This window comes from Cryptomeria japonica, chromosome 5 (assembly GCF_030272615.1).
Source record: "Cryptomeria japonica chromosome 5, Sugi_1.0, whole genome shotgun sequence".
In the NCBI taxonomy this organism is placed as follows: domain Eukaryota; kingdom Viridiplantae; phylum Streptophyta; class Pinopsida; order Cupressales; family Cupressaceae; genus Cryptomeria; species Cryptomeria japonica.
Genome location: NC_081409.1, coordinates 179,856,366 through 179,928,454, shown reverse-complemented (window position 1 = coordinate 179,928,454; position 72,089 = coordinate 179,856,366). Strand labels below are relative to the sequence as shown.

The following is a 72,089-nucleotide window of genomic DNA, read 5'->3' as shown; positions in this document are numbered from 1 at the left end:
GCGTACTTCAAAAGAGTACAAATATTTTTGGGTGCCAACTCCCACCGTGGTTTTTCCCTATTTGGTTTTCCACGTTAAAAACTTATGGTGTTCATGTGTGGAATTTTTTTCATGTGATGTTCTTGTTTATGTTATATTTAATGCACTATTTCTGAGACACCGGTTATGATGTTTTAACAGAGGTTCATCAAAGGTTACCGATACTGATATGAATTGGTTGAGAAAGTATTTGATCTGATTGATGAGGTTAATGAGTTGGTAAATGATCAAATTTATATGACTGTTTAAGTGGTGAAAGAATTGATAGATGTGGTAAATGATTTGATTAATGAGTTAAGCAAATCTTATAAAGAGGTTGTTAGATCTGATAAAAGAAGTTGAGATATTTGTTAAATGATTTCAGATCTAATATAAGTTTGTTTTGGGGTTTAAAGTTTCAATTGGTATTAATAATGATTCACCCCCCCTCTCAATATTAACTGTATCCTCATAGGATTAACACACCGAAGCAAGGAGAATCCCTGATGTTTAGAAGAAAGGATACCAGATCTACTTAGAGGAAGAGTCTTTTCTGGACTGTGTGTAAGTGGTAAGTGTTGCAAGGTTATTGTAGATAGTGGAAGTACTGACAATTTGGTATCTAAGGAGATGGTTGTGAAGCTTGGGTTGAAAAGGCTTGAGCATCCTTGTCCTTATGAGGTGAGTTGATTACAAGATGATCAAAAGTTAGAGATAAAGGAGCAGTGTTTAGTGAATTTCAATATTGGGCATTTTAGAGATGAAGTTTTGTGTGATATTGTGTCTATGAGTGCTTTCCATGTCTTGTTGGGAAAACCTTGGTAGTGTGATAGAGGAGATATTTATGACTATAGAAGAAACCTAGTCACTATTGAGAAGGATGGGCAGGTGTTCACATTGATTTCTTTGAAGGAGAAAGAGAAGGAGGTGGAGGATCTGAGTCTTGAGAAAAGTTGCAGTACTAAGAAAGCGGTGGTAGAGGTTATACCAGAAGGTTTGCAGAAAGATCTGATAGAACCTTTTGCAGAGGTTATACCAGAAGGTGATTTGATGAAAGATCTAATAGAACCAGTTGCAGAGGTTATACCAGAGGGTGACATGATTTTTTAGAAGGATCTAATAGATTAGCCTGATGGAGAGATGGAACTGAATGATAGAGAGCTTATGGTGACAAACCAAATGAAGTCTTGTGGTAGAAGCAAATCAGAGTCGCAGAAAAAAGAGAACAGTAAATAGAGACAATAAGCAGATTTGAAGCAAAGGAAGAGAAACAAAGAGAGTTAGAGGTTAGATAAGTCGGTTGAGGCACCATAGGAGCTAAAGCAGAGGTTAGCAGATAAAGAAGATGTTTGAATAAAAAATGAGCATGGGGTCTTTATTTTAAATCCTTTTAGATGTTCACGAGTTGCCTCTCATGGAATATCTATTCTACCTGGGTTTTCTGATGCAGGAGCATCCACGGTCGATGAGCAATCTTGCATCAACCAAAAATATTTCCTTTCAGTTTTGTTCTTGTTTAGTTCTTTATGTAGTTTTATGTGTTCTTACCAGTTGGTATCGGTAGTTGCTTGTTCTTCATGGAAGATCTTATTTTTGGTTTCCAGGTTGGTTCATGTGCTTAATTCCAAATTTCCAGTTCATTTGGGTTCCTTTCCAGTCAGTTATCGCTTCTAGTTGACTATTTTTTGGGGTTCTGAGATAGTTCTTGTGCTTACCGATTGGTTTTCCTTCTTTAGTGGCATGATTATTGGAATGTGGATCTATCTTGGGTCTTGTCCAATGTTCTTTGGTGTGTGACCAACCTTCCTATGGAACCACACTTCGTGGTTGTTGTTTTTCAGAATGATTTCTTTAAATCTTAGGGCCGACCTAGTTACACATTTCATTTTCCTTCATTGGTAAATGTAATCTTATGAGGTCGACCCAGATATGTTCTAGTGGGTATACATATGTTATTATGTAATCATTTGTAGGGGTAGAGGAAGTAGAATTGAGATTGAGGATTGAGATTTGCATTTTGTGATCTGACCGATTCTTAGAGCCTTGGATAGGATTGTATCTGGCTAATAGCCTGCATGTAACTGGTTAATTGTCAGATGTTCTTTGATGATTATATGATGATTGTCAGATGATTTACGGAATTTCTAAGGCATTAATATGATCTGTTTATGTAATCTTCTTATGTTTTCATGTTGCTTTTGTTGTGTTGCTCTTGCTGCATAAGCCAGTTGATTCTCTCTGAGGGTTTTATCGATTACGACTGCATCACTATGGCTGCTTCCATTTTGTTTGTAAGAATTTTAATATCCATAAATTTTTATCTTGGAAAATTCACCTATTCCTCTCTTTCGAGATCTCCCAAACCAAGATTGAGGGAGTTATTTTCCAAATTGCTTTATAAAGACTATTTTTGCAAATGTCTAGCCATCCCTTCATTGTTTCTAATAGGTTGTTTGATAAAGCTGACTTCCAATATAATTTTTTGTATAATCATTCCCAACATTTTGAGGTGTAGGAGCAGTTCATAAGTAAGTGATCAAATGTTTCCTCACTACTCTTGCATAGAACACAATTAGAGGGGCCCTCTAAACCAAGGTTTTTGAACCATTCTGTTGTTAATATCCTATTTTGGAGGGCAACCCATAAAAACATTTCTGCTTTAGGTAGACATGCTTTATCCAAACATAGATGGATAGGTAGGATTGTTCTCTCCCATTGTTAGGACTTTACTAGCTTTGAATATCCATCATTTAGCGTACATTCTCTAGAATTCAATCTTAATGAGATTAATTTGTCCATTCCCCTTTTTACAGTAATTTGTCTTTCTGCTAGGGCATCTTTTAATTCTTGCCTTTCTACTTCTGAGAGTGGTACACCATCCAAGGAGTTCCATCTCCACCCAAGAGCAGGGTCCCTACTTGGGAATTCAATATAATCCTTGAAGTATATGCCGCAAAGGTCTTTCGACACCTCTTTTGTTCTATGTGAGATAGGACAATTATTCAATGTTGTGCGACCTCCCTAAGAATCACTCCAAAAGAGAGCTTTGTTTCCTTCAACAATGTCCCATGTTAATTTGTCTATAATCCCCTTTTTGCATTCCAGAATGAAATTCCAAACCCTGGAGCCTTTGGGAGGGTTGGCTGACTTGAAGATATTGCTTGGGTCTGTACCAATTAAATATTTCCTTTGTAGAATTTTCACCCATTTCCTATTGGGTTCATTATATACTCTCCAAGCTAGTTTGGTCCCTAATGCCTTACCCTGCTAACTCAAATTTCTTATACCAGTACCCTCGACCTCTTGAGGCCTGCAAATTTTGTCCCAACTAATCAATGCTAATTTCCTATCCTCCAATACCCCTTGCCAGTAGAAAGTCCTCATTTTCTTTTCCACCTTTGACTTTGCCCCTTGATTCAATGGCAAGCATGACATCTGGTAAGCAGGAACTACAGATAGGACTGATTTCAATAGAGTGACTCTACTAGCATTAGACAACCATTTACCTTTCCAAGACTCCATCTTTTTCCCTATTTTTTCCACAAATAGATCCCAAAGTTTGTTAACCCTACATCCTTTATCTAGGGGTAGACCTAAATATTTGCTAGAGAATTTTCCTTTACTAAAGCCTAAGATATGACAAAAGCTCATCCTCTCTATGATTATCAATGTTTAGAAAGAATATTTTTGATTTATTTGCATTGACAATTTTCTTGATGCCTTGTCATAACTGCTTAGAATTTCCTTGAAAATCTTTTCCTCAGTCTTACTCCCTTCACCAAAGAACATAGTATCATCTGCAAACTATTGGTGAGTTATATTTGCCACACGCTCCATTATTTTAATTCCTTTAATCTGACCTAGCTCTCATGCCTTACTGACAACCCTCCCTAGATATTTTGCCATAATGATGAAAAGAAAGGGTGAAATGGGGTCCCCTTGTCTTAACCCTCTTATAGATTCAAAGTAACCTTCGGATGAGCCATTAACCAAGATTGAGAATTTAGGACTAGAGATGCAATTAAATATCAAATTTATGCATTGTCCATCAAAGCCAAAAGCTTCCATGCATTTGCATAGAAATCTCCAGTCTACTTTATCATAAGCCTTTTTGATATCTAGTTTAATTAGCATACTAGGTTTCTGATTATGTTGTACTGAATGAATTGCTTCTTGTGCTATTATAATCCCATCTAAAATGGATCTCCCAAGAACGAACCCCATTTGTTCTTCCGAGATAATAGAGGGTAAGACTTTTTTAATTCTGTTTGCTATTGCCTTAGAGAGGACTTTATATATTATGTTGCAAAGCGAGATAGGTCTAAAGTCCTCCAACTCCTCAACTTTGTCTTTTTTAGGAATAAGAATAATAAATGTGTTATTAATTCCCTTTAAATTCTACTTGAGTTTCTCATATTTTCAATTGCTTCCCACATTTCTTTACCTACAATGTGCCAACATTTTTGAAAAAAACATGTTGGGAAACCATCAGGCCCGAGGGCCTTATCTAGGTGTAATTGGTTAATTGTAGTTTCAATTTCTACTAAAGAGAAGCTACTAGTAAGTATCTTATTATCTTCCTCAGAGATGATTCTAGGGATGTTTCCTAGCATTGCCTGTTGTGAACTCAAATCAGAGCATTCTATGTTGAGAATATTCTTGAAATAGTTTATTATCTCTAGTATTATATATGTTGGATCCTCCACCACATTCCCCTAACTCCTATAATTTTTCTAATCCTATTAACCATCCTTCGCTACTTGATGCTATTATGGAAATACTACACGTTTCTATCCCTTGCGCCTAGCTAATTTTTTTTAGATTTTTGTTTCCAGAATATCTCTTCTTTAGACAAAATGTCTTCATACCTATGTAAGAGTTCTCTTTCTTTGGCATACCAATCCTAATTCATTCCATCTTTTATAACTCCCTCATTTAAATTATCTAATGCTACCTCTATTTCTTCCTTTTCTTTAAAAATGTTTATGAAATGCTCCTTATTCCAATGCAGGATATCTTGTTTTAGCTTTTTCAATTTTCAGATGAAACAAAACATTTTGGAACCATGGAATTGATCCTCCTTCAACCATTTCTCCACAAATTTCATAAAATATTTATCCTGAAACCACATCATTTCAAACTTGAATAGGCACTACCTAGGCCTCTGCTCCTCTTCCACCTCCAACAGGATTAGGAAGTGATCAGAGCCAACAGTGGTTAAGATTGAGGAGCTAGGGTATGACTAAATCCTGTTAAGTCTCCTTTGAAGAAAAACTTGTCTAACTTTTCCACTATATAGCCTGATCCCTGCCTTCGATTGTTCTAGGTGTAAGTGTCGTTGTTTATACTGATATCCATCGAATTATTATTAGTGACCCACTCACCAAATTCTCTTTGAGCTTGAGATTTGTACTGGGATCCCCCTATTTTCTATGAGGAATTTAGGATTACATTAAAATATCCTCTAAGAATATAAGTTTCATTAGGATTTTGGGTCAGGAAGGTTTCTAAATCTACCCAGACATTCCTCTTGCCAATTAAACTTATGGGTCCGTAGATGTTTATAAGAAAAAAAAAGGGTTGTTTACACTACTTACCTTTCCACATTGCCAGTAAATGTTATTAAGGATTGGTTCAAATCCAATCCTTCTTGGGTCCCATAGAATACCTAACCCTCCAAGATCCCCTTCTACAATGTTATATTCCACTTTCCATAATCCCAACTTCTGTCTAAGTTTACTCTAGTCTTCTTCTCTTAGTTTTTTTTCTTGTATCAATACCATATTTGCATTAAGAGTTGTTAAACACCGCTTGGATAAGCATTGTTTCTTAGGGGCATTCAAACCCCTAACATTCCAATTTGTGATCTTCATTTCTCAATGGGAAGGAACTTCCTCTTCCCACCTTGCAAAATTAATGTTATCTTAGCTTGATCCTCTACTATGTCTGCAATGGATTTGATCTCACTTAGAGACTTCCTACCCCTTTTCTTAGTTGATTTTCCACAATCAAGGGTTTCTTTATCATGGTAGTTTAGATCCAGACCCAGTTTTACTGCGTCTTGAAACTTTTCTTCCTTAAACATTACATCTTCATTTAAATTCTCTTCATTTCTCTCTACTTTAGAGTCTAACTCCAAAATTTTCCTAATTAAATCTTGTTTCTCCTTTAAAGCTTATGAGTTGTTTTATTCTTCTAATTCGCAATCTGAATCAAAAGCATGGGTAATACCCATCATGCCATAGACCGCCTCAAGCTTGGCAGGAATCTCTTCCTCTACTCCTAATTCCTGAATAGGTTTCACCTCTTTCCTATTATCCTCAACATTAATCTCTAGAATTTTCTTCAACTCATCTATGTTGGGAGATTGGGAGCCAATCACTATCCTATTGGCTTCTAATTGAGTTTGCACTACTGCATTTTGATCTATTATTGCTTCACTCGGCAAGTGTTCCCTAAATGTGTTTCAAACTTTAGTATAATTAGGGTGTTTTCGATTACAAATCCTCCTAACTCATGATTGATGTTTATGTTAATCCCTAATTCTGGGGAGGAATTTACCCCAGTATTAACTCTTTACTCTGCAATCCCCTTATAAGTAATTATATGGTCGTGGATAGGACCTTGATAAAATCTTGATTTAATATAATAAGCCACTTGACTAGTGATTAATTCCAAGGGCTCTAGAATACTAGCTTTTGGATCTATATTTATCAGAATCTTAATCTCAGACAAATTATTAAAATTTGCTTCTAATCCGATAAACGATCCTATCACATTCCCTATTTCCTCTAAAGTTTCAAAATTTATCAATCCTACGGGAAGTTAGGGGATTTTAATCCATCTCGGGAAACTTTTGGGTTGATAAGCATAAGGATTGAAGTTGATTTTCCAATCGATGAAATGAAAGCTAAACCCTTTGTAGATAATAGGTTTCCCAAACAACAATTCATCTTTAAAAGCCTTCTCTTTACATTTGATAAATAAGAAATTATTAGGAAGGATAGAGACACTTACCTGTTGCGAGTACACCCCATACCACCAACTCACAATGTTGTCAATCGAAAGCCCTAGCCCACTCCACTTGGCAAATAAACCAAGTTTTTCACAATTATCCCAACAAGCCTTCATTGCTTTGTTATGAATCATGAATGCTTTGTAATCTCCTTTATTAATTTGCCCCGCTAGTCCTGCTTTGAGGCCTTTATTCTGCTAGTTATTTCATGAATCAAGCTTAGATCTGATTTACTTTGCCATTTCCTTTTGCGAGTGAGTTGAGTGGGTAATATTAGGAGTGGGATTCTTAATCCAAGAGCCCTTGTTGTTATTGATGCCCAAAGTAGAATGCTTGGTAGGTAGTTTCTTTGAATTGTTACGGTCGATAGTTTCCCATGATTTTCGATGTAGCCCTAGTTGGCCTTCCTTTGATTCTAAAAAATTGTGGGAGTGGAATCCATAACCATTTCTAAATCCTACCTAAGCCCTTTGATGGAAGTTCTAATTTTTCTTTTTCTCTCTTCTAGTTCTTTTCGATTTGACTACCTGCTAATCATTATTAGGACATGGGGTTGTTGTTGTGTTTTTTGCCTTGAATTGTTTGTTATCCTTAATAGCATAGTAATGAGTTGTGACTTGATTCATTTTTCGGGCCTGCCAGCATTTGTAGACCCATTCTCCATTTTCAAAAATCCATTGGGGTTTGTAATTTTGTGCATCTGGCTTTACCCTAAAACCTGTCCCTATGGAGCTGCCAATTCGGTTTTTCGTTGCTCTGCCCATATTCGCATATATATCTGTGATGATTTAGGTGACTTTAGAAGAATAGGGAAATAATTAATTTATTGATAAATTGATTATTGAACTATAGTGATAAAATTAATTAAAATTATTTTAATTAATTTTAAGAGGAATAAGGATAAAAATAATTAAATAAATTAATTATGTAGAAACGCTTAAATTAATTAAATATTTAATTTAATTAATTTTAGACGTCTACAAGATGGAGGGAGGAGAGATAGAGGGCAAGGTCTGGTGGAGGTGATGAGGGTGATGCTAGAGGAGATGCCCCAATTGTAGTGGTCAGAGGGTAGGGGTATGATGAGATGGATATTGACATTGAGGAGATCAACAAGTTAGAGGGGGATAGTGATGATTCTACTTCTAGATCATCTAGTGTTGACGACTCTGAGGAGGATGAGAAGAAAGATGGTGATGATGCTAGGGATGCTAGGGTAGGTGGTGAGGAGGTTGATGTTATTGGAGGTGATGATGCTACAGGTGTACAATAGGTAGAGGTAGGTGATTCTGATGATTAAATGTTGTATTTAGAGGATGCCCTTGTTGGGGAGGATGTTGTACAGATTCTCAATACTCAGGTTATTAGGGGACATATATAAGCATTACAGGGTTAGGTTTGAGATCTTTAGGTAGCATTGTTTATAGTGCAACATCATAGTGCTAAGGATAGAGCCCAATTTACATCAAATGAGGAGGTTTAGGAATAGGATAGGGATTGACTCGAGATTGAGCGAGACCTTGCCATTGCAGAGAGAGACCTATTCTTCCAAGAGAGGGATGATGTCATGAGAAGGGCATAGTTTTGCATGGATTGCTACCAATGATATTTTGTAGTAGGTATAGATGCTCACTAGATGGTCGATCATTTTTTCAAGGCTAGTTATGAGACAACTTACTCGCATAGGCATTATAAGGTAGTTTTTCCTTTGGGTCAGAGGGTGCCTAGTTATCGGGCAGCCAGATCGCATAGTAGGTCACAGAGTCGAGCTACCAGTAGTGGTGGCGTTATGGGTCCACCTCTACCACCTCCAGGACATCCAAGAGAAGGATCTAGTGGGCAACCTCGAGGGGCTCTTATAGAGGATAGAGAGAGTGCACATGTGTGTGTGATGCAATTTTGATGGTGACCTAAATGATATGTTTCATTCCTATATGCATGATGATGTGATTTATTATGATGATTTATGACCTACACGTACTTTTTCTATATGTTTGTCTATCATGAATTTGTGGATGTATTTATATGTTGTCATGTTCCTATGATGACTCTATGTTCCTGTGCTCTAAATGCTCTGTGATTTGTTCTTTTGGATATTTATGTGAATGCAATCTATAGATGTCTTTTTCATGTGAAGGCAAAGATTTGTCATGATTCTAGTATGATATGCTTATATTTTAAGATGAATGTAGGATATACTATTTTGTGTGCCAAAGTACTTTATGCTTCATGAACTAATTCATTGACATAAGAAATGTTAGTATGGAGATGGATTAGTGAGAAATGAGTAAGATTGAGCGATGTCAATAGATATACCATGACAAGCTCTTGTGTCTTTATTATAGTGTAACCTTTTCATCATTGAGCCTTATTATGTATCAATGAAATTTTATAGACCAAAGTATGAAAAGCCAAGGTGTAAATGATATCCCATTGTAAAAACAAACACATAGCAGACAAGGAGTGAATCCATCTATTCTAGGGTTGTTGCATTTAAGGGTCGAGGTATGTGCGATAGTCACAAGTATAGCTATCCTTGACTTTCATTTTTGATAGGATACTTGCCAAATGAACTTACCAAAACAGACTGTACCCAAAATACCAGTGCCCCAAAACTTCATGAAATCACACCATTAACAACAAATAAAGAAAATGGATCATGAACCATCTCAAATCCTCTAGTCTCTTGTGGACATCCGTGAGTAGCATATGAATGTGACCTGTCATAAATCGATAGAGATAAGACTAACTAGGAGAAAATCCAACAACCATATTGATATGTGTCATTGTTTTGATTGCTTGATGTGATGATTGACAAGAATGTCTGGTGTCAAAGAGTGCATACCCGTATAAGACCGATCTGTCTGGTTTCGAGTGTACCCTTCCTTGGTTAAGATAAATTGATGTTTGATTGATAGGGTTGGATGAATTGATTGACAAGACATTTGATCGGTTTTAGTTGTTGACTTTGATAGTAGTTTGATCTGTTGTTGAATGTTTTTTGGGTATCTACTCGAGTGTTTGATTTGTGTGAGATAGTTTATTGCATGGATTTTCAAGTTTTGTGATTTTTAGGGCTTCTTTCAAGACATTATATGGTTTTTTGGGGATTTTTTTCGGACATTATATATATTTTTTAGATTTTTTTAGGACATTATATGATGTTTTGGGATTTTTTCAAGTGATTATATGATTTTGTTTTTGTTTTTTAAGGACATTATAGAATTTATTTTGGATTTTTTTAGGATATTATATATTTTTTTGTATTTTTCAGGACATTATATGTTTTTTTGGACATTTTCAGGACATTATATGATTTTTTTGGTTTTTTTAGGACATTATATGATTTTTTGGATTTTTTAGGATATTGTATGATTTTTTTGGATGTTTTCATAACATTATGTGATTTTTTTGGAGCATTGCATGGTTTTTTTGTACATTATATGATTTTTTTATATGATCAAGGATCTACCCTCAATCAAGTCGAGGAGGATACTGGCATGATAATGGGAAGGGGGTAATTGGTGCCTTGTAAGTGGGAATCTCTTTTTTTATTGATATGCTATACTGACTTATTTTATCTCTACTTGATGATAGGGCATTGCATCCCTTTTCAAACAAAAAGGGCAATGATTAAAGAAACTACTACCAAACTAGACTACTTAAGCAAACAAACTAATCTACGGACAAAAGTAGAAGTCTTTATTCACAAAGGGGTGATGTGTGAAAATTCCACTACATCTAGCACCATTCAAATAGGTGTTCATAAATATTTCAAAGATAGAGACCCAATCCACACTTAGAATCTCTAAAAAACTCAATCGAACATAGCTAGTGGCTAGGATCCATGCTCAAAACTGAAGAAGAATCCAGAACTAGATCAAGGTACTTAGACTTTGATCACCCATGTGTGTGCAAATGTGTTCATCCTAGTCCATATTATCATTATAATCCTTAGAATCCAGTGTGACTAGCTACATGAGTTATCTTGACTTCAATAGCATCCTGGATAGAGCCTCACTGCCAACGAACGTCTATAGCCTTGATGAGGTTATCGCTACAATCTTAGGAATATTGCTCCATTACCATCCAAGCATCGATACCCCTGATGGAGTTACTTGCATGTTCCCAAAGCCATGCATTTTGATGTTTCATTTTAGTTCATTTTTTGCTTTTCTTGTCTCGATTTTCCTTTCTTGCTCATTCTTTTTTCTTTTGATCTTTTGATATTGCTTTTCTTTTCTCATATACTTTTCACATGTTGGCTCGTAATAAATGAATCTCACATGGAATTGAGAATTACAATGGTGTTGAAGCCAGATTTTAGATATTTCACTAGCCACGTCTTCATCTAGGGAACTGCAATGACTTATAGAAAATTATTAAGTGTATGAAATACAGTAATCAAAAGATGTTTGCATCAAGATACAATAGGTGATTTTCTCTTGATTCGAGTACAAATCCTAATCAAAGGACAATGTTAAAGAAGAGCAACATTAGATTCTAAAGCATTTCATGACTAGATATTTAGGAAATGGACTAGACATAAGACTGAGAATGTGCGAGCATATGAGAAGACGACACAAATGCCTATTTTGCAAATGAAGAATCCTACTTTGGACACCTAAGACCAAGCTAATTGATTATTGCTAGCAAACTAAGATTGATGCAAGCTAGGCTAAAGCAAACAAACACTAAATGTAATAGTTCTTTAAATACATGTTATTGACTAGATCGGGTAACTGCCCACCTTCAGTTGTTGCTAATTGGTATGCACCATTGCTGAAAAATCCTATGATCACATAAGACCCTAACTAATTTGGTTCAAATTTTCCCAGCCTTTCTCTTTCTGCAAGGTTTCTCTAATTTTCCTTTAGAACCAGGTCACCGATTTTGAAGAATTGGACTCTCACCCTCTTGTTATAACTCCTCAGATGGTTTTGGTATGCTTGCAAATGATTAAGTGCACTTTGTCTTTTTTCATCAAGCATTTCTAACTCTTGCAATCTGGCCACCTTGTAGTCTTCTTCTGAAATCACATGAGCTAAAATGAAACTCGGAGGAATGGTTATTCAACCTCGATAGCCTCAGATCCATATACAAGGGAATATAGAGTGGCACATGTAGGGGTGTGGATACAAGTTCGGTAAGCACAAAGAGCAAGCTTTAGTTTTAAATGCCAATCACGACCAACTTCATTGACAACTTTCTTGAGGATTTTCAGGATTATTTTATTAGTTAGCTCTGCTTGATTATTATTTTGTGGGTAATAGGGAGTGGCAAAACAATGTTGGATGCAAAATTGGGTATAAAGTTTGTGCACTTCCTGGTTCTTAAAGGGGTGACCATTATTCATGACTATGATCTGTGAGATTCCATACCAGCAAATGATGTAATTAAGAAGGAACTTTGCTATTTATTTATCGATTATGTAAGTGGAATTGCTTCCACCCACTTGGTAAAGTACTTTGTAACAATCAAGATAAGTTTGTGTCCATTGGAAGAGGTAGGGTTGATCTTCCCTATGAGGTAAAGTCCCCATTGTGAAAAGGGCCATGGTGGTGTTATAGGTTTGAGATCCTGGGTATGGCATGAATGAGATTAACATGAATTTGACACTGTCGACACTACTGAACAAACTTGTATTAATCCTTTTCCATGGTTGGCCAGTAATATCCAGTTGCATGATTTTCTTAGCCAGAGTCGGACCACTAGGGTGAGCCCCACAAATACCTTCATGTACCTCCCTCAAAGAAAATTGTGCTCATTTGTATCAATAGATCGGAGGAGAGTTCCATCAAGACTTTTCTAGCATAAAATATCTACGATGATGACATATCTAGAGGCTTGTTGGATCGAGGTTTTTCATTGATTGTAGGAAAGGTCGAGAGAAAGATATTAGTCATGTAAATAGGCATATATATCTTTGTACCACAAGGAGTTAGGGCCAACCATTACACACACATTCTGACTAGGGAATTTAATAGGCTAGAACCATCAATTATTCTACTAAAAACTCAAAATGTGTCACATTACTTGGCATATCCAAGAGAGATCCCACTATGGCCATATCATCTACTACCTTTTTTTGAATGCGGGGGACTTGTTCACAGATTATTCAATCAAAATATTTCTTAAATTCTTCTATTGTACGCTTGTATCGCATCAACTTATCATCTTTAGTTAAGTAGTCATCGTTAACTTGGTTGATTATTAGTTGTGAATCTCCATACACACGAAGATCTTTGATCTTCCTATTGTTCAAAGCCCTGTGATGAGAGCCTCATACTCTGACATGTTGTTTGAACAAGTAAAGTTGATCTTATAAGATTTTGAGATTGCACATCCCTGTGAGGTGTTATAAAAAGTACTTCTATCCCCACTCCATGGTTGGTATAAGAACCATAAACTTCCATTTTGTCAAGACAACTATAGTAAACACTTATTCATTAGGGAAGTTAGTGTATGCCAGTTGGTTTTCTATGCTATTCTATTCCCTTTGATAACTTTCTTGTCTATGTACTCAATGTCAAACTCGCTGAGGATCATGACCCATTTTGCCAACCTTCCTATTAATGCAGCCTTGTTCAAAAGATACTTGAGGGGATCTATACTTGCAATGATCTTTACCTTATGACTTAGAATATAATGTCACAACTTTTAGGATGAAAAAATTATGAAAAGATAGGCTCATTCTATTAGAGTGTAATTCAACTTGTAGCTTACCAATGTTCTATTGATGTAATATATAGCTTGTTCTCTCCCTTGGTCATCATATTTTTCCAAGAGTTCTCCAAGAGATGAGTTGGTTGCATAAATGTGTAATAATAAGGTCTTTCCCGATGTTGGTGATACTAGCATTGGTGGTGATAGCAAGTAATCTTTCAATGCTTGGAAGACTTCCTAGAATTGTTCAGTCCATTTAAATGTCACCTCTTTTTTCAAAAGATGTTGGAAAGGTTGGCACTTGTTTTCTAACTATGAAATGAATCATCTAATGGATTGAAACTTTCCTTGTAAACTTCTCAGTTGTTTCAAGTTAGATGGAGGAGGCATCTCAAGAATAAATTTCACTTTAGTTGGGTCTACTTTGATACCTCTGTTTGACACTATAAAACCAAGGAGCTTGCACGTTGTTACACCAAACACACATTTATTTTGATCTAATTGGACTTTATATTGCTCTAGTCTGTCAAAGATTTGAGAAAGGACTGCAAGGTGGTTTTCTCTATTTATAGACTTGGCTAGTAAATCATCCACATAATCTTCTATGATATCATGTATCATGTCATGAAACACAATGTTTATGGCTCTCTTATAGGTACCTCCTGCATTCTTGAGTTCAAATGGCATCACATTCCAACAATAAGTTCCCCAAGGATAGGTAAAAGTAGTTTTGAGTTGATCCTTCGGGGCTATTCTTATCTGATTATATCCTGAAAGTCATCCATTAGAGAAAGAATTTGATGCCCTACTATGAGGTATTTGGGACAAGCCCTATTCAAATATCTGAAGTTTGTGTAGATGTAGATGCCTCCATCTGGTTTGGTTACTAGTACCAAATTTGAGATCCATTCAGCATAATCTATGGGTTTAATGAAACCATCAAGTGATTTTTACAGTTTTACTTTGATGAGCAGGGCTATTTGAGGATGCATTTTTCTCAGTTTTTGCTTATATGACTTAGCTCGTGGAATTAGTGGTAAGTGATGGGGAACCAATTCTGGATCTATGCCTGACATATCTACATAGGACCGGGTGAAGTTTAGTTGTCTTTCCTTGAAAAATTTGATAAAATTTTCTTTCTCTTCTGGCAATAATGACTCAACGAGGTGGATCTTTCTAACATTTTCACCATCCCCTATATTGTAATATTGAAATTACTCAATTAATTTACTAGTTATTTTCTAAAATCATGTATTGTAAATATGACTATTTAATTAGTATCAAATTTTCTTTAATATTACTAAAGTGTCTAAAATTGACATAAACTTTTTATGATTGTAATTTTTTTCTTTTTAGCAATGTTACTTGATGTTTCTTGATGGTAATTAACATCGACTGAATAATTTAGACTTTTTTGGGAACATGGTATGAGAATTTTCTTGCTAAAATTTTTCATCTTTGTAAGAAGATATTGAAGGATTCTCCATTCCATTGTTTGGTTTTGCATAAGTATATCATGAAGACCTTACGCTCAATGTTGTACAAGAAGTGTGCAATGAATTTCTCTACTAGCTCATGGAAGGTTTTGATACCATGTGGGAGGTGGGATAACCATTCAGTGTCTTGTCCTCCTAGATTTTAAGGGAAAAGGCACATTAGATATGCGTCATTATATGCAACATTTAAGAAAGCTATATAGAATTTCCTAATGCGCTCTCGTGGGTCACCCTTTCCCTTATATCTGTTGAATTTTGGAATCTCAAAATAATGAGGGAAGGGTACCATTTCTATGGATTTTTCAAATGGATAAGTATTTATGTCCTCAAGTGTATGACTCTTTTTGATGTGTCTTGTTTTGATATTTAATATTTGTTGTTTTAAGTATTGAATTTGTTGTGCCAAGTCATTTAGATGTGTGAATTTTGGCATTCTTATGGGATGGCTAGTTAGCATGTTGTGACATTGTGAGACGTAAGTGTTTGATGGAGTGGTGATAGATGATTGAACTTGGAAAAAGTATGCTTGAGGGTTTTTATTTCAGGGGATGTATGATTGGTTTTGTGGGATGTAGGCATTTGTAGATATGGTTGATGTAGGCATTTGTAGAAACGGTTCATGTAGGTGTGTGTGGGATATATGTATCTAAAGATGTTTGTTGATTAGTCATGGAGATGAATGTATTAGTGTTGTTAAGTGAAGCATTTTGTTGAAATATGGGGTTTGTGATTTGTAAGATGTATGGTAGAAGCTGAATGTTCATTTGAGGTATAGATACCTGGGTTGAGTTTGTTGGTACCACATATTGTGATATGTTAACGATAATTTATTGTAATGTGGAAGTGTTGTTTGGAGCATTAAAAAGAAACTAGTCTACACCACATTCATCTAGAACACCTATACACCTTATTAATGTCTACCAACATTCAACAAAGGCCATAAACCTAATAAATTGGGTGTTGGCTAACAAGAACATCAAATGTCACAACTCATTAATTTTCTTGAGGTGTTCTCAAATATCTTCAATCCTTAAGACCTAATAGATAATAGCTACATTAGAAAAAAAACCATATATCAAATATGCACATTTCATAAAATAAGGTTAATAGGTTATCGATCAACTCTACACTGCATAAAATTAATCCGATTGCATAATTGACCCAAATAGAATTCTACATCAGCATATAGTTTCAAACAATTGGCACATTGAGGACACTCATTTTTCTATTCTTAGACAATTGAATTACTATGCAACAACAAACTTATTCTTCAATATAACATTCCAAAGAGTCAAGTACACCATTCCCGTACATTTAATTTTCTAAATCAAAATTTAGTTATTCTCTTATATACTCATCTCTACTATTTAGGGTTAATTATGTACTTATTGATAACATTTAATTGATTGATCTAAATAACACATTTAAGTAAGTAACATCTAAGAATCAAAATTCAACATACAAGTTATTCAGGATTCATTCTCTATAAAATTAGAATTTAATTATTCTCGTATTCAATCATCTCTACAATTCAGGTTAATTATGTGCTTATTGATAACATTTAATTGATTAATCTAAATAACTCATTTAAGTAAGTAACATCTACGAATAAAAATTTGGCATACAAATTATTAAAGAACCATAATGATTCATTTAGTATTTCATGATTTTTTATATTTATTTTTTAATGCAACTACTTAAATACAAAACTTATAATCTTACCAAATAGGAAACCTATTTATTAACTGTTAGACTTTATTTGGTGGGAAGTCCCATCGGTTTCATCTACTATCTAACGTCATCAACATTTTTTCAATGATTTTTCAGTCAACCTCACTTGAATTTGAGTGCTAACTTGGTGTCCTGTCATCTTGTCCTAATGATGTATTGCTTCCTTCTAACCATCTAGGTCTCATCAAATCTTCTTGTCCTTCTGATCTATTACTTCCTTTTGGCTGTCATCTTAGGGCAGGTCCCTATGTTGTTGCCTAGCTTATTTTGCCTAGTAGCAGCTGCTCAATTTTTTAAGGAGCAATTTGTGGAGCAAGTGGTCCCATGGATAGCAAAATCATTGCTTATTTTTATATGCAATCCTTTTAAATAATTTTTGTAAATTAAATTATTAGTAATATTCTTGCAAATAAAAAGGAGAGGAAAAAAATATGGTGAAGCTGCATGTTAGTTTTTTCAATAAGCACTTGCTGCTTATTTCTAGCTCCCCCCACTTTTTCAGAACTTATTTTCAATTTTTAAGCAATAGCTGCTCCATTAAAATAGGGGAAGATTCCAATTTATCCTTTTCTCCTAATTAAAATTTTATACGGGAACACTCTGATTGCTTAAATTTAAGCAGAAAATGTTCATAAGCAACCGCATGGGGACATAGGGTTAGTCTCATCAAAGCTTCTTTTCCTTCTTATGTATTACTTCCTTCTGATTCCAAAATTCATGAAATTTGCAGTTGATCCATACATTCAGCCACAATTTTTCCAAGTAGAGGGTCGTGGCAATGTCTTTGGTTTCCATCATTGTTCTGCCTAAATAATAGGCTATCTCTGTATTTGTGCCAATTCTATTGTACACAAAATTGTAGTGGTTAGATTTAGCTTTGTAACTTCACTCAATTTATAAGAAAATCTCATATTTTTCCTCTTTACTTTGATTAGATAGTTCATTTCATGTTTCCATTGCCAACAAACAAATATCCATACAACGAGTACCTCCTTCCATGATGGTAAGTTGTGTATGTTCCCTAATCGAAAGAGAACATACCATGCAAATTTGTGGTAGCTCAATAAGCGCTTCCACTCTCAGGGGAGATTTTGGTTTCCTTAAGCGAACTAACTCAACTCATAAAAGATGTTAGCTTCTTCTTCGTTATAGTTTGGCATCAATAATTCTCTAATTAACTTTATGCCTCTGCATATCCCAATGAATAAAAGCGAAATGTTGAAATGTTGAAATGGCTATCTAAGTTCAGTTGAAATGTTGCAAGCAATGGTAAAAGCGAATCCCAAAAGGCAACTCATCTAGTCAATTGTAATTTTAATAGTTCATGTTCAAGAACCATTTATTTAGTAATTGGCATCAATACTTAAAATAGATCACTGTGCAAACATCATGGTCTCATTCTTGAAAATAGAGAAAAAAATGTTCTATGTACCTTCGCACCTTCATTCAGGTTCTTTGCAATCTATATTTAACACTTTATTGGGGTAGTATGTGGCAACATTTACCTCTTGCCTTGTAGATGTTTTTCCCTTTTTCATCTGTGGAATTGGACATTCAAAGTAATTATTAATATAAAAAATCATATTATTATTGCAGTATAAACACTTTCTATAGAATAAAATTATACATCAAAATTAAACCTATTGAGGCAGTGTTATCATAATATTTAGTAGTTACATGATCAATTGTAATTTGTTTAAAATATCAATTTCAATACTTAAAACAAATTATATGTTGGATATTGTTGAGAAGTTTGCTAGAATGACGTGTTGTCATTGATGTCAACATATTCTTCTGTGTATTCCAGTGTTGCAATCAAATTGGATGAGTTGGTTTGGTAGTGTGTTGCAGATGAGTTGTTACAGATTAAAGGGTTTTGAGATACTTATCTCTAGTTGATTCAACAGAAGTTTCAGAGGTCTGCATGGTGATTTGATTGAGTTGTGAGATCCGGTATTGAGGTTGGTTTTTTAGTTGTTTGTGTTATTCAGTGTTCTGGATTTTGCTCCGCATTGCTCCAAAATTGCAATATCTTGGTTTGCAGATTTGGAAGAGTATTTGGGATGTTCAGGTGTATCCTCAATTCATATGGTTTATGATTTGGAGGTCCGCAAGTAAATTTTTTAGTTTGATAGTCAATTTTGTTGATGTTCTTGAGGTTTGGTATAATGATGATAAAGATTCTAGAAAGTTGTGATGTTGCAGTTGTTGTTGTGGTAATTCATGATGCTTGTGGATGTTTCTAGATTGTGTTTTATCTATGTTGATGGTTTGCATTGATCGTGGTGTGCGTTATTGATTATTTTCTTGATCCAGTGGTGTTCTTCGTATTATGCGACATTCATGATGGTTGTGGCATGTTGTGGATGTTTGAGGCATGATTCTTGATGGTGTTTCATGATTGTGGTTTTGATTTGGGTCCAGACTATGTCTTAGCCGACATTGTTTTGGTTTGCATATATTTTTGTAGCGTGTGAGGTTATGGCTTTGTAATATGTCATGAGTGTTGAGCTGATCTTGAAATATAGGTTGATGATTGTATAAATATATGTATAGTTATATGAGAGATGTATCTGCATGTGCGAACATTGATTTGATCTTATAGTAGCAGAGGAGAAGTGCAAAGAAGTGTGAAGAAGTGTGAAAGAGAAAAGTTGGTGTTATGTGCTTAACCAAAACTATAATCAGGCATGAGGAGATGTTATTCTTCCAGTTCATGATCCTCTGGGTGTAATCCAATTTTTTCTATAAGGTAGTGAGCCTTCCCAGGGTTGTAGCCCCCCTTATGTAATGTGAGCAATGAGCTCTAGGTTGTGTGCCTAAATGCATGCACATTCCCCATTATAATATTTCATTTACTCCTAACAGGGTATTATCTCATTGTGGGTAGGTTCCCACCGTGGTTTTTCCCTTAATCAGGTTTTCCACATCAAAAATCTTGGTGTTATATGTGTTATTGATGTGATGTTGATTTGTGCTTTTGTTGCTAATTATCAGATCTGAATTTTTGTTTGAGGTTAGTAAAGCTTTTGAGCAAATTGATTCACCCCCCCTCCCAGTTTGTTGCATTGTTGCCAACAATTGGTATCAAAGCTAGATCCTTCGGAAGAAGCTTAACCACTTGAGGTGATCTAGGATGGCAACCTTTGCTTTCAAGAAGGATAGTTCAAGATTTGATGGAATGAATTACACTCTCTGAAGCAGTCACCAGTTAGGAGGGACCTCAAAGAAATCAATCCAAACCGGTCAACAAGAGTAAACACAATGAAAACACAAAGATATGATGGAGGCAATGCATAATAGATTGTTTTATTTCATAAAAATTGATTACAACCAACTAGTAACAACTGGGTTGTAGAAACTGGCTCACAGGCCTGCTAAAACATGCTCAAAGTACATAATAGGTCACAACCGGGACCTTCAATCTTAATATCTATCTTCTACGCTTAGTCTAACTACCTGATTGTACATTCTAATGCTCAATTATAATTATTTATACAATCCAAGGGGATCCAGTTCACCCAAAAAGGGATCAAAACCTGAAGAACAAGACCTAATGTGTAAAACCAACAAGGTCGACCTCCGCCAAAGAAATTCCTCTGGAAAATCCAAAGGATGAAGTGTAGATCATGGGAAAAGGTCGGTCGCATGCCAAGGAACATCAGAATCAACACTCAGGGCTCCACAAGCTACGAAAGGGGTTCGATAGATCACCAATGCAAATAGGTCCAGACAATCGGTAACAAGAAATTGTCATGGAAATCGATAGCGATAACTTGCCAGAAAATGATTCAAATGCTCCGTTGTTTGGGAATAAGGAAGATGATCAAGTCTTCAAGTAGAATCCAACTCCACAGAATCCGGTGAGCCAAATATGAGACACACAGAAAGAAATATTGAAACTGCAAACAAAAAGCAAAACAAAAAGCAAAACAAAAAGCAAACTTTTTTTGGCTGATGCAAGATTGCTATGAACTGGGGATGCTCCTGCATCAGACATCTAGGGTTATTGAGTGAGTCTCTCACTTTGCTGGGGTTAGAGGAAAACTAAGGCAGTCTACCTCTACCTGAGAAATCCAAGATGAATCTTCAACTGGTCTATCCTTCCACTTCACAAGATACTCCTTATATTGACTACTCCGGGTACTTCGCCCAATCCTACTGTCCAAAATGTCTTCGATTTGATCTGGTTCCTTCCGGGGCAACTATTTCTCCAAGTCTACAATACTATCCTCATTGAATTCTGGTTCATGATACTCATGGAGATCTGCAATGTTAAACATAGGTGAGATACTCAAACTATCCGGTAACTCCACTTCATATGCATTCCTAGAACTGAATTTCCTCAAAAACCTGCAAGGTCCAAAAAATTTCATTTGCAATTTGTTATAAGTTCCAATCGAGAATCTTTCTTTTCTCAGATATACCATCACTTCATCGCCAAATTCAAATTCCTTATGTCTCCTCTTCTCATTTGCCTTCTCCTTATAATTGATGTTCATGTCCTCAAAATGTTGCTTAACCTGAATATGCAAGGCTGCCATGTGATCTGCAAAGTCTTCTGCTTCTGAACTTCTCCAGTCTTCACTACTAATATCTCTTAATTTTGATATACCTCTAGGATGCACTCTGGTAACAATCTCAAAATGTGTTCTTCTGGTACTCTTGTTTACTGAATTGTTGTAAGCAAATTCTTCTTGTGCAAGGATCAAATCCCAATTTCCAGTTTTATCTCCAACTAAACATCTCAATAAATTTCCCAAGCGGTTAACTACTTCTGTCTGTCCATGTGTCTATGGATGAAAAGTAGAACTGAATTTCAAATCTATTTTTATCTTCTTCCAAAGTGTTCTCCAAAAATAGCCAACAAACTTAGTGTCTTTGTCTGAAACTATGCTCTTAAGTAATCCATGCAATCTCACTACTTCCTTGAAAAATAGGTCTACTAAATGAAATATAGAATCATTCCCTCTCAGTGTTTTAGGAAATCCAAGTATGAAATCCATGCTTATATCCTCCCAAGGTCTTACCCGTACTGTCAAAGGTTTATACAATCCCACATTCTGGCTACTACCATTTGCAACTTGAAAAACTCTACAACTTTGCACATATTCCTTAACATCCTTATGAATCTGGGGCCAAAAGTACTGCTCACTCACCAATGCTACTATTTTGTCAATACCAAAATGTCCAACTAATACTCCACTATGTTTCTCCTTTATCAGATTCTCCCTCATAGAACTCTTAGGTATGCACAACTGAACTCGTTTGAATTACATCCCATCCTGAATGAAGTAATCCAACCACTTGCTTCTATCTACCATAATAGGTTCTCTACATGCTCTCCAAGGTTCTGCAAAATCCAGAGCATCATCATACAAGGTCTTCAAGTACTCAAATCCTAATACTGTCACTCTCATCTCTGTCAGCAAATTCCTTCTCCTACTCAATGCATCAACAACTTTGTTAGATTTCCTACTTCTATGCTTCAACACAAAGGTGTAACTTTGCAAAAATTCTACCCATCTCATATCTCTTGGATTCAACTTACTCTGACTATTCAAATACTGCAAAGCTTGATGATCTGTATACAACACAAATTCCTTAGGTAACGGGTAATGTCTCCACTTCTTCAAGGCTTGAACTATGGCATAAAACTCTTGATCATACACTGAATATCTCCTCTGGGCATCATTCAATTTCTCACTAAAATAAGCTATTTCTCTCCCTTTGTAACTCAAGATTGCTCCTATTGTTGTTCCACTTGCATGACAATCCACTTCAAATACTTTATTGAAATCCGATAAAGTTTACACGAGCTACTTAGTCACTTTTTGCTTCAACGGTTCAAAACTTTTGTTTGCTCCGGTGGTCCACTTGAATTCCTTCCCATCTCCCCTCATGGTCTCAGTCATAAGGTTACAAACTAAACTAAATTTTTTGATGAACTTTCCGTAGAAACTAGCCAATCCATGAAATGATCTTACCTCTCCAATGCTTTCCAATGTAGGCCACTCAACAATTGCTTTTATTTTCTTAGGGTCCATCTTCAAACCATCCTTAGATATCACAAATCCCAAATAGACTAACTCATCCTTCATGAAAGTACACTTCTTAATATTTATCAACAACTTTTCTTCTCTCAACCCCTGCAAACGTTGTCTCAAATGCAACAAATGCTCCTCTTTTGTCTTACTGAAAATCAGAATGTCATCAAAATATACAATACCAAACTTACCCAAGAATTTCTTCAATACCTCATTCATCAGCCTCATGAAAGTACTCAGTGCATTAGTTAACCCAAAAAGCATCACCAACCATTCATACAGTCCTTCATTTGTCTTGAATGTTGTCTTCCACTCATCTCCTTCTCTGACCCTGAGATGATGATATCCACTCTTCAAATCTATCTTTGTAGAGTATTTGGCTCCACTCAAATAGTCCATTATGTCATCCATCCTAGGCAAAGGAAACTGGTATTTTAGTGTGATTTTGTTTATTGCTCTAGAATCAGTACACATTCTCCACTCTCCATTCTTCTTAGGTGCTAATGCTACTGGTATTGCACAAGGGCTCAAACTTTCTCTAATCAAACTTTTCATCAACAACTCCTGCACTTGTCTATCCAGTTCTTCATCCTCTGTCGGTGTCATCCAGTGTGCATCTTTGTTAGGCAAACTAGCTCCAGGAACCAGGTCCATGCAATGACCGATACTTCTCACAAGTGGCAATCCATCAGGTACATTATCTAAAATGATGTCTTCATATTCTGTCAACAAATCTTTTATCTCTTTCGGTTGTTCCTCTTCATGCTCTGGATTCTTAATATTCCTAGGAATCAACACAGAACACGCATTCTCATGTCTCAATCCATCGAGGGATTTCCTTCCATATACCAAATAGATTCTAGCATTTGTACAGACTTCATTATTCAAAGGTTCCTCCAAGGGCCACAAGGTTTGCTTCATCTCATTGGCCACAATGGTATATGTATTCTTCCTCCCATCATGTACTGCATGTCTATCAAACTGCCAAGGTCTACCCAACAAAAGATGACAAATATCCATAGGCATAATATCACACAAGATTTCATCATGATAATTCTCAATTTTTAATTTCACCAAATATCACACAAGACATTATTTCGGGTGGTTATGATGATTTGTGCAAGAATTTTGTCGATGATCTACAAAATGAGTTTGAGATGTCTATGATTGGTGAGATGAAATTCTTTTTGGGATTGCAAATTACTCAGTTGGATAAAGGTATTTTTATATCTCAATCTAAGTATGTGAAGGAATTGTTGAAGAAGTTTGGATTGGATGATGCAAAGCCAATTGGTACTCCTATGGTAACCAGATGTATGTTGACAAAGGATGATGATTCTCCAAAAGCAAATCATACTAGATACAGATCTATGATTAGTAGTTTGTTGTATTTGACTCAGACTAGACCAGATATTATGAATGTTGTTTATCTTGTTGCTAGATTTCAAGCTGATCCTAAGGAATCTCATGTTGTAGTTGTGAAAAGAATATTCAGATATTTGAAAAGGATAGTTGATTTTGGTTTGTAGTACCCTAAAGATGATGATTTTACTTTGAGTGCTTTTACTGATGCTGATTGGGCAGGTGATGTTGATGACATAAAGAGTTCTAGTGGTGGTGCATTTTTCTTGAGTAAGAAGTTGGTTTCATGGATGAGTAAGAAGCACAATTTTACTTCTTTATCTATTGTAGAAGCAAAATACATTGTTGCTGCCAACAATTGTACTTAGGTGATATGGATGAAGTAGATGCTGAAGGATATCAATGTTATTTTTTATGAGAATACTGCTATATACTATTATAATTCCAGTGCTATCAACATTTCTAATAATCCAGTGCTGCATTCAAAGACCAAGAATATATCAATAAAGTTTCATTTCTTGAGAGAGAAGGTGAATGAGAAGGAAGTCAGATTGGAGTATGTATCTACAAAGGAGCAGATTGTAGACATCTTCATGAAGCCTTTTCCTAAAGATACTTTTGAGTATCTCAGAGAGAAGCTATGGGTGATTGCCCCTCTTGATGAGAACTAAGATGCATGGATTTGCATCAGTCTGGTGGACTTCACAGAGATATTTTGTGCTTTGGATTAATGAGTGCTGGCTGCTACTCAGGGGGAGTAGTCAGTGTTGTGGTTCAGTTGTTTAGATATGGTTGTTTGTTCTAAGGGGGAGAGAATAATGATTTGTACGTGCCTTTTGCATTGATGTCAAAGGGGGAGAGAGTTATGTGGAAAATTGCTATATCTTGTGTTGATCTCAGGGGGAGATTGTTGAGAGTTATGGGGAGATTGTCGAGAGTTATTGTTCTTTGCATTGATTGTTTTTCACATTCATATGTTGTCATCAATGCCAAAGGGGGAGATTGTTGGATATTGTTTAGATGGTTTGGCCAGTGTGTCATAGATGAGTTATTGCAGATTAAAGGGTTTTGAGATACTTATCTCTAGTTGATTCAACAAAATTTTCAGAGGTTCGCATGGTGATTTGATCGAGTTGTGAGATCTAGTATTGAGGTTGGTTTTTTAGTTGTACGTGTTATTCAGTGTTTTGGATTATGCTCCACATTGCTCCAGAATTGCAATATCTTGGTTTGCAGATTTGACTAAGTGTTTGGGACATTTAGGTGTGTCCTCAATTCAGATGGTTCATGATTTGGAGGTCCGCAAGTGAATTTTTTAGTTTGACAGTCAGTTTTGTTGATGTTCTCGAGGTTTGGTATAATGATGATAAAGATTCTAGTAAGTGGTGATGTTGTGGTTGTTGTTGTGGTAATTCATGATGCTTGTGGATGTTTCTAGATCATTTTTTATCCGTGTTGATGGTTTGCATTAATCGTTGTGTGTGTTATTGATCATTTTCTTGATTTGGTGGTGTTCTTCGTGTTATGTGAGATTCATGATGGTTGTGGCATGTTGTAGATGTCCAAGGCACGATTCTTGATGGTGTTTCATGTCTGCAGTGTTGATTTGGGTCTAGACTAGGTCTTAGTCAACATTATTTTGGTCCGCATATATTGTTGTAGCGTGTGAGGTTATTGCTTTGTAATATGTGATGAGTGTTGAGCCAACCTTGAAATATAAGTTGATGATTTATATAAATATATGTATAATCATGTGAGATATGTATCTGCATATGCGAACATTGATTTGATCTTTCAGTAGCAGAGGAGAAGTGTGAAGAAGTGTGAAGAAGTGCGAAAGAGAAGAGTTGGTGTTATGTGCTTAAACAAAACTGTAGTCAGGCATGAGGGAATGCTATTCTATCAGTTCATGATCCTCTTGATATAATCCAAAAGTTTTTTTAAGGCAATAAGCCTTCCCAGGGTTGTAGCCCTTCTTGTTATGTGATTTGAGCAGTGAGCTCTAGGTAGTGTGCTTGAATGCATGTGCATTCCCCATTGTAATATTTCATTTACTCCTTACAAGGTATTATCTCATTGTGGGTAGGTTTCCACTGTGGTTTTTCCCTTAACCGGGTTTTCTATGTCAAAAATCTTGGCGTTATGTGTGTTATTGATGTGGTGTTGATTTGTGCTTTCATTGTTAATTATCAGATCTGAATTTGTGTTTGAGGTTAGTAAAGTTTGTGAGCAAATTGATTCACGCCGCCCTCTTAGTTTGTTGCATTGTTGCCAACATCATCATGCAAAGAATGATAGTGTTATCTCTATAAATTAATTTGTTTTTGGTTTGTAGAGGCACTTTCCTTTTGGATTGTATATTTTGTTGAAAAAATAAATTTTATTTCTATCACAATTTCTAAATATATTATATAGAAACACATTTGTCTAGAATTTTATTTCTTTCAAGAATCTTTAAATCTATTCAAAACTTTTCAATTTTAACATTATATCAACATTAGCATGATATTATTTGAAATAAATTTCTTTCAATTGTTTAAACAAATTTCAGATAACTAATTTTATGATAGTTTTATTTATGTCAAAACCATGTGCAAGCCCCATGTATGATAGTTGGTGGTTTATTAATTCTTTTATTTTAGATAACAGAGCACGTGAATGTTCAAGGAAGTGAATGCCTCTGAATAAACAATTATGTAATTTCAAGTGTAGGTACATTGTTATAAAAAAGATTGAGCCCATATTATTCCTCCACATCTAATAGTGCTTTCTCTAGATTAGCCAAAGTGATTGATGTATGCATACCATCATAACTATGGAAAACAATTGCAAGAAATCTAATACAATTGAAAGGAGAACCAGCGTTATTGAAACTTAAAGAAAGTATACGTAAAGTTTTAGATTAGAAAATTTTATTTTATTTTTTCAATTGAAAAATATTATATTAAATTTAGATTATTTTTTCTTTAATCTAAGAGTAAGAGTTCAAATCAATACTTTTATAGTTGAGAGTCAAATAACAAGTGTTATTCATTCTATTCAAATTGCTTTGGTCTCATCCCTTGTTTATTGCACCTTTCCACAATATTCAAACCTCGTGTAGGATTGAAAACAATACCACTCGTGCTTAAATCCAAGCTATACAATATTTGATCACTCAAAATACATAGTAACCGTTGAAGCAAAGATCTAAATCGACATTGTGAGATATCTCATGGTGTTAAAAGACACGCAACAAAATATTTTTATACCAATGACCATGTGACAAACTTAAGCTGGTCACTTAGATCTACAAACCAGATTCCCTTGGTCACTTAGATCTACAAACCAGATTCCCTTCAAAGGGCACTGCACATTCCACCCACATTCACAGTTACATATTTTCATTTCATCTACGAATTTTATGCATTTCGTATTTTTGGACAATCTTATATAAGAGTTTTGTACAAATTGTTTTCCCCATTTATAGATCACATGCATAAATGAATTAATAAAACTTTCAAACACAAAACAATGGATAGTAGCATTATTGAATTTTATTAAATTTTTTTTATTACTTATTTTGTACTCTTTTACTATGCATGCCTTCAAATGTGCATGGCTTCAAAATATATATATATATTTTATTTTTTATTTTATTTTATTTTTCTATTTTACTATTAAGATAAAAGTTTTTTGAATTTGTTGATGTAATTTAATTTTTTCAATAAATGTAATATATCAAATTTTATGATTAGGGTATGAAAGTGATAGAAGAATATTAATTTAAAATCATAATAAATTGAAAATTTAATTATTTTAAATTATTTAGTAGTTTTAAATTGAAACATGATAATATCATAACAATAGTATAATAATATTATTCAAATATAATATATAATTAGTATATATTTATTATAATATTAATACTTGAATTTTCTTACTATTTGTTTTAGTTCTATTGTAATTAATTCTGATTTAATTATATTATGTAAGATATTTTTCATTCCAAAGCCATAATTTGTAATTTTGTTTACTATAAGGAAACCAATGAGATTCAATAAAACATTTAGCTGCGAGAATGTTTGCTTTCAATTTTAAGTGTCATTTTAGTTTATTCGAGTTTCATATATATGTTTTTTGAAACTTGAGAAATACTAATATTATCATATTAGATTACATAATGTTGCATTTTGTTTAATTGTAAATTTTATATTATAGTATGTTTATATCACTTACTAAATTACATTATATAATATAATTATTGCACTTTAACCCTAACTATATATAATTCCTTTTGTTGTGGAGCAAAAAAAACACAATTTGGTAGTATTGTAGAGACAATTTTTTTTTTGTTTGGGCTCATTTAGAATCATTCAACTTCACTAGGAGACCAAAGTTGTCACAATAAATATTGACATATATTTGGACTTATTTTAGTTTATCTAAGCCTATTTAGAATCTTTAAAGTTATTTAATTTATTCTTTTGATTCATAGAATATTTTTTATTTACATAGAAAAATATTCTATTTTGTTTCAAAAGTAGTTAAGATTTGTCCTATTTTTATTTACCTAGAGGTTTTTTTTAATGAACATGAGAATTATCTTATTTTATAGAAAGTAATTTAAGGAATAAGAAAATAATCCCGAATAGCCTTTGAAAGAGTGATTAAGTTTAATGTCAAATTATTTATGTCACAAATAATCATCATTAAAAAATGTAGCTTTTTAAATTCTCAAATTTTTAGAGACACGTGTATAGATTAACCATTCACTTCTATTTAGTTATTATTAATAAAGGCAATTTTTACTTCTTACTATTTTCTACCATTTTCTAATAATGAATGTGAGAAAACCTCTTCATCTTAAATAGTTCATCTATATCTTACTATCGACATAACCCTTGCACCCCTTTAGATGCAAGTGCTAATTATTATCATGCCTAAAGAATTAGTTATATAAAATGAGATTTTTTAAAAAAGTCTTGTCTAAAAAATAAGAGACAGATTTAAGTTTACATTGCTCCATATTAGTCAATGAAAATATAGATGCATAATACAATCTTGATACATATTGTTTTTGTTTTGTGAGTAAAGGTGAACACTTAATTTAGTATGCGAATCCTAAAATTAGTAAAAGAAATTATAATATGTAAATGTCATGCTACCAAATACCAAATATGCCGCTTGTGAGAATCGTTTAAAAATATAATAAAGTTTGTTTGTGACAATCATTTAAAAATATAATAAAGTAAATTGTAACTTGTAGACGTCATTAAAATTCCTTCATTCATACATTCGATAACAACATAACTAGTCCATATGCTTCTCCTAATTAAATATTCAAACTAATCAACTTGACCAGATGTTTTTTTTGACTTCATGAATTATCAATGAAAGGAAAGCACAGTGCGAAAATGCCTTCCTAATGTCAATTAACAGGGAAGAATGCAGTTTAAAACTTTTACAGGACGTTAAAAATCATATAGACAAACAAATAGAATCAACACAGAGACAGAACACCAAGAATTATGTGGGAAAACCCTTTCGGGAAAAAACCCACCACCAACAGTTGAATAATTTATTTCCAGTAAATGAATTTACAATAAAGTTTCAGTCTGCAACTACTGGTATTCGTTCTCAGATTCTCGCGAACTGGACACTACAATCGACATACGATAATCAGATACATTTTCCATAGTTATCCAATGGCTTCATATATCAGACTATCGACAGTTCATCTGAGCAACTACACCAACAGTTTGAAGTCTAACTGTCTGCGTCGGTCTGCATTCATGAGAAACACAATATCCCACATGCACCAGGAAGTCGGGTTGGTTCGTATTCATATACACCGACTAGACCATCTTCAATGTCCAAGTGTTTATCTTTTGGACTCCGGTTCGAGCGCACACCCGTAGTCAATCTCTACTCCATCGACCATCGGAAAGACCACAAAAGCATTACTCTGATCTCTTGATGAACCAACGACTCCACCACGTGGCATCCCCTGATTGGCTCCAGAGTCCCTACCTTGCCACCTTAGAACGACCTCACTAACCGCCCGGAATGAAGCTCTTCTTTGTCGCTGGGTCGCGATGGAAAGTCTAACGAGCAATTTCCCATCGTGACCTAGCGACCATTGACGGATCTTCTGCGATCATCGTCCGATCATCTGTGATCTGCTCGACCTTTAACTCGCCTTAGTCGCTCTCCTGCCAGGTCCCACCACTTGGTCACCATGTCGCGAGGGATAACTTTCGGGCACCTCACAACCTCGGTATAGTGACAACCGCTGATAGTCCCAGAATTTTACTCCATTGTTGATCTTCCTCGGATCTGCCATTGGATCTTCTCGATTTGCACGACCCTTATCTCACCTGGGCCGCTCACTTATGCCACGTGTCACTTCCTGATTGGCTCCAGAGTCCCTGCCCTACCACCTTAACACAACCTCACTAACTGCTCGGAATGAAGCTCTTCTTTGTCACTGGGTCGCGATGGATATTTTAACGAGCAGTTTCCCATCGAGACTTAACGACCACCGTTGGATCAACCTTGATCTACTCGGTCTTTAACTCGCTTCTTTTTGCACATGCTTTGTCGCCAAGCCGCAGAGAATAACTTTCAATCATCTTCCCATTGCGGTATAGCGACAACTGTTGGATCATCTCGGACTTGCTCGCCCGATAACCGATCACAAGAAGAGGGTTCCACCAACCCATCAACAAGAGTCACACCAATAGCTATTCCATTGGGATAGGTTACTCTGATCAGTCTGAACACAAGTCAAGTTAATTCGAGGCACATTTCCAACAATCAAGAGATGCAAAGTATCAAGTTCCTGCCATTAGTGTGGTTAGTTTACAGTAGATAAAAGTAGAGATTAACAAAGAGGGGGGAGCAAGGGGGATAGAAATAGATTGAGAGATTGAGAGAGGTAGAGGGAGACATCTACAAGTGTAGATCCTATTGAAGTCTTAGATTGCATTTTACTCTTTGTGTTGTAGATTTTTATTTTAACTTTTAATATAATATCATCAAACAATTTTTATATGACCATTGATTTCTATAGCTATATAAATCCAAATATGCTAATAAAATTAAAGAGATGACTATCAATTATTTGAACATTCCATTTCTACATAAAATGCACCATATAAAACATAAATTGCTAATAGCACTTTAAACATCTATATTAAAGAAGACCAATGAATTAAAATTTAAAAATATAGAAATCTATGGATGGATTTTTTTTTGTGAAGAGTACTGATTTGCCCAATTTAAATATTTAATGTGATCTAAGTAATTTAAACATTTATTATGTTCATTTATTTGGAGGATAAGATTAAGGTTGTCCAATAATAAACCTCTAATTTTAAATATTATTATCTTAATAATGTTAGATCCAATCTCTAGATTATAACCTTCCAATTGAATAATAAAATGCTATTTTTTAAAAATGATCCAATGAAGACAAATTTTATTAAAATTTTAAATATTAAAATATATAATAAATTAAATAAGTGATCAACAATTCTTAAATGTTAGATTGTGAAAAGACAATGAATTTAAAAATCAAATATATCCTTAAATTTAAAATAATAAAAATATATAATAAACTAAATACTCTTTATTGAATTATACACTTTCATCAACTTCATATATAATATTTTTTTAAAAGATTATTTTAATAATCAATAGAAGCTAAGTACTTTTATTTTATTATTATTTAAAAAAATTAAATTAGTATTAAGAATTTTTTTTGGTGTGCATTTATTTATATATATATGAATTGTTATTATTATATATGTTTAATGAGAAAAAAAATAAAGATAAATTTTTATTTAAAAAAAATAAAAATATATTAAATAAATAGAAATAACAATAAAATTAATTATTTTAGATTATACTAAATAATTCACTAAAAAATTAATTTAAGTATCTATTTATACATAAAATAATCATCTAAAAAATAATCTATTTATCTAAATAAAGATAAACAAATATATGATCTATCAAATATTTTGTAATCTTTGTTGTGTATTATATATATTTTTTGGTCGGTAATCGCTTTTGATTGAAGCTTTGAACCAGATTACAGCTGAGGTATTAACATCCCTGTGGATTTGTCTCCTGCGGCAATAGCACATCATTTGCCCAAATTACTCCTTATATCTCCCTACTCCTTATAACTCCCGCTCCTTATCACTCCACAAGACTCCATCTCCTTATAACTCCCTATTCCTTATCACTCCACAAATCTCCTTATAACTCTTGCCCCTTATCACTCCACTAGACTCCACATATCCTTATAACTCCCGCTCCTTATCACTCCACAAATCTCCTTATACCTCCCAATCCTTATCACTCCAAATCACTCCATCCTTATGCCTCCCCTCCTTATCACTCCACATGACACACACTACCTGCCGCCACCATCCTCCGTACGCCACACCTGCATTCGCAATAGAAGGGGCATGAACACCCCCCACGCCACTCCTTTGCACCATCAGCGGTCAAACATATCATCTGCAAGCAAGTCAACACCTTCGGTATGTGGGGGCCACACCGAAACCACCATATTTCATGATCGACGTGCAGGGAATCAAACCGGTACCACCCTATCAACAGGGCCTTACAACAACCATTGCGCTGCGGGGACCTGCATCCGCAATATAAGGGGCATGAACACCCCCCACGCCACTCCTTTGCACCGTCAGCGGTCAAACATATCATCTGCAAGCAAGTCAACACCTTCGGTATGTGGGGGCCACACCAAAACCACCATATTTCATGATCAACGTGCAGGGAATCGAACCGGTACCACCCTATCAACAAGGCCTTGCAACAACCATTGCGCTGTGGGGACAACCCCCTTTGTTGTGTATTATATTGACTTAATAAGATCTCTTAATACAATTTTAAGATCATATTCAATTAAAATTAAAAAAATGTTTTCAGATTTTGAAATTAGTTAGAAAACATTTCAAAAGTTGAAAACATTTTTTTAGGAGATCTAATTTCAAAAGCTGAAAACATTTTTTTTTGGCCCACAAAAGTATTGATTGGTTGTCTCCAAGTTTACTTTTGTAGCATAAATCAATACCACGTGGGTAGAAATAAATATATTGAAAATTGTGTTTTTCATGAAAGGTAAAGCGTCTTGACACATTCATTTTGTCTTTTTTTTTATATGTAACTATATGTAACTTTGAAGTGTCTTTTTGCTTTAGTACTCTATTTGGTGTGACATAAATGTAAGAAAACATTGAATATGGCATAAATAATAAATTATTATGTCATTGTATAGCAATAAATGATGTACTTATGTATAAAAAAAATATTTTTTTAGAGATTATATTTTGTATCTACCATACAAACTAATGATCATAAAGAAAAATAAGAATTTTATGATTATTTAAAATAAAGAATTAAATTTAAGTTATATAATTTTTGTTGGAAAATTTTAATTCTGATTGAACTAATTGAAAAAAAATCAATAATTAGACTAATTTAAAATAAAAATAAAAATTCAATCAATACAATAGTATCCGAACTAATAAGATTCTGGTGACCATGACCTAATCGGCCAAGTAAATTGAGGCTGCAGCGGCTTCCAATAATAAAGTTACAGCTGAAATTCCATCATTCTTCTTCGGCAACTCGGCTGCTCAAACCTCAAATCAACCGACAGACCCTAAAATAAAATGATGGCAATGCGATTTGCAGTGCCTTACCTTTTGATAATCTGATAACAATAACGCAGCACGAATAGGGATAGAGCATAGACAGAGCACAGAGCACAGAGCACAGATAGAGAACCAAGCATAGACGGAGAAGTGTCTCGGAAGTTTGAATAGGAGACATCATTAAGGTTAGTCACAAGTGGCTTCGGGTCTTTTGTTTCACCTTTATTTCAATCTTTGGTTTTTTTCGTTGAAGGTTTAAGTAGGACATGGATGCAGGGATTTGAAACTTGAACGCGGACGCCATGAGGAAGCTTAAATTTCATGAGAAGAAGCTTCTGAAGAAGGTGAATTTTCTGGAATGGAAGAAAGAAGGAGGACAGAGAGAGGCTCTTGTTATGCGCCGATACCATATCACAGGCCGAGATGACTACAAGAAGTATGTTATAGTTTTGTCTTGATTTAAAAAACTAAAAAAATTCTTGCTTTCTCTTGCAATATCATGTGACATGTTATGGGCAACCTTAATGTGATATTGAGTACTTGGATTTCATGTAATTGGACGTTACATTCACTTGGAGCTACATTCTTAAGATTTTAAACTTGGGTCACACTCAAATGTGCTCATTAAATCTGTGTAGTGGTCAATCCACTTCCATTATTCCATTACCTTGCCACATGCCTGCTGAGTTAGCACTAACTTTTGCAACGAGGACTTTGCTTTCATTTTCATTTTCGAGTCTTGGGTATGATTATATTTTCTCTAGTTCTTCAGCAACATGATATTATTAGTCTCTCGTGTTACTTCTACGTACAGTCCTTTGTGAACAGCGGAATGGATGCTAATTCCCTAACAGATTTCAAGGAAACAATTTATGCTAGTGTATCTAGCTGCCCTTTGTGGGTATCCCTTGCTGTACAATGTGCATACCCTGTCCTGTTTTATTATGTTTCTTTGAACTGAACCCGGGTTGGATGGGGCAGGTCTCTTTTATGTGTGCACAGACAAGATACACTAGGATTGGTGCCAACTGTCTTGCAATTAGATGTAATTCCTGGGTTAGCGGGATTGTTTGCTCTCCCTCTGCTAGATTTTTATGTAGCCTGTCCCTAAATTTAGGTGCCTTATTTGGTGGAGCAATTTCTGCAGCCAAATTAGTGTTTGATTCTTGATCTTTGCCAGCTTAAAAAAAAAAATCTTTCCCTGGAGAAGCTATGTTTAGCCAGTTTATTGAAATGAAATAGAGAAAAAATGTCGACATTTAGCTGTACTGTTGATGATGCTGGAGTTTGGGTCGCTCTTGTAGTTTTCACAGCCTCTGCAATGACCTGGTCACAGATTTTGTAAATTGAATATTTTCTGGTTGTTTACTTGATAGTTATTACAGGTATGGACATTGGAAAGCAGTCCTCAAGTGTTAGGATTCCTAGTTAAACATGTTCAAATATGCCGCTTTCTGAATATTTTCACCTTATATTTGGAACATACAAATCCTCTTATTCTTGGTAGCCCTTTTACCCTTTTAGACTGATTTTCACAGGGTATTATACCAGAGAGAAGGAACATAAAAAATTTACATGTCCACAAATGACCAGAGTTATCCAGAGGCATTTATAAAACAACTTTCAGTTACATTAAGAATTGCCAGGGTAATTAGACCATCGGGGTTTAGCCAACATGTTGGATTTTCATCTAGCAAGGACATTACATGCCCACTACGTTTCGTAGGACTCGACCTTGAGACCTCGGCTTTGATAGCAAGCAAGACAACCGCTATGCCAAAGGCTCAGACTGATGGCGAATGGCACCCATTAAAATTAAGAGTGGGATATTCGAGGACACGTGACTGTTGGCCCCACCATCTGGTTTGGGTACACAACTGCCAACATGATGAAGGAACATCCACCAAGGTTTAGCCAACACACTTGATTTTTATCCAGCAAGGACATTATATGCCTGCTATGCATTATAGGGCTCAACTTTGAGACTTCGGCTTTGATAGCAAGCAAGGCAACCGCTATGCCACAATCTCAGACTGATGGTGAATGGCATCCATTGGCTTAAGAGTGGGGTTTTTGTCCCACTGGAGTGCTAGCATAGGCCAGCCCCCTCATGGACATGTGGCTATTGGCACCATCATCTGTTTCGAATACACAACGCCAGCATGACGAAGGATATTACAGATACCAATTTGGATCAGGATCAAAATGAAGATATTATATTGAATTTCATATTATAATTACAATTGTACAACCGTCACGAATGCTTTAATTGATAAGAATTTAAGCAATCGATGACAAATTTCTAATTATACAATTTGAATTAAGCATAAGATAAGAGCCTACATCTGTTTTGAGACTCTCTAAGACTAGACTCTAAGAAGTTCTCAATCTAGATTCAAAACCAAATGTCTCATGATGAGGCGGTTTCATGATTCTATAGCAAACTCGCTTAATCTTTCACCTCACTACTATAGTTTACTTTTGAAATCTGACCATAGGAACTCATCACATGTCCTACTTTATTAATGCCATAAAAGATGTATATAGCTGCTAGGCAGTCTATTGTCAACAAATCTTTGAATGGTAGACAAATGTCACTTTTTGAGGGACCCAAAAAGTGACAACGGTTTGCTTTACACCTGAAAGTGGCTACAAGGATCTTACTTTTCCAAATAGGTTTGATTCTTGTAAGATCTTAACATGTCTGACATTTCAGCATCAACAAATTCAAGGGCTCACTTTAATATAGAAAATAATCTGGTGGAGTAGTAAAATGAGTAGGTAAAGGTGAAAATTATATCTGCCATATCATATTCATATTCCCAAAAAATGAATTGGATTCTGAAATGTTCATTGTAGCACTTTGCCCCATTCTGTAAGACACCTGATTATGCTTAATAGTTTTCTATTCTCAAGAAGTTCAGAATTTTATAATAGATCATTGCAGGCATTAACACTAAGCAGCACTTTAAAATCCTTGTAACAAATGTGAACAGTTACAGTTTCTTTGTACACAGAATTAGGTCATTCTGAACCAGAAGAACATTTACTCAGTTTAAAATTCAGAAAACATAATTTCAGCATCCACTGATAAGTGAAATGTACCTATATCTATACAGAGCATAGTGGTGACCCCTAGATTATTGCGATAAACAGCTGATCTAGGGTTTTGCCTGTTAGATTGAAAATTGGACTGAAAATTAATGATTTTGGGCTGCGAATTCCCAGCAACAGAAAAAGACCAGAACTGCTGTACCAGATGACAATGGATCATGGTGTGCTGATGATCAGAACTTGTCACCTGTCTGCCTAATCCTCTTGAAAGGACAAATTGGTAACTCAAAGTCCAGAATCTGATATACATGTAGAATGGCTCTACGTAGATGTCCAGATCTGATATACATGTCTTCACCATTTCATCATTTCCATTCCCCTGATTCTCAGGTGGTGTTGTGTCTTTCACACGAGACTCCGCTTCTTCCTGTTCCAGATCGTCGAATCTATCTGACAACAAATATTTTGTGCTCTCTAATGTGACAGGCAGGAAATTTATATTGTTCTTGTCTTCTTTCAGTTGCTGTACTCTAGGTGGCAACTGGTGCATTGCTGTGTGTTTGTTAAATTTCAATATATATGCCTGTAATACTGTTTCCAACACAAAATGCTCATCTAAAAGCCTCTCCCCATGGGCCTCAACTTCACGTAGCTTTCTCCACTTTAAAGATCCTTCTTGTATCAATGTATCAGATTGTGACTTTATTAGCATGGAGATTGGTTCTTTTTGTAACTAATCAGCAATAACAGCTACCAAAGCAGTGCAAGCACTTTCCTCTGCAGAGTGTTCACTCGGTGAGTTGAAGCAAAACATATGTCAGCAGATATACTCATTTCTCCATCTCTGTTAAGCACTTCTTTTTGTTCCCAATGGCCAATTGTAAAATCGTCAGCTCCAAAGTCTGAACAGTCAGCTTTATGTGATATAATTCCAGTATCATCTTTATCATGCAGTACAGGGATTAGTTTTACAGGAAAACCTGTTTGTTGATGAACAACATCATCTCCACCTTCTTCTCCATATACCTTATTCAATAGAAGTTCTCCCCCTTCTTCCAGTGTTCTGCAACTAACCTTCCCCATTCTCCATGTAAATAGGCTCCATTTGGATTTTGTAGAACAACATAATCAGAACCTGAAGAAGATGGCTCCTCAACTAGCTTAGGAATTGGCTCCATTTTGGTAAACCAATCATCATCCAATTTTAACAGTGTTCACCTTCTCTTGAATTTAGATAGAGAGCACCTTCAACTACAAGGTTGGCTGTAGCCAAAGTTCCACAACTGAAGGACTTCCTAAATCTGGAGCCATCTATACCATTAGCTTCATCATTCTCTCAGTCATCAACAGAACCTGAATGAAGCATGTCATTTGACTCATTTTCTTCACTCCTTCGGGACAATTTCTCATAACTGCCTTCCTCTTCTTTAGAACCCTTCTTGGATCTCCCCACTAAAACATATTCTCTCAAAATCTTCATTCTCCTTAGATCTGATCTAAAAGAATATAAATCTTCTTTATTTGATAACAAACTTACCCCAATGAAAGGTAGCGATGGAACTTCAAAGCTGAGGATAGGGTCCAAAGCTTCTTGAGATGTTAGCTCCATAATATCAATGGTCATTGCAAATGCAGCTTTGGATGTGACTCTTCCAATGCAATAAGAAACAGCTATTTTGGTGCTTTGCATTGCATCTTCTGCAGATGAGGCAGATCCCCAAGGGTCAGTAATGATGTGCCTATGATGAACGGCTTTGTCTTTGGTTCTTGAATTGAATTCGAGTTTGGGATCCCAACCATTGACATTGAGGTCAATAAACAGGTGACAAAGCAATTGTTGGGCCAATTGATAGAGCCAGTCCAACTGCAGATCACTAATTCAGACTACACTTGTATTATTAGGAAGACTGTTAAATAGTGAGATAACTTCAAATCTGGGTTTTCAAGAGGCGATACAAAGTTATTTTTCAAATCTTCCTGTACACAATTCTTTGTATGCTACAAGAGGGAAAATAGTCCCTTACATATTTTCTTTGTACCCTCTTCATTAACAATCTCCTTAGCATGGATGTCCACTTTGAAGCGTGTCTGAGGATGTAACAAATCAGTAATCTTGAAGATAGAAATAAGTGTTGCCAAGTTATTTGGATCATCAAAGAGTTACTTCTCACAATGCTCAGTTGGGGTGAGTTTTGAAAATAATATTTTTGTCTACATGCGTCTGCTCACATTTAGCAGCAGCACTGTGAATTTCCATTTCAAGGTTTTCTCTGGCTCCAAGGACCTTCATAAGGTTGCTCATCTTTACTTTAAGTCTGCCTTCAGTGATGTCAGTGTAGTGCTGGAGGTAACAAAACCATGACCCACCAGTCCACATCAGGTCTTGGATCTTTTGTGGGAGATCTTTCAAGCACTTCGATCAGATTTGGATTGATATCAATCTCAGCCCTTGCCTTCGCCAGTTGGGCTTGTTAATCTTCAGCTCCTTGTCAAAATATTTAGGGACTTCACCGTCATTTTCTTCAATTGTTGCAGCTGGTTTTGATGAAAACAAGATAATCCCAAACCTCATATAAGTACATTATCCTCTAACATGTAGTGTACATTATTGACATCTTTCGGTCCAGGTTCAGTAGAAAGATTAATGACATGAACAGCATGATACAGACGTTTGCAACTATTATGAGGTTGTCCAGGGAAGATTGGCATGACCGGCTCATCCAGGTTCCTCTGCCACTCTCTATACACTGAATCTTCCTTGAGTTTTCTCAGGTAGCGTACATGCATGGGTTGGAGATCCACATGCAAAGGGCCCTGTTCTAATGGTGTATGTGTATGCATTAAACTCTTGATAACTTTAGCCATCTGAGCAGCCAAGGACATTTTCCCATGAAACAATTCCAATGCTGAGACAAGAACAATACTATCAGTGCTTATCAATGTTCCATTTATTGTCATCACACAATTTCCTGGAAGCACTATAAGCTGATTGGCAGTAGCTCTAATTGGTTGCAATGGTCCTGCATTCTGGCATTGTAAGCATGAACCCTGCATTGCAGATCCAAAGAGATCGCTTCCATTGGACATTTCAATGCTTCCCCTAATGTAAATAGGTACAGGAAACCAGTAAGCTGATCTTATTGTTGAAGGAAAATATGGTATTTCCAGAAGGCCTTCTGCTGAAAGCCTCCTCCCAGCTGGTTCAATCATATATTGCAGATTTGGGGAAAGTTTTTTGAGCAGTCCTGTGTAGTACTGAGATTCAAGTTCAAGCGTGTCAATTACATTTGAGGATTCATCCTATTTACCATTTTGTTATATATATATAAATAATTGCATGCTTTGGAGTGATAAGGATATTTTTATTTAAATGTAGAAATCAATTTCCTTCTCTTTTTCCATTTATATCTTCCTGTCCCTTATGAAGGAAGATGTCTCTTTTAAGAGGGATACCCTTATTAAGAGTCACACCCCTTCTTAATAAACACCAGTGACTTGATTAATTCGTGCTTCTTCCTTATATATATATATATATATATATAATTGCATGCTTTGGAGTGATAAGGATATTTTTATTTAAATGTAAAAATCAGTTTCCTTCTCTTTTTCCATTTATATCTTCCTGTCCTTTATGAAGGAAGATGTCTCTTTTAAGAGGGATACCCTTATTAAGAGTCACACTTTTTCTTAATAAACACCAGTGATGTGATTAATTAATGCTTCTTCCTTATAATTAGTGGCCTATTCTTTTTTAGCGCTGCTAACACAACCCATTCTTGTCATTGGTTTGATTAATCATGGTATTAAATAATGCTTGTTGCTAGTAACAATTTCTCCATGCTATGGATATGGATCACTGTTTTATAATTAATGAGATTGCTGTTTTGATAGACAATGTAATTGGTAACCAGTCTTCTGCAATCTCTGCCTTAGGGTGTGGTCTCATGACGGGGCTTAAGCTTCTATTTTTTAGGAAGATGGGGTCCCATGAAGAAAAAAAATTCTGCTACGGGATTATTTGGAATCTTTTCCTAAAAAATAGAAGCTCCTCCTTTTTTAGGTTTGCATATTTGAGCGGGTGGGGCTAGAAATTGCCCCACTTGCTTAGGGATGTTATGTGCCACTTGTCAAACATTTAAGTTTAGATTTCCATTAAAAATATGTTTTGGGGGGAAAATGATTTTTTATTTACTTGTTTTATCACTGCACATAGGATAGAAGACAGAGGTATTATATTCACAAGATCATCAACTTCCGTAAATTTCAGAGCTTTAACTTTTAAGCTGAGCAACACTACAAAATTCATGGGACCAGCAGCTTTAAGAGTTTCCTAAAAAATCTCAGCAGATCCAGCTCTATTTTTTAGGAAGCCCCCCTCCATGGGACCCCAGCTATAGTTTTCTGTAATCGCTGCCTTAGTTTTACCACTTGATGCTTATTGATAATTGCTGATATTTATATATGCATGGTATTAACTTGAAGTCGGCCTGATAATTATTTAGGTTTACTCTTTCGGCTAGTCGGCCTGTCCTTAATACAACCTGATGGCTCTTAGTCAGCCTTCTCATAATTGATCACTGCCAATTGCTTAAATGCATTTACCTTGGGTCACCCCCCTTGCATTCAGTCAATCACTTAGACTCTAATCATATAAAGCTGCGACCAGGGTTTGTCTAGGGTCTTAAGATGGGGGCATGGCAAAGGGGGAGTGTTGGAATTAGTATTTCATCTATAGTATATATTTTATATAAAAACAATAATAAATAAATGTTAGGTGTTGGTAGCTAGTAGTGGAAAATAGTGGCCTTATAAGCTAATGTAACTTAAAGAAAAAATAGATTGAATGTATTGAATTCCCGAATCAATTATATCACTTTTATTACTTTCTGCAATTATGCTTTAGTTTTGCAATATTTGTATTTGCAATTTTAATATAGATTTGTTAAGGGTGGAAGATGGTAAGTGTGTTAGCACAAATCTTGAGGACTTTGTGCAATACATGAAAGAAGTTCACGTGCAAGTCAGAAAGTAGTGAGTATGACGCACATAAATGAGCACATAAGAGAAGACTTGTTATGGGAGTTAGTCATGGTGTATTTGAGGAAGGAGTGGTTCCTCAAGGGAACATTAAACAAACTGAAGTCCATTGGAGTTAGTCATGGTGTATTTGAGTGGTTCCTCAAGGGAACATATAACAATATGAAATCCAAGAAGATTGGTCTGTGTTGAATCTTGTGCAAAGTTTTAGAAAATGTATATGAAATTGAGTTCATAAAAGTGTTGGATGTCTTGCCAATCTTTGAAGTCTCTAATTTGTATTCACACCATTCAAAAACTCTAGAAGGTAGTGTGTAATGACAAGAAGTTTCTAATTAGAGACATAGGTACCTAAAAACAGTTAGAAGACCCATTGGAGAAAGCACAAGGAATATCTTGTTTACTTTAAAGGATAAAGGACCTAAGGAAGATCCATGAATTTCTAAAACTGAAGTAATTCAACTTGGTTGGCTGAATTAAACTTTTGTGTAGTTCTATTGTGCAATCTTGTATCACCCACACTTATTTCCTTTGATGTTTGGTTTGTTGTGCACTGATCTTGTATTTGTGTGCCTTGTTTCTTTTAGTGTTTCCTTTGTTGGTGTTGTAGGCATTTTGTTTTTTGTGAACCTACACAACACCTATGTTAGCATAGGATTGCTCTTTGTGCAACTCTTTTGGATATGGTTGCTTTGTGCACACCATGCAAAGGGTTTTCTTTGTGTAGCTTTTTTATGCCATTTGTGTATCTTATAGCCTTTGCTAGAGCTCAACTATTCATTTACATTGACTTGCTAATTGAAGGTTTGATGTGTAGGCTGTTGTGTAATATTTGTCTATTGTGCCACCCTTGCACCATGATACTTGGCCATGCATGCCCTTGTACCTATTGTCACGAGCCATGCCATGGTGAGTTGTAGTTCAAAAACAATTGATATTTGATTAAGACACTTATCAAGTTGTTTTCCAATGAATGGTCAAGAATTGATTGAAATCTTATTCATTAGTGACGATTCCACTTAATTGGGAATCCAAAGTGACATGATTCACACTTAAATCTGAGGCATTTCAACTTCTTTTGAAGTGGCAGTTATTTGTGACCTTGCCATTTTGCGAAGTTATCTTCCAATTTGCAATTGTTGATGAAGGCCAAGAGTTATAACGTAATATCCAAATTTAATTAAGGACTTTAGTATGGTGAAACAAGCTAAACTAATTTTTTCATGTTCACAAATACAACACAAATAGTGTTGCATTGCATGCACAGACACAAGTGTTGTTGTTTGTATGACAATGTTGAGCTACAACTCATTTTGGACCAGCTAGGACTTGAACTTAGGACCTTCCGTTTGCTGTTGGAATGCTCTACCAATTGAGCTACTGGCCTGCCTTGGCCAATCCAACGTCGGTTTGGGTGTGGCTTATTTTCAACACCCCCCCCTTAAGCCACATTGTGGGTGCTTGGGGCTTCTAGCTCGGCTCTAAGACCACATGTGGAGCTACAACCTGTTGTGACGTTTCACACATCGCCAGATTGCAAATGGGGACCCCTACTTTTTTGCTTTAGGCTTAGGGTTTTAGGTTAGTTGTCTTGGCTTAGTGTCAGTCTCTTTGCCGTTAGCCTTTGCTTATGAGGAGGCCGGTCCTATCAAATTGAGACTCTCATGATTAAGTTGTTTTAGGTGAACAAGCCATCAAGATTTCATTTGCAAGAATGAGTGGGTCATAGGGTTTTTGGATGTCAAAGGTTGGGTTTAGAGAATGGTTTTTAGAATCGCTTCTAATGATGAAGATATCTAAATGATGAAGTGATAAAACATTGGGCTTACCAAAATTTCGAAGGTGAAAATTTGACTAAGTAAGATTCTTGTCCAACATGATACACACACAAACGGAGCCGTACAAGTGCAAGGCCCTAGCACTAGCTTGCTCATCAAGTGACATTTGTGCAACCGGGCCCTAGAATTGTGCCCATGCTAGAGGGGCAAAAATCATGAGATAACCTATGGCAGTGTTAGATAAGTGATCAAAATTGAGAAATTTGGATGAAAATTAAAAAAATTTACTAAGGCAAGATTTTGCTCAAGGTGTGGTCTTGGCATGGGTTTGCTCATTATGAGGTAATTGTACGAATGGAAGGTGAAATTGTGCCTAGGTTGGAGATGGTTTGAGGCAAAGATGCATCAAATTGACTATCTCAATGAACAAACCTCCTATAACAAAGATGAAATGCACACCCAATTTGTGCAATTAGAGCACCAAATGCTGCCACACCAAGCTTGATCTAGGCAAGAAGTTAGTTGTGCAAGTGAAGCACTAAATGCCAACCAAGTAAGATGCCTTGTGCGAATGAAAGGTCAAATGCCACCAAGTTAGTGCAAATGAACTACAAAATACCGCCCAAGACAGTTATCTAGTGCAAACAAAGATTAATTTACCACCTTCATTGTGCAAATGAAGGGCTAAAAGCTGCCTTCATTGTGCAAACCAAGGGCTAAATGCCAAATTAATTGTGCAAATCAACCACTAAATGCTGATCTCTCCAAGACATCTCCAAGCATCAATGCTAAGTCGGCCAGCATAAGCAAGGGTAAAGCGCTCAGCAAGAAGATTTTATTTTATCTAAACAAGTCAGCCTATGATTGGAAAAGACACACCCCTCCCACTCATTAGTGCCTATAAGAGGAGGTATTCCATTTCAATCAAACATCATTCAAAGCAATCTCTCCAAGCGAATTTGATAGAAACCCTTCAGGCAATGCGAAACTCAATAAGATCAGCGAATTTTCCAGATTATTTGATCATTTCGTTTGATCAAATTCTCAATTGAAATGGATGCAAAATCATTTACAGATGTTTGAGGACAGTTCAAGCCAGCATTCATGGGGAGATCAGACATTAGTACCCAAAAATCAGACCAATCAAAGATCATATCAGAACAGAGAATGTGAGATCAGACTTAGATCAGACTTTAATCAGACCTTAGACATAATTTGATCAGACAAAATCAGACATATAGAGATGAAGGATAGGTAAAGTTAATATGTACTTTATGATGTTTGATATCTTCTTGTTTGTTTTGCAGGTAAAAGCAAAGGGGCAGGTCTGATTGTAGGAGGATCAAAGTGAAGATGGGGATATCAGAGTGAGATTTCAATTGCAAAGAATCACACCAAAGCAGGATAAGGCTATGACATGATGAACCTGGAGAAGTAAAAGAACAAGATCGTCATCAAGATCTCTATTCTCATCACATCATGATGATACAAGGAGGTCGAGGCCTTAGGGCGTGAAGGCAAGATAAGCAAGCACAAGATAGAGGATCGACTTGATCAGGATAATGCTTCCCATCATCATTATCACATTGACCAAGCTTGGAGATGCTAAGTAACAAGTCTACCAAGCAGATTGAGGTGTCATCCTTGTCATCACCAACCAATCAAGAGGATCCACATCAACATGTCCAAATACAATGTACCTAACTCATTCAATGGAGGCACAAAATTCGAGATACCTAACCTCTTTTTCTATTGGTTCACATTCAATATTGGACCTAAATGTAATTTTCTCATTGCTCAGAGGGAGTTATTGTAACAAACCCTAATTAGGGTTTACATCTTGTAATCTTGGCCACTGATTGTGAACCAATCTGATTCATTCATTGTAAAGAGCTATCTATAAAAGGCTCAATCTCTCATTTGTACGGGTTAATAAGACAAGAAGACGATTGGAGAATAGTAGTAGTTAGATAGCAATTAGCTGATAATTAGAATAGAGTAGGATGAGGAAAACTTGAAGTTGTTGCAAAGGCTTGTTGGAGTAATATTTAATTTCATTGAAGTTATGGTGAATTTGGTGTTATTTCACTTGTGGCATGGTTTCTTGTCTACTTCTCATAGTTTAATTGAAGCCCATTGATTATAATGTATGCTTATGAATATGTTTTGATGAACTCCTTGATTCATACTTTTTGTAGCTTGCTGATTGTATGCTACAATGCAAAGTTAGCTTGAACCTTACACTTGTGTTTAGTTCAATTGTGGATGCTTATTCAAGTTGCGTCATGTATGGGTATTTGCATGAGTATTCAAGATATGAAAACCTTTCTCATCTTTAGAAGATCGCATCAATCTTGCGTAGTTGTTGTTATCATGGAGAAGCAAGATTTGATATGAAGGAGTTTGTCTATCCGAGTAACATTCATTGTTATCTTTGATCTTAGGAGTAGCGTAGTCTTCTTAAACCCTATCCTTTTGTCCTTTTTAATCAAGTTAATTTCCACGTTCCAGCAACATTCAAGTATTCGACGTAAGACCCCTTGGATTACCAGCAATCACATAAACCAATTAAGCTATCCACAAGTCAAGACTTGACTATAGAAACCTTGGAGTCATCTTGGTTGATCATATAATTCAGCATCCAAGAAGATTTTGATCAAGAGAGGATAGAGTGCCTTTGGTATTTTATTTTGTGTTGCATTGTGCATAAATAACACATCAACACAATCCATTTTGGACCAGCAAGGACCCGAATCTAGGACCTTTCATTTGTTGTTGGAGTGCTCTACCAATTGAGCTACTAGCCCCTCTTGGCTAGTCCGTCATTCCGGGTGTGACTTATTTCCAACATCCCACCTTAAGCCACATTGCAGGTGCTTAGGGCTCCTAGCTTGGCTTTGATACCACATGTTGAGCTACAACTCATTTTGGACAAGCTAGGACTCAAACCTAGTTACTTCCATTTGTTACGAGAGTGCTCTACCAATTGAGCTACTGGGTGCTCTTGGCCAGCCCATCGTTGGTTGCAGGTGTGGCTTATTTCCAACGGACAACAGTAGCGCATGCACTCAAACATGTGTGGAGAAAATGTGAAATGTGTAGACACACAACAAAGGAATGGCAAGCACCTTAAGCAACAAAAATGAGTTTTCTATGGTTAGAAAGCAACACTAAAATTCCTACAAATGTTTCAATGTTTGTCAAAAGACATTTGGTTTAATGGCAAAGTCCATGTTGTAGGCACCTAGAAGGTGCTAAGTTCAAATCTTCTTCAATACAAAAAAAAAAGTTTCTATGTTTTCAAAGCACTAATTCACTCAAGAATGACCTGAAATTGACAACTAAGGTTTAAAATAGATAGAGAAGTTCTAGGGACCCACCAATAGAACATTGAACCACAATCTCAATAGAGATCAAGGGCCAACCTTCAAAATTACAAAATAATAATTTTTAAATTGAAATAATATTTTTTCTCTTTCAAGTCCATAAATTTATTTTTAATACAAATTTTCCCAAATACATATTACATCCAAGGGGTTGAGTTTAATTGGCTAAAGCATTAGGTTTTCATTGTGGAGATCCAATTTCAATTCCCCTTAGGGACATCTAAAGTGGAATTCTAAGTTGTGACTTTTGGTCTTCCATAGTTGGTTAGGTGGTTTCTAATAAAAAGTGGATCTCTAAGTAGTGACTTGGTCTTCCATAGTTGATTTCTAGTGTGTTTGCCCGTAAGGAGCTTTTATTGGTCTCATGTTGATGCTCGAATGGGCAAGACATTTGTAATCAACATGCAATTCAAAAAAATACATATTACAATGTTGATTGCTAACTCAGTATCAATCTTCAATACATAATTTGAATCCATCGTATCAATAAATACAATTTCATTGTTTTTCTCAGCCGCAAAATGCATAAATGAAAATGATAAAACTAGGATTTCACCAAGCTTTTGAAAAAATTATCACAACTACATGCTATAAACCAATGATGGCAAGCAGGTTTTGATAATGTGGAATACAAAGGTCCATCCCACTCGCTGGCAAAGATGAGCTCGTGGATAACATATGCAAACAAAACCATCAATTGGCAACATGCAAATTCACACTTGGTCAAGGCTTTCTCAATGCAATTGGAGACACACATATTCCAATTTACACAAGGAAGAAGAGAGGAAGCTAAGACGTGAAGTTGTCCATCTCGGCTCTTCAAGACCAAGACTAGAAATCTAGGAAAAAATAGCGAGTCTCATCATAAGCACCTGTCTCCAATATATGCTTCTCATTAAACATTTGCATCAAACCCTAGTTTTAGAGTTTGGAAGAAATGTTGCATTTAATCATGTTAGCTACTTTTTGTATTTATTTTGCATCAAACTCTATTATTAGAGTTTGGAAGAAATGGCCACTCCAAGCCTCCGACATATCTCTATAATTTCTAAAACAATCTAAGAAAACCAAATTTACAAAGTAGCTCTTAGGAAGGTGGAAAGGGATACACACAAGAATCAACTAACTCATATGCTTTGGCTTTTCCTTTCCTTTTCTAATTTATAAGTACCACAAAATAAAATATCTCTAGTAAAGTTAAATCATTTTCAAGCTATATTTTCTTGACTAATTGGGTTTCCAGCTTTTTATAAGAATCGATAAAAGAAAGAAATGAAATATTCATTTTAAACACACATTAATGGCAAACAAATTTTCATCATTTTAAAGCACTAAAAATTAAAACCATAACAAGATAAATACCATAATATTTCACAATCTAGGAATCCAAGGGTTTGATGATATCTTTATTCTCAAGAACACACCATACTTCTTCAAAGAATCCAATCCTTTTTCCAAACAAAAGCCTCTTTCAAAATCTTTTAAGAACAAACCCATGAGTTTGAAAATAAATTTTCTAAGCTCTCTTCCAATCTCAAAATTTGTTTAATTCTCCACTAAATTTCTTTTTCAAATATATAAGCAAACCCTTTGCCAAAAATAACTTATTTGGATTCATTCACGAGGGATGATATAATATCTATTTTTCCAAATCAAATATTTATCGGTTTCACTACTAAGAGGTCCATAATTGCACCCCATTGGTATAGATGGCTCATAGGTATATAACATGTGATGTCTTATTTCCCCATCATGGGGCAAGACAAATTCACTCAAACTTGTGTTATCGATTTGCTCCCAATAGACCCTAGGTCTGGTTTGGTCCCTTGTGGGTTAGAGCAGGGTCTCACCCATAGCTCGTGGATCGTTTTGGATGAATCTAGGAAAACTTGGGCTAAATTTGATGCATTTTCTCATGCAATTGACGAATTTTGCCATTTTCCTTTTTCTAAAAAACTTTTTTTTGGACTCTAAAAAGTGCCATTCGCCTCCCTAACCCTTATATGTGACATATAAAACATCCAAAAGGCAAAAACAAATTTCATTGTTGAACTTATTTTGTTGCTTGCCATTGCACAACTAGAGCTGAAGATTGATCATTGAATGTTCCAAGCTGGTTGTTATGCTATTCCTACATATTTGCAAGTGTTCATTTGTTGTCAAGGAGATTCTAGATGAAGATTTCTTTAGAAGAGTTGGGCTTTTTGAAGTTTTTGGTTTTACTTTTCCTTAATTTATTTTTTCACAAATGAACTCTCTTGTTTTGTTTTGAAGTTTTTGGTTTGTTTTCATTCTCGTAGGTATCTATAACACATGCTTTATTTTTAAAAATGAATTAACTATTAAGTTGTATTTATATATTTTTGTTCTCAAATTTCATTTGTTTCAATTCTTCAAATGTGTTGTCTATTGAACTTGTTGTCTTAGGTATTATAATAGCAACTCTTTCTAGCTCTGTGAGCCAACCCCACTTTATAATAGACCCAAACTCTCCCTTTTGGAAATATGTTGAAATGTTACAACAACTTCCAAGGGGTGGAGGTTATGTTTGGACTCGTGGTCATTGTAAAGCTAGATATTCAAGCTCATACAATTGAGTGAAAAGCCTTTGGTGAAGATGGTAACGACATTCTACAAGCTCAAGTCTTGGCATATATTGAAGAGAAAGAAGCGAACCAAGCAACAAGCTCTAAATCAAATTGTTCTTTGTTACAGAAAGGATCTTGAGGGATGAAGCACCCCTCCACCACCTCCTCATTTTCAACCTATAGAGAGCCATCCATTTTTGCCCATACTTGAAGAACAACTTGTGGCCTCTACACATAAGAGATTAGAGGGGCCACTAGAAATGGAATTTCAGATTGAGTCTAGAGAGATTGCTGATAAAGATGTGTCTATGCGAATGGGATTGGCATTCAATGTTCACTCACCCTATTGGCAAAAAATGGTGAAATCAAATAATGAGGCTCCAAAAGGGTACAAGTGCTTGGGTTTTGAGAAGGTGTGTAGCACCTTATTGGATAAAGAGGTGAAATTTGTAGAGGACTCCTTGATTCTCTTATAGGATTCGTGGGTCGAAATAGGGGTGTCCATTGTTTTGATGGATGGAAAGATGCAAAAAATTGTCTATTGATCGATGTTATTGCAATGTCCCCTAAAGAGGTGATGTTTTTTAGAGCAGTGGATTGTGAAGGAGAGGTGAAGGATGGTGCATTTATTGCTTACATTCTTTGTCATGCCATTGAGGAAGTGTGCCCTCGAAATGTTGTGCAAGTTATTGCAAACAAAGCCAAAAATTGTATCGTTGTTAGGTTGTTGGTTGAGGAGTGCTATTCACACATTTTTTGGACACCTTGTGCTGTCCACTCCTTCAACCTAATGCGACAAAAAATTGGCACCAAAATTAATTAGATCAACAAGTGTATGGTGAGGCCGAAGAGATCCAAATGTTCACCACCAACCAACATATGTCACAAGGCATATTTAGAACATTCTTGAAATTGGAGTTGCTGAAGATATATTAAATAATAAATATGTTCCATTTTAGTAAACTATATATTTTTTTAAAATTTTGATTTTAAAATAGGTTGTTTAGACCTGTTTAGCCTCCAATACAATTGTGTTGAGATGACTTGTGAAGGTTTGTGAGGCACTTTCTAACATGGCCATCAACACAAATTAGTCCACTTGGAGGCAATTTAGCACTACAAGGGTAGCAAAGGTTAAAAAAATGATCCTAGATGACATTTGGTGGGATAGTGTTGAGTATCTACTCAGTTTCATTGAGCCCATATTGAGCATGATCAGTTATATTGACATGGATATGCCTTGTTTAGGTGAGTTATATGATGCCATTGACTCAATGTTTGAGAATATGAAAGTCATCATGAATGCAAAAGAGCAAGATTGTGGAGAATAATTCTACAAAGAATTACACAAAATCACTGTAGAGAGATGGAACAAAATAACCACTCCGTTGCATCTTCTTGCCTTTGCATTGAGTCCCAAATAATATAGTGCTCAGCTCCTTTCTGTGACAAGAAGAGTTGCCCCATATAGAGATGTTGAAGTCACCCAAGGGTACAAGGCAGCACTTTGGAGACTCTTCATTGATCATGACATGAAGTGAGGGCTGAATTCATGTGTTTTGCATGCTCCAACCACTATGGTCTTGATGATCCTCGGGACAAGTATATGTTCGATGCTCATAGTTGGTGGTACTTCCATGGCCAATCATACACGCACCTACAACCTCTTTCAATCAAAATTTTATCTCAAATAAGTTTTATGAAAAAAATCTTTTATCTTTTAAGTTTATTAATATTTAAATATTTAAATTTTGCAACTCTTAACTCTCTAATTGTCTTAATAGGTTGCTAGTTCATCTGCATCTGAGAGGAATTGGAGCTCATACTCCTTTTTCCACTCAATAAAGCGCAAAAGATAACACTCAAAAAAGGCAGAGGACTTGGTGTATGTGCATTCAAACTTGTGGCTCCTTACACACAAACAAAGTGGCTACAAAGAAGGGGAGACAAGGAAGTGGGATATTGAGCTGAAGCGTATTAACTTGGATGCTTCCACTGCCCACTTTGCTACACTTGATGTTGACGGTGACTGTTGGCCATATAGTGAGCATGAGAGTGGTAATGTTAGTGCTAGTGGTAGTTCTAGTGGTAGTGCCAGTGGCACTATTATTTGTGGTTCTTCTAATTAATCACTATGTACATCATCCAATATGGATGGTGATGATGATATTTTTTGAAGACCCATTTATATTTGATCAATGATGGCTGATTGTTGACACTTGACATTATTATTTTTAACTGTAATATATATCATGACATTCGAGTTTGATCAATATTTGATTATTAATATGGTGGCGTATTTTGGTATGTTATTTGACTATTAATAGGGTGGTGCATTTTGAACTTAATTACTGCTGCAAATATGAAGGTTGCCAAGATTTGGGGGTACTTGGAGACTCCGAAGACTGGTACTGGTATTGGTACTAATACGACTAATTTTCAAAAATAGGAAACGCGGGTACTTGGAGATGCCAATTATTTTTAACATAATGTAATAATTTCCAAAAAATATCATGACAGAGAACTTTGGAAACAAGAACAATGGTAAAGTTTAGCATTAACATTTCAATAAAAAAAAGTTTAGCATTAACTTTAAAATTGAACAAAAATTGAAATTAAAATTGCTTATACTGCTGGTACCATAGCCAGTCTAAATGGTTTAGTGAAAGTAAGGTAATATTGGTGTCGAGAACACCCAATATTGTCGACTAATTAGTAAAGGAAATTTCTCTTTAGACCATTACAATGACATGAAATCAGTCATACAACTTGTTTATGTCCCTCTCAAAAAGTCTACACTGTTAGTATATCCAATCACTATAACTTTGCATGGATTTTTGTCTTCTTGTGACGCGGTTTCCTTATTAGTTATTTCCTTACGATTTTGCTTTGCTTCAGGTTTATTTTATTTATCCCTTCCCTTTTGGCCTTTTACTGCGTTTTTTGGAGGGAGACATCGATTTCTGATAGGGAGACTTTGGAGACGGCAGCCAAAAGCACCCTATGCATCGGGAAGTTTCCAGAGATGTGTCTCCGTCTCTGAGACAGGCCTGCTGGTAACTATGGCAAATATTTATATGTTTTTGTATGGACCAACCCAAACCCAACCCAAACCCAACCCAATCCCTATTTTTTTTTAACAAGCCCACAAACAAAACCATTGAATTCGAACCTAAACCCAAAGTGGTAACTTAGACTCAAACAAATTTATGTAAACTGTTGCAAGGTGTGTGCCCTTGGTCTCCTTGTGCTGTGCAACGTAGCGCTCGGGTTTGTGACACGGCTTAACCGCCTCCTGTGGATTCTATAAGTCTAGTGGTTGTATCGGACATTAAAAGGTCGATCTTTTGGTGCAACGGCAACCACACTTGTAACATAAACATCTTTAAAAAATAACTTTGATGGTTTACCATATATCTTATGCACTCTGTTACACATCAAACCTATTTAACACAAGATAGTATGATAAGTAACCCACAAATGCTTATACTTAAGCAAGATTCATACATCTCACAAAATCACATCATATATATCACATCTCAATAATGATCCTCTATTATGGCATGGTTAGGATGATACAAAAGAAGCATGGTCAAACCGTAATTACCCATCAACCAATCAATAACACTGAACCGTCATAGTTAAAGTAACTAACATCTCATAATAATAATGAAGATGGTGAAGCTGAAATGATCATAATAGTTCAATCATAAAATAATATCATGTCTCATATGTAAATGTGTTGGTATCCAATGCGATCACTAAAAAGTACAAAACATCATAAACATAATCTGCCACAAAATTTTGCAACCAAGAAAAATGCACAACACTTGTGGACCTTATGCCACACTTAGCTTCTCAAGTGGGTGCTTCCAAAGAGAAAAAGTTAGCAATTTTGAGGAAGGATCGACCAATGTTGAAGTAGGAATCTTTCTGTTGATTTATTGGAGGTAGATTGTGATGTGCGTTGAGTTTTTAGCTTTGACCGAAACTTCTGCACAGGTTCAGTGTGAACGTCTTGGAAAGTGGTTCAAGTTATTCTATTTTGTATTTCACTTTTAAGGATTGAAGTGAGTATTTCATTTATATAATTAAGTCTAATAAAGTGTAGGTAAACACTGATGACTTAGACATATCTTTCTAAGTCATCTCTTGTAAGAGATAAGGATGGTTTTTGGAAGATTAGATTTTAGTTGAATAGTATAAAGATAGGAGTCAGATAGAAGAATGTAATATAAAGTGAATTTCCATGCAGTTGTTAGACGAACGCTTTGTAAATATTTTCTTTTAAATTTTTCAAAGGAGTGAGAAACTGATTTGAAGGTGTAATTATCTTTATTTGTTATGTTTTTGCATTTGAAGTTTCAACAGATGTGTGATTAATGCAATTTTAGAAGAATTTATTTTTTTATTAAACATTAGGACTCCAGTCATCTTTCTTGAAAGTTGACAACATAGGTCTCTGCATAGGCTAGACATTCACAATGATGGGTTCCATTATTTTGTAAAGGGCCCATGTGTATAATCTTATGCAATTGAATAATCAAATGTTTTGTTTCTATTTCTTCAGTATCTTCTTCCTCTGTGCTTCATTTGTGACCGTATGCTTGTTTTGGTTGTTCGTTTGATCTGCATACAGTGCTGCATCAAGTAGCCTTAGGGGATACCATTTTTATCAGAATCTTCTTAAAAATTGAACAAACACATCCTATTTCACAAGCAAGGGCTTTGATATTAAAACCTAGAAAATGGAAGTAACTAAAAAGGATGATTTACTTGGCTCTATGAAGGGGTGGGATGACAAAATCTGAGCAGAAACACCTGAGGAGACCCAAAATCATTGAAAATGATCCTGTATACGCAAAATGGGACATGTCCTTTGTCAAATAAAGGGAGAAGGAATTTAGCCTAGAACTTTCCTTTCTTTCTCCCCGTGTGTAGGCCTGCCCTTGTGGCATATATTTTCTTTTTTAATTTTTCATTTTGCAAGTTTAAAGGCCTAAGCCATTCTGTTGGTGCCTTTGCACTTTGGTACACTTTTGCCGAATGGTACCAAAAGTTTGCTGGCATGCCTGGAACTCAACGGGCCTTTTAAGTTCACTTTTCCCTTTTATTGGGTAATCTGATTTTTCACTTAAGTGCTACCAGTGCATACTCACTTTTCATGTTTTTGGCTTTTGGTATGAAAAGTGTGCTTTTAAGCCTAAAACACTTACGTTTCCTTCCATTTCCATTATACCTCTTTGCAAAGTTGCTTGGACACAGATGCATTTTTGAAGACCCCTAATATGGATATGGCTGGATAGGACATTTATAAAATAGCCATATACATATTTAACACGTTTTTTTAAGTTATTAGAGGAGATTTTTGTTACTTTAAAATCAACATAGACACATAATTGCTACATAAATAATTATAAGTTGATTTAACAAATTACAATATACAAAAAAATATGCAAACCAGGACCTACAATTAAATCAACAATTTAACAATAATGCCACTTAAATCTAATAAACTAAGATAAAATAAAGTAAAATTTAAATATTAATCAAAAAGGAGAAATATCTAAATATATATATATAAAAAGTTAAATATAAAGAACTAGATAAACAAGGGCTGCAGGGCAGCTAAGTTCCTGCCAAAACTGGAAGAACAATTTTGAATTTTGGTTGTCTTTTTGTCTGATTTGTTTCTGGCCAGAGCAGCATATTTCAGTGAAGAGAGCAGTTGGATGGGAAGGTTTAATGTGGAATTGTAGAATTGGGAGACTGTATATGCTAGTTTTGCAACTTTTGGTTGAGTGGTAGGTCCATATTGAGGTGATGCTGCATCTGCATCGGCATTGGCATTAGCATTGGGTTGGCCAAATAAATGACGATATTATCCAAGCATAGTACTGGTATTGGAAGGAGAACATGTAGGAAAAAATCAGAACTTAAAGTGAGGCTGCAACTGTAAAAGGAACGCCTGAAATCACTAAATAGACATGCTTGCAAAACATGGAAGCATAAACAAAGCAATAAACTATTTGATAGAATACCTCAATGAAATGTGGTCTTGTGGAAAGTCATGCACAAAAGAGGTTTTTTAAAAAGGCTTGAGAAACTTTCAAGCAAATGGAATTGATAGGTGTAAAGTGAAATTCCATGACTTCTGCTTGCATCCTGCATGGCTGTGAGTGAATGGAAAGGAAGATCTTTTCAATCGTTCTACTAGATTACAAGTGGAAGCCTTTGTCCCTTGCATGTGAATTTCAGATTTGTTTTAAGTTTCTTTCTATTACACTTGTTTACTATTCTATTTGTTGGCACCAATTTTGGCTAAAGTTTTGAAGGTGTATGCAAGAGCCACCAAAAACTATATTTGTGCAAGAAGACTAGGTTGTATTGTGTAGTATGTAGAAGTCGTTGTGCTACATAGATGCTATTTCTAATTTTATTGTGGAGAAAGGCTTATTGCCAACTGTTTGAGGTCATATTTATTTAGTTTAAAACAAGCATCGTGGAAAGTACGTCACTACGGTTCTAATTTGAGGCTTGATAATTATGGTTGAAAATAGTAGAGTTTTTACACAAGCCCAAAATAGACTACAATTTTCCGAACTAGGTTTCCAGGCTTTTGCCATCAGATGTTTCCAAACTATAGAATCTTGAAAAGGTTTTTCTACATTTGAAGTATTGGTTGTTTATTGTTGTGATTACTATTACCATTTTCATCAACTTATTGCAGTATTGGGAAACCAATTAAACACAATGAGATTGATTTTGAGTTAAATGTGCATGTTCAACAAGTATGTGAGTATCAACTATCAATCCACTCATTGCACGTCTAATATGCTCATCAATCCCTATGATTTTCTCTACGTTGCTTGGCTTTAGTAATGTTGAGTCCCTAAAAGAAGAGATATTGGCACAACATCCCTCAAATTTCAATAGCAGCGGAGTGAATCCATTCTACTACAATGGATAGGGTGTCAAGAGAGTGCCTCTCCCTCCAAGCAGACTGGGCACCCTACAGGCGAGCCCAAGCATATACCAGCTCCGCTACTCTATACCCAGGACAGGTGGATGAGGGGAACTATAGTTTAGTCTGAATACTTAATCCGGTACGAACAGTGGTTCCACCATCACGAGTAGGGGCATGTATTTTCAAGATAGAGCTTCAGCTACAAGAGAGGAAAAGGGACAGAGGTTGAGTCCCATGCGTTCCCTGCCATTTTACCGTTGAATTTGATTGCCAGCTGTATGAACCATTCATTATTTTTAATCTCTATCCTGCACCAGCTCCTGCAACGCACTGCCAGAGCCCTCATTCAATGTGTGTTCTCGTGCCTCGTGAGTCACATTGTTTCTCTGACAATCTGTTGCCACCCATTTTGCCCAATTAAGTCATCCAAAAATATTTTCCATAACTGTTGGGTTTAAAAAACTTGCACCTTTCTCTCATTCAACATAGCATTAAAACAGAAACAAACAAAACTATGAATTTTCATTGGTTACACAAATTAAACATTAATCACAGTTTAAAACAGCCCCCTCCGCAATAGTTCCATGGAAGGAACTAACAATAATAATTGAACTTTAAAAATAAAATTTCACAAAAAAAAAACAGAAAAATAAAATAAAAATTGAAAGAATGAAGTTTTCCAAATTAAGTTTAGGAAGGTTCATGTCAAACTTTCTAAAAATCAAATCACAAAGTATCCAACATAACTGGAAAATTAGTGTTTTATGGGCACTTGTGGATATGGTATCCAACACGTATCTATGCTGTATCCGTATTGGATATGGTGGTATGCACGCCTGGGGTGAGCATGGGCGTATCCGGTTACTTTGCCTCTTTGTCTGGCATGGTGGCAGAGTTTTTCATACCATTTGAATCTGTCTACTTTGCCAAAATTCAATTACACTAATGTGTTCAGGTTGGAAAACCCATTTTTGCTGTGATGTTTATATCAAAATTGCATAGAGTTGAATATTTGATACTAGGCACATTGGTCGAGTTTTTTGGTGCTTTGTACACTTGGGACTTTGTCACACTGATTCTCTTCTCTAGCATTTGTACCATTTTGATTTTTAGGCTTCAAACTTTACCAATTTCTTCCAAATTTTCCTGTTTCAAGTTTGTACCTGCATTTTGATGTTAATAATGAGATTCATAGAACTTACAGTTTCAGACATAACTGGGCACAAAAATGACAAACAGCACTCAAAAAGATTGAAATAGGGTGTTTATGCCGAAGGCGTATCCTTATTTGAAAGGGATGAGCTAAATTTCAAAATCAATGACTCACATTGATGGACTGGCATGCAAGATGATTAGATTGTTCGTAACTGTTGGATTATTTCCACCGTTCTTTTGACTTTTGCTCACGTTTACTGAGCCCACATGACAAAGCCAGACTATCATTTCATGTCTTGAAATATTGTACGTTTCAAGGGAATCGTTTAGACTTAAGTCTAAACAGAATCTGCTCATCACTGACATTCGATGTGAAGGTTTTTGGGTGGCACACCCACAAAATGAAAGTACTCTCCAATTCTTTAATAGCTGGACAACTGGTATTAAAGCACTAAAAGTAACTTGGGTGGGGCCTCTTTCACGCGTTTCAAAAATGATGACGAAACCTGCAAATCTTCCTCCATTGAAAGGAGCCTGTATCAAGTTGCAGAATTTGTATCAAATGTGGGAGATGCAAGTAATGTGCCCATCGTGTCCTTATCTGCCATGAGTCCCTTGCTTTCCTTAATTTGTTTGCTTGGCATTGCAGATGAAGGGCACTAAAAAAATGATTTGAGTCCTTTAGAGATGGTTACTCAGTGTCGAAGATCGGTGCAAGAGGTAAGGCAAACCAAGATCTACAACTTATTATTGGACGAGGTATCTTAGTATAAAGGACACGAAATTCAGTCACAGAGAATGATGCATGTGGTTAGCCCGTTCCTTCGTGTTTGTTTATTTGATTAACCTTAGTCTATAAAAGGTTGACCTCTTAGAGAGGTTCATGGTTTCTATTAGAAGCTGGAACCCTCCAACAGACTTTTTTCTTCTAAATAAAATAGAGATCATACAGGTTGTAGCTTAAGAGTTCAGTGGTCTACTTATCTAAATGCATCTATTGACTGAAAAAAGCATCTTGTACGCTATACTTCCTCTATCGCATCTGAACTACACTACCTCCCCAAAGGCTTAGCAACACCCATCAACTGACTAATGATCTCCTCATACATTGAATGAATGGACAACATGCAGGCAACAATCTATATCTAGAAGCATTGACCTCCCCTCATTTTATCTTCAGTTTGGCCATTGCAGCCTATAGATCTACGCTCTCAGTCTTCGCTATAGTGGCCTTACTTTCCACCTTCAGACTTTACTGTTACATTGTTTTTCATATCTAATCTTATTACTCTTCGCTTCAACTCACCGTCTTGCACAATTTCCGTTGATGCAGTTTTCGTTGACCATTTTCCATGGCTCTCTAGTTGAGCAAAAAAGTATTTAGAAAAATATTTATACTTCATAGTTGTACCAAGTCCATGATTAACTATGATAAAGTATCAATGTTTTCTTTTTAATTTTTTTTTTGGTCAATAAGAAAATTTCGTAGGTTTATTTGGGTGTGTTAGATTCACTTATACAATAATTAAGCATAATCTATAATAATTTACAATTTAATTAATTGATATAATATAAAAAATAATAATAGACTTAAATTCTAAAGGTTGTAAAAATTGATATTAAGACGTGGATTTGTTTGATAATTATAAAAAAATATTGTTGTTGATTTAGTTATTTTTTAGAATAAATTCATTTCTATTAGTTTGATCAACATAGATAATCTATCACCATAATGCTTCATTGCCATTTACTATTTGACATATCAACATTCATAAATATTTTCAATAAATTGGTGTTCAAAGTGAACTATGAACTATGAACTGGTGTAAGTAATGATTATGAATTGGGTCATTTTGGTAGGAGTACAACAATATTTAGAATCTTAGATACATGTATTATAGAACAGAATGCAAACTAAAATGCAGATAGGCTTTCAGGATTATGTACTTCACAATTCCCAATTTGCAGGATATTGTCCAAAATATTTCCTGAAGTGCATGTCAGATACATTTCAGAGTTAAAAATTATATCATCCTTCTATTTTGAGTCATCTCCATTGGTATCGTCTTTGTTCTTTGTATATGAATAGGATGCTTGATATTTCATATCAAATCATGATTATTGTAGAATCCATTAGCTGTCATGCGCTATTTGGACTTACAGACGATTCAAGGGACATCAAATTAGAAAGAAGGGTTTAACCTTCTCGTGCAAGTATAATATGGTTTTCTACAAAATGCTAATTTTAAAAAATTTGGAGCACTAGATGTTGATTGATAGAGTCAAAACCATTTACAGCAGGATCTTCAAATGTTTCATATCTCTCTCTTTCTAATTGTTACTTTGTCTGACTGAACAGCTGCTTCTAGATATAAGGATCTTAAAAAACTGTGATATTTATCGTCATGCTTATTTGTGATTGACTGCATATGATACTGAGAATATCAACAGAGAAAAAGTTTATACATAATATTTCTAACTTAATCCGGGACTCTATTCATGCATAGGATAGCTATTTGCAATTTTTGAATATTTTGTGATTTTTAAAGGCAAATATTATCCAATCTGATACTTAGGGAGGAGATGATTTTTTAACTAATACAAGGTCTTGTACAAGTTTTCTCTTTACTTTGATACAGAGCTTTTTGTTTTGTCATTTCAGATACTCTGTATTGTGTGGAGTGGTCACCAAGCTTGTAAACATATTGAAGCAAATTGATCCCAAAGACCCATTTCGAGTTGAGATGACTGATCGTCTTCTAGAAAAACTGTAAGGATTCATTTTAGAGTCTTACTTGATTTGTTCATATTTAATAATAAGGGGATCTGTTTCTAATCTGTATCATGCTGTTTAAATTCTCTTAACCCCTTGAAAATCTAATTCCTTTGCTGAATGCAGCAAGTTTCATGATAAAATACCTCCACTTCAATAAAAAATCCAGCTAATCTTTTTTTGTGCTTTTTAAATGATTAAATGTTTAGACACAGGAACTGAAACAACTATTGTGAAAGTTATCCTTTACAATGCCATGTTCTTTTAACATCAAGAACCTATTGGTTTCTTAGGTTTTTGAGATATTTTATGCTTGAAGTTTTTGATGTCGGAATCTTTGTATTATTCTTAAGATATAATATTGGAGTGATTCCAACAAAGAAGAGCTTGGCTCTGTGTGACAAGTTGTCAGTTTCTTCCTTCTGCAGGTATAATTGGTAAAATTAATTCCTTTATAGGGTGTTGTTAATATAACTGTAAAACTTTGCTTTGAGTTTGCTGGATAAAACTACCTTGCTTTATAGAGCACACTTTCAAGCTTCAAGGTGAATCATTTTGCATACAATGTTTTTTTGCAGGCGTCGCCTGGCTACTGTTCTTGTAAGGTTACATTTTTGCGAAAGCCTCAAGGAAGCTGTGACATATATTGAACAAGGCCGTATCCTTCCTCTATCTAAATTTTATGTATATATACATTTGTAATGTATAATATATGGTACCATTTACCAGTAACATTGTAAAACATGAGGTTGATGTACATTTGTAATGTATAATATATGGTACCAATTACCAGTGACATTGTATAATATATGTTTCTAACCTTGGCTTCCCCATCTCCATTTTTCATGTTTCATCCTTTTATCCCGCATTTTATTCAGCTTTTTCTGTTTGTTCCTTACTTCACCTTCTTGATTTGCCTACATTTGTTTTTCTGTTATCATCTCAATTTCTCTCTTTTACTTATGCTTTTGTTCTTATTTTTACTTTCTTACCTGTCTGTCTTCCTCTCTGTCCCACCTTTTACACTCTTCTTATACACATATCATGTGCTTGAACTTTTTCTTTTCTTTTTATCAAATTTTTATATTTTTTTATTGATATATTGTTCATTTTTTATTTATTTGATTGTTGATATAATTTCAACTTTCCTGCCCAGGGTAGTTTTTTAAAGTCTCAGGGTCCTGCTTTGCTTTCTCCCCGCTTTTCAAGTTTTCAACCTTTCAACCTTTGCCTGCATCTCCCAAGGCAATCTATTTTCTGAGCATCTTGATCTTCATTTAAGAGTGTCTAGTTTTTGCATTTTTCACAATTCGTTGCTTATGTTACTTATGTTATCTGATGATGGATCATGGAGTATGATCCATCATGATAAAAAAAATTATTATGCAGTTTCCTCCATAGAATCTGTAGACTCACTAATATGGACTGTGAAAATGTGAAAATCTCTTACTCTTAATTTACCAGTAACATTTTTTCCCTGATATATAAGATGTGAGTTAATAAGGCACATCTTAAATCTGGTTGAAGAAATCATGATATAAATTATATGGGGATTCTATATATGATTAGTCATCTAGTTGCCTTCATAATAAGTATATATTAGTGTAAAACTACTATTTTACAAAGATTTCTTTAGCTGTTCTTAAGATATCCGCGTTGGTCCAGATACTGTTACAGATCCAGCATTTTTGGTGACAAGGCCACTAGAAGACTTTGTTACGTGGGTTGACACATCAAAGATCAGGAAGAACATGTTGCAGTACAATGAGCGTTTGGATGACTACGATCTTTTGAATTGAGGCTGAATGGCGCTAATTTCTAGCTATTATTTCAAGTGAATTATTTGATCTTTGATAGGATGATAAAATCATGTATACAGGGTCATTATATGATTTGTAATATCGATAAGTATCACTTACTCTTTTCATTTGAAAAGCCTTGGAGACTATACATCCAATGGCTAATTGAGATAGGGTTCTCCTTTCTTTCAAAGTCATCATTTTCCATGACGTTCTATTGAATCATAATTTGGATCAGCAAGCTCCATTTATCTCTCAAATTGATGGATATGTTTTTTCCTCTTTTCTATTGATCAGGTTATACTCTTATTGAAATTGAAATCAACTGTAAATATGGTGTCTTACTACCCATTTTTTATACTTTTGTTGGATGTCACAATACAGAAGCCTGCCCACCCAAATTTGAACTTTCAATGAATATTCTAACTTGCCCCTAGACTCTCAGTTGACAAAAACTTGGATCAGAGGAGGGTCTTTTAATTTTGTAAGGAAATAGTTTTGAAGGATTGCAAATATGGCTATACGGAAACTTTATGCTTCGAGGGTAAATAGTAAATAGCTAATGGAATTTGCTGAGGCTCTTCATGGAGAAAGGGTCCTCAACTAGGTTGAATGTTGAACAATAATAATATGGTGAAATTGGTTTCTGGATTCAATTGTGTATAAGCTTTTTGTATCAATAAAAATATGATTTTTATTTATTTATTTTGGCAATCTATTACTTTGCTCCTAAAAATATTGCAATTAGGAAAAAAAATCGTTTTGGTTATACTTTGGTTTGCTATTAAAGTCATTTGAAAGTGTCGTAGCCCATGATGAGCAAATTGATAGACCCAATTTTTTAGTCTCCTTTGATTATTCATACAATCTCATTTCGATTATTTTGACACAAAACAATAGCAAATAAAGACATGCTAGTTCCTATAAATTTTACAGGGAGCAAGGATCAAAAAGGAAATTAGGCAAACATCATCTAGAGCTATCATTGGTATTATTAGAAAAATTACTACTAGTGAAAACATATTTAAATTTTCACCTCTGCAATCTCTTTGCTTCTATATTTTGATGCTTGAATATAAATTTCATCATAAGAGGTTGATTGCAACTACCTTTTATTACTTAATTTCTTTATAATTTAACTAATTTCATATTACACAATTGTTTTGACTTACACTAACACTTTCTATACAATTGGGTTTTATGTATACGACATCATACCTCCTAACAATATTCCTAGACTCAAATTGTTGTATCTACTAGGACCACTTGTGATATTTCATGCCTCCTTCACTTTCCATTGTTTCCCCTTTCATCTCTATTTTTGATGCCAGCAATAAGGCAAAACCTTGTTTCACAATTTGGCCAAGGGATTTTTAATTTTGGCACCTTATGGGATTTCAACATATTGCACCTTCTAGGTTGTCATTGTTGGTTTTGAAGCTAGTTTGTCATTGAATCGCTGCCATTGCAAGGTAGGTACCCAACATGTCCAACCACTTGAGTGTTTTTACGTAGTCACTTGATGTCCTTACATGTTCATGCCAAAATCGAGTGTCTTTCTTAGCTCTACTGAAGTAAAGAAAACACAAAACCACCACCAAAACTTTTTACATTTATATTCATTTGTGGTACCATGAATTAATGTCACTATAGTTTGCATCCTTGATAGAGAATAATGAGATCCATCCTTGTAGTTAACCACTATAATGCTATGTGAGAGATTCAGTCATCATAGGCTTTCATTTAGTTTAACAATAATGTATTAGTATCAATGTCTTGTCTTCTAGTCCATCTTGTTTAATTTTTTCTTCATTTAGATGTTTGTAAACCTTGTTCTCTGAGTGATGGATTTATTCGCGATGCCCTCACACATTTGTGCCCAAAATGATTATGATGTGTTTGTTGCAAACTTGTTATGGTTGTTAGTGAGCTTCTTTTCATTGCAATTTTTGTTTCATTTCAATTGGCACTCCAACATTTGTAAGGTTTTGTGGACACCTAAAATTAACGTATTAGTATTTTAGCTAATCACTCGACTTTATCTTTTTCCATCTATTAATTAAATAAATATTGATAAGTAGGGGATATTTTTCACAAGTCAAATTATGATATTGCTATTAGGATTTAATTGTGTAGTGAGAATGAATGGTCCACTTAGCACTCATTGCATCTAGGTGATGCTCAGAGAGGTGAAGTATGAGGCCTTCCTGGAAGGTCACCCATCCCAGTACTACTCCAACTCAAGCGTGCTTAACCACAAAGTTTTCTCCAAGGTTAAACCCACTTAGCATGCAATGCCATTTGCAAAATCTTCAGCAAGTGTTGTACCCTATGAACTCATTGACCCATGTTTCATGAGTAGTGGTTCACAAGAACCCATGTCTCATGAGAATGAATGGTCTACTTAGCACTCACTGCATCTAGGTGATCCTCACAAAGGTGAAGCATTAGGCCTTCCCGGGAGGTCACTCGTCCTAGTACTACTACAATTCAAGTGTGCTTAACCTCGAAGTTTCCTCCAAGGTTAAACCCACTTAGCTTGCAACCCTTTTTGCAAAACTTTCAACAAGTGTCTTGCCTTATGAACCATTCATTATAGAGCCCCTTTAGCTCATCAATTGATAAGTAGGAGATATTTTCCACATAAGTCAAATTATTATATTGCTATTAGGATTAAACTGTGTAGTTTTTGAGCTAAACTCATTGACCCATGTTTCATGAGTAGCGTTTGATAATAACCCATGTCTCATGAGAATGAATTCCACTTAGCGCTCATTGCATCTAGGTGTGAACCATTTTTTTAATAACTTTGACTTACTTGTCCAAATTTGAAATAAGAACTATATATTATTATTCTACACTTCATTCTTTAAACATTAAAAAGTTTACATTTTTCGATTATTTTTGAGCAATTTATTTGACGTGCACAATCGATGATTTGATTTTCAAGATGCATCGACTTTGCAAAATCATAAAAAAATACTAAACCAAAAATTACAAAAAAATACACTTCTAGTACTCACTCTTAAGTATATTAATACCAATGGGTTTTTTACCTAAAAATGGGGTAAAAACTTATTTAGACAAAAAAGAAATACAGAGCACAAGCATTAAACAACCTTGTCAGTCTCGATCAGGTGGTCCAACTTTTGAGACAGATCCGAGGGTAATTGACCCCTATCCACAATGTTCCAATTGTACATTTGATCAGAGGCCCATTTGGCCAAACAGTCCGCAACTCCATTCCATTCTCTAGGGATATGATTGAAAGTCATAGATTCCAAGGAGAATCTATTTAATAACCAATGCTAAATGCCAACATACATCATCTAACCTCTGCCTATTCAACAAAGTCACCACCACCTGAGAAGCAGATTCATAGATAATCTTTCTCCACCCAAGATCGCAACTACACTCCACAACATAAAGAATGGAAAGGGCCTCCATCAAATTGTTAGAATGCATGCCCTTATAGACATAAAAGATAAACTGAACAATACCAGAACTATCTCGCCCAACTCCACCAATACCAGCATGACCAAGATCTCCACGAGAAGAACCACCAGTGTTGATTTTCAGAACTCGCTGAGGAGGAGGGCACCAATGACCCTCACTATTCATCTTCCAAAGAGGATGTCGACATCTATTTTGCATGACTTGTCCAACAAACCTTGAAACATCTCCTTGAGGAGGAAGGTTGAGGCAATTGCAAAAAACAACATCTCCTGGATCCACTTGTTCACCCAAGTCACACCTTGTTGAAACAGTTTGGGCACACACTAGACACATGTTATATTTTGTTAAAAAAAATAGGAACACTTTTGTGTGCGCGAATCATTTGACCCTCTTAATCTTATCCATTTTCAAAAAAACTTTAGTAGTTTAGAAACTAGACTCTGAGTACTACAACTCATGTTCTTTTGGTATCTTCAAATTTTGAGTGCATGCATTTCAAATAACTCCTTCAAGTTTAGGATTAGTTGATTTCAGAAAAAAAAAAGTAGTGACTTGTACCCCCCTTTTGTCTAGCATTTGGTGCACTTACCCTACATTCTATCACGATTATTTATTTGGGTTTGCAATTTGGTGGAAATTTGGATCGAGTTAGGAGGTATGTTAGATCCAAGTTTTAAAGTATTCGAGTTACCAAAAAGATATCTAAAGGTGTTAGAATGAAGAATGTGTTTACTGGATGACTGTGCAAATGTTTGGAATTTTGTGCTAGCTAAAGGGAAATTTACACCAGCTCGAGGAAGCATGTGAACATATTTTGAGGCTAGTAGAGCCTATGAGATGAAGTGCATACTATTACTTCACTCCTATACTACAGTATGCAATTTAAGGTTGGGCTAACTATATATTGCATGAATTTAGGATTGACCTTTGGTTGACATAGATTATCTTGGAGAGTTGTGATGGTGTCAATGTTTCCGAGTCAATATTGAGATGATTGTAACATGATCATATTGATATATATAGCCAATCTTTCATTCAAGATGAAGTGTGATGAGCACAATGTGATATGAAGTCTGCATTGTGATAGTATGTGTGTATTTGTGTCTATATGAGCATAATGTTTCATTCTCTATTGGAGAATGTAAGTGTTGAGAATTGGATAATGTTGCAATGCCCACTAGTTGATTCAGATCAAAATTAGTTGTATGCGGATTGATTTGTGAAGATCTTTATAACATAATTATTTGTTACTCTTGTATCATTCATTTTGTAATATGAGGTTGGTGCCTCTTAATATAAGTTGTTGCTTAGTGGTTGGGTTGATGATTAGTTCGAGGAGGTTTGTGTCTCCTGTAGGTTGGTTCCTTCAAATTAGATTGTAGGGGGATTGGTGTCCCTTGTAGGTTGTTGCTTGAAAATTAGATTGTAAGGGATTGGTGTTTCCTTTTCATTGAAATTTCTATGGGTTAGTTCCTACTAAATAACTGTAAGTTCAATTTTCTATTGTGATGTTGGATTTGGGTAGTAGATCCAAGCAGTTATTCTCATTATGGTTTTTTTATTTAGGGTTTCCACATAAATTTGGTTCTCTCTTGTGTAGATGTGTTCATTTTTTGCACAATCACTTTTTGATATTATTGTTGATGCTTTGATGGTGAATGGAATATTGGTTTAACTTAATATTTTAATATAATGATTCACCCCCCTCTTAATTTTTGTATGCTCTTCAAGATAAGGGTAAACATGTGAAGCAAAATGATCAAAGGGGTTTGAGCTTTCCTACCCATGGCAACAAGAAGAAAATGTTTGAGGAAGAGAAGAATGAGATATGTGGCCTTGTGAAATTACATAATAAACTCTACAATAAAGAGATGAAATATTTTGATACCATGAATAAGCTGTAGTAATGACTCTTGTATTTCTTTTCCTTACATTGTTAGGTCACTTTTTGTTGGCCATTATCTGGCTATTAGTTGGATATGTTTTTCTTTTGGACAACATTTTGTAATAGGGTTTCGAGGCCCCTTCAAAACTTGTTGGAACCAATAATAATAATAATAATAAAAAACAAAAACAAAACAAAAGAAAACAAAAGAAAACATTGTTGACTTTTCAAAAGTTTCAAAATAAAATTCCAATGCATTATAGAGTGAACTAAGACTCATTAAAATAGCACTCAATTTCTACTCATATCACATTCTCTTTTGTAATAATAGAATGAAGTAAAACAAGGGAATATCTTACCTCTTTCATATGAAGCTTGCTTCCTCCTTGTCTTTCCTCACATCATTCTCAAAGAGACCCCCAAGGGTGTCAATTTCTCACAACTTCCCCAATCCATTATTATATGAAATGCAAAAAGGAATACATGCTAAAGTTTTTTTGGACACTTAGAATCATTGCTACAACACATGGTAACGTAATTGAAGCAACAATGCTTACTCATATCATATCATTTGCAATATTAATTGTAATAATCACTATTCTATTTGTAGACATCTAAAATTGTCCTAGCCTAATTAAATAAATATTTTATTTATTTAATTATTTTATCCTAAGCCTTCTATTAATTAAATAGATATTTATTTATTTAATTAATTCAGAAATCTTCTTCTAGCCTTTCCCTCTTTAAATAAATATTTTTATTTATTTAAATTATCCTTTCCCTAAATTAAATAAATATTTTATTTAATTAATTGGCCCCACTTCTTCTAATAATTTAATAAATCTTTATTTATTTAATTAATTCATTAGCATTTTCCCTCCACGACACTTGTCATTTATCTCTTAATTTACCTTTAACCACCTCTCTAATATTTTATGTACCTTGTAATTTGAGCTGACCATTTATCCTCCACCTATTAATCCTTGCCCTTCATTTCTAGGTTATTATCTATAAAAAGAGGATCTTTTACCTATCCTTTCATATATATCTCAATCATTCAAGCGAAACATCTACATATTGCCAAACTACACAACTACAACCCGTTCTTTATTGAGCTCTCATGCACACAAAATTCGAGAGTAACAATATCAAGCAAGATCAATGAAGATAGGAAACAATGGAGATCAAACCCTAATGAACATGTGAATGGTATAATCTTTCATATTTGATGTTTTGCATGTTTTTAGGTTCTTCATTGGTATATGGTGGATTTCATTGTAGAACTAGGGTTTTATGTGGTTGAATCTTATTTGGTTTTACAATAATTTGAATTCCCAATTTCATCATATACACTACTAACATGAAATAATAACTGAATTTTGATTAGAAAAGAAAAGAAGCTAACTAATATGCATGATATTTTTTCTTTGAAATTACTTTCTTTCATGAATGGATAAGTATCTAACAAGTACAATTATTGAACAATTTCATCTTTCAATTTGTATATTAAAATGCATGATATAAATGAAAAGAGTTAAGAGTTTAGAGTCTACTGTAATTCTAGTTGACTGACTGTATCACAAGTCTCAACATGATTCTGTGTGAGGGAGAGCATAACTCAAGTGCTTTTGTTCCAACCAAAGGCCTAGCGATCCTCTATACACTTTCCTACTATAAGTGGCCCTACCCTTCATGAAGGTGCAAACACATGAATTAGTCAATATTGCCATCCGAGCCTGGTGTTTGTGTCCTACATCACTCTAGTTGGTCACACAACTACAAACCCTTGCTAATTATGCATGATCCAAGGGCTAGATTGTGTATATGGGCACAATGAACTAGCTAAGTACAAGTAGAACTTTGCACCACCTTGGTCAAAAGTTTTTAGAAGCTAAGCACTTCCAAGAAGTGCAGTCGACAATGCTAGACTTTACCAACTGGGGTAGAAAATCTATGGAGCAAGGAGAAACATTTGTAGAAAAATGTCCTTATCTTTGAGATTACCAAGATATTTTTCCTAAAGAATTACTAGGGTTACCTCGTGAAAGGCTATTTGATTTCTCAATTAACCTAGTCCCAAGAGTAGAACCACTGTCTAAAGCTCCATATCGCATGACTATGCCAAAATTAATAGAGTTAAAAGCACAACTTCAGAAATTGTTAAGTAAGGGGCTAATTAGATAAAGTTTATCACTATGGGCAGCACCCGTGATAATTTTGAAGAAGAAGGATGGTACCTTATGCTTGTGTATAGACTATCATATACTTAATAAGGCTATGATAAGAAACAAGTACCTCTTTCCACATATTGATGATTTGTTTGATTAGATACATAGAGTTCTAGTGTTTTCTAAAATTGATCTACAGTTGGGCTAACATCAGTTAAGGCTTAAGGACAAGGATATTCACAGGACAACTTTCAAGACTAGATATGGGCATTAGGAGTTTACAATGCTAACATTCGATCTTATCAATTCCCTAGTGGCATTCATGAACCTAATAAATAGTATCTTTAGAGATTCTTTAGACAATTTTGTCCTAGTATTCCTGAAAGATATCCTTATCTACTCCAAGAATGAAGAAGAACATTACAAACATATGCAAATAGTCCTTCAACATTTGTGAGAGAACAAGCTTTATGGGAAATTGTCTAAGTGTACCTTCTTCCATAAGGAGGTTTAGTATTTAGGGCACATCATTTATGTATAAGGAATAATAGAGGACCCTGCAAAGATCAAAGCTATACTTGAATGATTGGCCCCTAGGAATGTTCAAGAAGTACAAAGTTTTATGGGATTGGAAGGATATTATAGGAAGTTCATGATGAAATTTTCTCAAATAGCCAACCCCATTACTTATCTCCAAAAAAAGGAAAGAGATTCAAGTGATTTTGATCACCTAATTTAGAGAGATTGACATTAACACTAATTTTGAAAGTGCTAGACCCAGAGGGTCAATTTGTAGTAGTTACAAATGCCTTAGGAGAAGGCTTAGATGGGTCAGGTAACTGCCTATGAGTCAAGGAAGATAAAATATTACAATTAAAAATATTCTCCCCATGACCTCTAGCTGATAGTGATTGAGCACGCTCTTTAGACGTGGTGGCCCTACTTATTGGGAAAACCCTTTAAACTTAATTCGGACCATCAAGGTCTGAAGTATATCTTCTTTCAATTAAACCTAAATGCTTGACAAAGAAGATGGTTGGAATTAATATCCAATTATGATTTTGAAATAAGTTATATCAAGAGTAAGGAAAATTGAGTATTAGATGCCCTAAGTCAAAAGAGGTGCATATTTCTTCCATGGTCTCCATTCACACCTACTTCAAAACTCAGATTTTATAGCAATCAGGAGAACACGAGTACTATGGGCAGCTTAAGGAAGCCCTTCAAGACAACCCACAAGATTTGAGATATGATGGGTTCTACTTCGAACCAAGTGGCCTACTAAGGTATAAAGGTCGTATGTATGTACCCGATTTGACAAGATTAAGAAAGTTGGTTTGGAGGGAGGTGCATTCTACACCATATTTAGGTCATCTAGAGGTTACAAAACTTTTAGCAGATGTTAAGCCCCTTTATTTTTGGAAAGGAATAAAGAGACATGTTGCTAGGTTTTTGGCAATTTGCTTCTAGTGTCAGAGGGCAAATGCAAAACACCAACATGCAATGCGACTTTTTCAACCACATGTTGTTCCAAATTAGAAATGGCAAGTCATAAGTATGTATTTTGTACAAGGACTACCCATGTCTAGAAATAAGCATAAAACAATTCTAGTGGTGGTAGATAAGCTTACAAAATTGGCTCATTTATACATAGAAATATAACTAATGGAGCACCCATCATAGCCCATAAATTGGTAAAATAATTTTTTCAACTCCACGAGGTGCCAAAAAAGAAAGAATTTATGACAAATATGCTAGAATGACATCAAGATTTTTCTAAAACTTGTTTGCAACCTTGGGTAATTAATTGAATATTAGCTTCGCATATCATCTAGAGATGGATGTCCAAATCGAGAGGGTTATTCAAGTATTTGAATATCTTATGCGGATGTGTTGCATGAATCAACAATCCAAATGTGAAGATTACCTACCATGGGTGGACTTCGCATACAAAAAATCTTACCAATTTGCTGTCAAGATGACACTATTCTAAGATTTATACAAAAGTAAGTTGTGGGTGAACTCACAATAATGGTT

The 72,089-nt window shown here is 35.2% G+C and overlaps 1 protein-coding gene across 2 annotated transcripts; it reads left to right on the top strand.

Moving 5' to 3' along the window:
• The first annotated feature begins 33,889 nt into the window (after positions 1–33,889).
• On the top strand, positions 33,890–63,242 carry LOC131027118 (uncharacterized). 2 transcript variants are annotated; one of them, XM_057957103.2, is made up of 6 exons: positions 33,890–34,191; positions 34,283–34,442; positions 60,634–60,741; positions 61,098–61,172; positions 61,323–61,402; positions 62,392–63,242. In XM_057957103.2, exons 2-6 carry the CDS (start codon positions 34,309–34,311, stop codon positions 62,541–62,543), a joined length of 549 nt encoding a protein of 182 aa, XP_057813086.1. In that variant the 5' UTR covers positions 33,890–34,191; positions 34,283–34,308; the 3' UTR covers positions 62,544–63,242. The 2 variants fall into 2 exon arrangements, with proteins under 2 accessions (XP_057813086.1, XP_057813087.1); XM_057957104.2 differs by lacking the exon at positions 61,098–61,172 and having other exon boundaries at positions 33,891–34,191.
• The last annotated feature ends 8,847 nt before the right edge of the window (positions 63,243–72,089 follow it).

Bases quoted from the DNA above. Each gene is read 5' to 3' on its own strand.
- LOC131027118 (XM_057957103.2), top strand. From the start codon at position 34,309: ATGAGGAAGCTTAAATTTCATGAGAAGAAGCTTCTGAAGAAGGTGAAT. The intron at 34,443-60,633 runs GTATGTTATAGT...TTGTCATTTCAG, and splicing joins GGCCGAGATGACTACAAGAA to ATACTCTGTATTGTGTGGAG. The intron at 61,403-62,391 runs GTATCCTTCCTC...GCTGTTCTTAAG, and splicing joins GACATATATTGAACAAGGCC to ATATCCGCGTTGGTCCAGAT.